Source organism: Triticum aestivum, chromosome 3D (genome assembly GCF_018294505.1).
Source record: "Triticum aestivum cultivar Chinese Spring chromosome 3D, IWGSC CS RefSeq v2.1, whole genome shotgun sequence".
In the NCBI taxonomy this organism is placed as follows: domain Eukaryota; kingdom Viridiplantae; phylum Streptophyta; class Magnoliopsida; order Poales; family Poaceae; genus Triticum; species Triticum aestivum.
The window spans coordinates 160,186,023-160,258,111 of record NC_057802.1 but is presented as its reverse complement, the minus strand read 5'-3'; the positions used below and the strand labels follow the sequence as shown (position 1 = coordinate 160,258,111).

General features: G+C 45.6%; 2 protein-coding genes and 1 long non-coding RNA gene across 5 annotated transcripts; 1 reads left to right on the top strand and 2 right to left on the bottom strand.

Moving 5' to 3' along the window:
* Window positions 1-27,960: 27,960 nt before the first annotated feature.
* On the bottom strand, window positions 27,961-29,792 carry LOC123074419 (uncharacterized). Its single transcript, XR_006435956.1, has 3 exons — window positions 29,565-29,792; window positions 28,179-28,529; window positions 27,961-28,076 (listed from the first exon to the last, which is right to left on the bottom strand). It is a non-coding gene; the product is annotated as an uncharacterized lncRNA (long non-coding RNA).
* Window positions 29,793-32,890: 3,098 nt separating this feature from the next.
* On the top strand, window positions 32,891-39,196 carry LOC123078028 (uncharacterized). 3 transcript variants are annotated; one of them, XM_044500412.1, is made up of 7 exons: window positions 32,891-33,131; window positions 34,274-34,612; window positions 36,026-36,470; window positions 36,624-36,629; window positions 36,876-37,174; window positions 38,325-38,656; window positions 38,912-39,196. In XM_044500412.1, exons 2-6 carry the CDS (start codon window positions 34,298-34,300, stop codon window positions 38,640-38,642), a joined length of 1,383 nt encoding a protein of 460 aa, XP_044356347.1. In that variant the 5' UTR covers window positions 32,891-33,131; window positions 34,274-34,297; the 3' UTR covers window positions 38,643-38,656; window positions 38,912-39,196. The 3 variants fall into 3 exon arrangements, with proteins under 3 accessions (XP_044356347.1, XP_044356349.1, XP_044356348.1); XM_044500413.1 differs by having other exon boundaries at window positions 32,922-33,063; XM_044500414.1 differs by lacking the exon at window positions 36,624-36,629.
* Window positions 39,197-41,096: 1,900 nt separating this feature from the next.
* On the bottom strand, window positions 41,097-42,820 carry LOC123078029 (uncharacterized). Its single transcript, XM_044500415.1, has 5 exons — window positions 42,228-42,820; window positions 42,016-42,137; window positions 41,749-41,937; window positions 41,586-41,637; window positions 41,097-41,492 (listed from the first exon to the last, which is right to left on the bottom strand). Exons 1-5 carry the CDS (start codon window positions 42,591-42,593, stop codon window positions 41,376-41,378), a joined length of 846 nt encoding a protein of 281 aa, XP_044356350.1. The 5' UTR covers window positions 42,594-42,820; the 3' UTR covers window positions 41,097-41,375.
* Window positions 42,821-72,089: the final 29,269 nt, after the last annotated feature.

Genomic DNA, 72,089 nt, shown 5'->3' with positions numbered 1-72,089 from the left:
GTGAGCCTGCGCACCGGACTGCTGGCATGCCTACCAAAGTTTCACACAAATACTCGCACGCCTCCCGATGACACTACGTAGCGAGCATGCCTTTGTCAATTCACACACCTGCACGCACGCCTCCCCGTCTGCCTGCGCGGTGGACTGCTCGCATGCGTCCCGTCAACTCACGCCTGCTCGCACGGCACACGGGTCGCGTGGCGGCACATATATTGTTTTTCTATTTGGATGATTAATGATGCCGCTTTATTGCTTAACCGAAGCATGGCACGTATCCATTGTTGGTCTAACGCTCACGGTTCGAATAAATAATCCATTTGGGATATTGGTTCCCAATTATTAATAATCGCCCGTCTGTAATTAGATAAAGATTACATCAAAACTGGTCTCAAATTTGACAAAAGAAGTACAATGCCACTTTGTATTGGTGTCCATATGACAACACGATAAGTTTCATGAACTTCAAATAAGTTTTGGATGAACTAGAATTTAAAAATCAAGATTCTCAATGTTTGAAATTTGTTGCACGGGGAGTAAACATGCACCCAGTGAGACACATGTGTTTTTGCAATCCATTTAGGTGCACTGTCACGTGTGCATGTAGCTCACTTTTTTTTGCACATTATACCCGTAGAAAATCAATCAATTAATGTACTAAAACATCTTAATGCTCTCTATGATTTTTTTGAAATTAAAACGTCCCTCCTTTGGTAACATATATGTTCACCGCAGGATAATTAATTTAACATGAATCGTAGTTGCGGTGGATTCGCGGTGTGTGTGTGGGTGTGTGCGTCTTGGGGTGGCGGGTGGCTCGCAGTACACTATGAGTTGTGAGCCACCGTGTGGGTTGGCCGTTTTGTTAGGCAGGCCGGTGCCACATCAGAGTCGTGAAATCGTTATTTAAAACATTACACAACCCATTCATACATACATGTTTTGGCCACATGCAGTCGATGGTTGTCCTACACGACACTCGATACTCACGTGTGACGCTTTCTATGGGCCCGCGAGGTCGTCGTCCATCACTTTAACGAACAGCCGGCAGTGAGGTTAATTTGACTAGCAAGGTAGAACCTTTTTTGTTTGTGTTATGGTGGTATATAGTACGCGTAGAAGAGGTGGGAGGGGACTAGCATATATACTATACCTACGCGTCCTTGAACAAGTACACTTCACTCAGTGTCGGGACTTTTTGGTTTCCGAGGCACGTGCCACATCAAAATTGTGAAATTGGCTATTCAAACATCACACAACACCTTTTTGGGCCACATGCATATCCTAGCTAGGACACTCACGTGTGACGCTTCCATCTGTGGGCCCACGAGGTCATCGTCGATGCATGCATGCATCACTTACCTACATCGGGAGAGGTTAATTAATTTCACCATCGATGAGGATTCTTTTGGGTTGTACATATATTATGGCAGGAGCATGTAGTATGCAGTGAAGAGGGGGGAAGGGGACCATCATATGTAGTACGCTTGATGAACCTCGCTCTGTGTGGGTGCATGGTTTACGGTTTTTGAGGCATGTGGCACATCAAAGTTGTGCATTTTGAGTATTCAACATATATATGTTTAGCCCACATGCAAAGCGGTGGTGGTTGTCACCCACTTAAGCGGTTATCAGCGATATCGATGCTTTCCATTTGTGGGCCCGCTTGGTCCATCACTACTTTTTGCCTGACAACAAGAGAGGTTAATTTGACTTAGGAGGGGATTATTATTTTTGCTCTGGGATGACATGCATGATACAGTTTGAGCACACACACATGCATGTGTACGCATGAATCCCTTCCATCGAGTCAAAGTGGCTAGTACAACGACACATCATGAACCGATCTCGCTCTATGTGGGGAGCTAGTGTACGATTTTTGACGCATGCGCCACATCAATGTTGTGTATTCAAACATGCATGCACGCATCACCTGCCTTCGAACGGTACACTCCCTCGCGTGGTTATCGGCGACAAGCCTATATATTCGTGGGCCCGCGTGGACATCCATGATCACCTTGACCAACAACAAGATAGGTTACCATGACGGATTCTTCATTTGGTTCGTGTTATCGTAGTATAGGTCATGGTGAGATTCAGACCTTAAGTTTGAGCGCATATACTATGCATGCATGAATCCCCGTCGTTGGCTTGAAGTGTGGTGTAACATACATATGCATCATCAACCTAACCCTCACTCAGTGTGGGGATTTCTAGTTCGAAATCATGGTGCCACATCAAAGTTGTTCCATTGTTACTCAAAAACACACCTCTCCTACATATGTTTGGGCCACACGCATGCAGTGGTTGTCTTCGGGGACTAGCTACTTGCGTGATTATTGGCGAGCTAGCCCATCTCCGGGGTCGCATGGACGACCATCACTTTAACCAACAATAAGAGAGAGGTTGTACGACCAAGGTGGATTATTCTTGGTCCGTTTTATGATCCATCTTGGTGAGATATTCCTCTCTCGCCCGCCGACTGAAAGTGTGTGGGGGGCGTTGCTACTTCGCACTTTGCTAGGTGAACCTCGGTTGGGGGCATGCATTCATAGCTTAGGATTCCCTTCGTGGCGGCATGAGGGGGGCTGCTAGCTACTTCACACTTTGCTAGGTGAACCTCGGTTGGGGGGAGGGGGCATGCATTCATAGCTTAGGATTCCCTTCGTGCCGACACGAGGGGGGTGGGGGCTGCTAGCTACTTCGCACTTTGCTAGGTGAACCTCGGTTGGGGGGCATGCATTCATAGCTTAGGATTCCCTTCGTGCCGACACGAGGGAGGGGGCTGCTAGCTACTTCGCACTTTGCTAGGTGAACCTCGGTTGGGGGGCATGCATTCATAGCTTAGGATTCCCTTCGCGCCGACACGAGGGAGGGGGCTGCTAGCTACTTCGCACTTTGCTAGGGTGAACCTCGGTTGGGGGGCATGCATTCATAGCTTAGGATTCCCTTCGTGCCGACACGAGGGAGGGGGGCTGCTAGCTACTTCGCACTTTGCTAGGGTGAACCTCGGTTGGGGGGGACATGCATTCATAGCTTAGGATTCCCTTCATGCCGACACGAGGGAGGGGGGCTGCTAGCTACTTCGCACTTTGCTGGTTGAATGAACCTCGGTTGGGGGGCATGCATTCATAGCTTAGGATTCCCTTCGTGCCGACACGAGGGAGGATGGGGGCTGCTAGCTACTTCGCACTTTGCTAGGTGAACCTCGGTTGGGGGGAGGGGGCATGCATTCATAGATTAGGATTTCCTTCGTGCCGGCACGAGGGGGGTGTGGGGGCAAGCAATACCGTGCGCTTTGCGAGATAGGTGCCACATCGAAGTTGCATTTGGTATTTGAAAATCAAACCACCCTTTTGATACATAAATTTGGTCCACATGCAAGTGTGTTCGTGTTCTCACCCTCTCCCGCGCCATTTTTCGCCAAATTTATGAACATTAGACAAGTTGGATGACACAACAGACACAGTTCACTCAAACTAACCGTGTGCCACGCCGGTGCCCCTGTCACGCACACATTCGCACAGTACATTGGGCTCCACGAGGCTCCCCCTCTCAAAAATATATGTCCGCCTCGAGGGTTTTTCTGTTTCATAACACATGGTTGTTATCTCCGGACCGTGTGCGATGTTTCTTGTTCCCAATCCCAATCCCGCCTGCATGCCTAGAAAATATCTTCCTGCCTCGAGGGTTTTTCTATTTCATAATACACGTTTGTTATCTCCAGACCGTGTGCGATGTTTCTTGTTCCCAATCCCGCCTGCATCCCTAGAAAATATTCGACCGCCTCGAGGGTTCTTTTGTTTCATAACACACGGTTGTTATCTGCGAACCGTGTGCGATGCACTATCATCAAAATTTTCAATAGCCCGGCATTTCACTCCCGCGTAGTAAAATTTTCAGTACTCGCGTCATTTCCTCAAACACCCCGCGCCCCCCTCCACACACACACACAGACACACAGACACACACACACACACACCAAAACCTCCTCAGGCGTGCGCGCACACACATACACACCCCCTCCCTCGCTCGAAACCCTAGCAAGGTCCCCGCCACCGCCGCCGCCGCCGCCACCGCAAGGCCTCCATTGTCAACATCTGCCGGTTTGCCCGTGCAGCTTACCCACCGATCTCCATACTCAGGTCGCCCTGAGTTTCTTAGATGATGCCGGCCAAATGCCCCCTTTCCCACAGATCCCCATCCCCCACTCCAGAGCATCGCAGCCTAAGCCCGGCTACGCTTCCCGTGGAGCTTGAGGAGCGACTGGCCTAAAAGAGGTGTATAGCGGTCTCTTTGCCTGACATCACCGAGGAAGCTGACGACCATTACTGGCGGCAGGCACTCAAGCAGCGGGCTAGAGTATGCGGGCATGTCTCGGCCGCCGGCTACGACATCGAGGTCATCGACAGCGACGGCCTTTGGCGGGCTATGTCACAGGTTAGGCAAATTTGACAATTTTGACCTCGAAACGAAATAAATTCACAGAATGAACTGGGTGCGAAACTATTTCACACCCCTAACCCTTTTGTGTAGCGCCCGCCACGCCGGCGCCACACCCTACGGTGCAGCGCCTAGCTCCGCGGCGTTGCACCTCTGTCCACCATGGCAGCCCACGGGCCCGCACCCAGCAGTGCAACGCCTCCGAGCTAGGCGCTGCATCTGTAATGTGCAGCGCCTAGCCGCTAGGCGTTGCACGTGTAATGTGCAGCGCCTAGCGGCTAGGCGCTGCACTGTGACTTATCCAGCCACTTGGCTGGGCCCCCCTCCCCCACCCCCCCACCACACACTCTCTCACTCTCTCCCCGAGCTTTGCCCCCTCTCCCACTCTCCCCCCTCTCAAATCTTCTTCCAAATCTTGCAAATTTGAAGAATTTGTCCGTGGATTTCGAAGTCAAACCCTCCCTCAAGGTAATAATCTCCGATCCCCTTGTTTTGATCGAAGTAAAGTTCTCCCATTGCTCATTTGTTGGTAGTTTGGGGAAACCCTAGTTTAGTTTGGATCTAGAGATTTGCATGGAGATGTGAGATGTTTGTTTGCCAATTTCTATGATTAGGCTTTGTTAGTATGCTAGGGTTATTCTTATGGGTGTTCTTATGTTGGTGCTAGGGTTAGGTTTAGGGCTAGGGTTATGGTTAGGGTTAGGTTTAGGGTTAGGGTTATGGTTAGGGTTAGGGTTGTTGTTTCATATATATATTAGGGTTTGTATTCGGTGTTAATCCATGGATTAGTACTCATGGAAGCAATGTTACCTTGTGTTCATTGCTTATAGGGATGGGAAGAACATGTGTGTTTGTTCATCATGGGGACAAAGACGCCTTTTTGAAAGGCAATAAAGAACCGGACCCGGATGAGCTTGACATTGTGTTTGATAGTAGTCCTAGCTATGCGGAGCTCTTGCAACAAGTTAGGAAAGATTTGAATTGGATGGACCCTAGTGATATCATTGAGTTGGAGGGAAGGCATAATGTTGGTTTTGGAATGCACATCCGTTGGAAGACAATGCGTGTAAACTCGGAGCAACGTTGGGTTGCATACAAGGAGACGGTGGCCGAATCACTAGACAAGGCTCTTGAGTTATTTGCAACGAAGAAGGTTGAGTCAAGTTTGCATTTGGACTTGAACCGGAACCCCTCCCCTTTGGTTGCTAGTAGCCCCCCACCCTTGAAGCAAGATGAAATTGTTGAACCTCTTTTGACCCAAGAAGTGAGGCCAACATTGAGCCCGTGTAGAAACAACCAAGATGAATCTTTGCAAGAGGACAACGATGAGTATGCGGACGATGACAATGAAGTTGATCTCCATGACAACAATGTGGGTGATCTCGACAAATATCATTTGCAAGAGACAATGGACCATTCCATCCCTTTTTCCCGTGCATATGCATCGGACTCGGATGACGATGGTCCCGATGAACAAGTTGATGCGGAGGGGTTCACGGTGAAGGAGGCCGAAGCTTTCGAGAAGGTATTTGGTCGGGATCATCGGACTACATTGTTCAAGGATGTTAGTCTCGCGGATGAAGCCGTGGTAGATGGTGGCCAATGTGTAGCTCTTGGGGTTAGGCCAAGCTCTCACCGTGATTTGGTAGACGACAAGAACCGGATTGCTAAAGGTTCTAAGTTCGACAGCTTGTTGGATTTGAAGATGTGGCTCGACAACTACTCGGTTACGCATTATCGTCCACACAAGGTGGTGCACTCGGACGTCAATGTGCGCTACACGGTTGCATGTGCATGTGAAGATGAAAAGGAGGTCCAACTTGGACTTACAAGAGGCCGTGGTGGTGGTAGAGGTCGTGGAAAGGAGGTCCAACAAGGAGTGGCAAGACGCCGTGGCGGTTGTCCGTGGATTGTGCGTGCAAGACCATGGAAAGGAGGTCCTACTTGGCATGTAGTGAGTTGTGTGCCAACTCACATGTGCCAAGGCAAAAGGGTGGATGGCAAGATTGTGTCCCAAGACCACAAACAACTCACGTCCGAGTTCATCGCTTACAGGCTCTCGAACTCAATATCCACACTTCCAACAATGAGCGTCCAACATGTCATTGACCTTGTGAAAGCCATCTTTCATTACCAGGTGAAATACGGCAAGGCATGGAAGGCGAAGCAAGCCGCATTTAAGATGTTGTATGGTACATGGGAGGAAGCATACAACCGAATCCCTAGGTTGTTGTTAGCCATGGCCGCGACAAACCCGGGCATGGTTCATGTGGTCGAGCCTCATGGGCACCAAACAACGGTTCATGAAGGAAGGAAAGTCAGAGTATTTGGCCGTGCTTTTTGGGCGTTCGAGCAATGTGTGAGGGCTTTCGAACATTGTAGGCCGGTCATCGCAATTGATGGCACGTTCTTGACCGGACAATACAAGGGCACCTTGTTGGTTGCGATAGCAAGTGATGCCAATAACCGGGTGTTGCCATTGGCATTTGCTTTGGTTGAGGTGGAAAACAATGACAACTGGGAGTGGTTTCTGCATCTTTTGAGGACGAAGGTGTTACCCGCTCAAAGGGAAATTTGTGTCATATCGGATCGGAATCAAGGAATTCTTAACGCCGTGGAGATTGACATTCCCGGGCATGCTCCGTTGCACCATCGATGGTGCATGAGGCACTTTTGTTCGAACTTCTATAGGGCATGTGGCCTTAAGGAGTTGGCCGATGATCTTCAAGATTGTTGTCTCGCTTTCTCCGATAAGCGCTTCGCCACTTTGTACAACAAATTGCTCGCACACAAAAAACTTGATCCCGGGGGTCAAGAGTTTCTCAATAGGCACATTCAATACCGGAACAAGTGGGCACGTGCTTTTGATGAAGATGGCCGGAGATACGGTCAAATGACAAGCAATATGGCCGAATGCTTCAATAGGGTGCTCAAAGGTGCACGTGGATTACCCGTGACGGCAATAGTTCAATACACATTTGACAAGATGAATGCGTACTTTGTAAAGTACTCGATGGAAACCGATGCACAGATAGCGGGTGAGAACCCACGGAAGTACAAGTACAAGTTCCCACCCAAAGTTGATGAATGGTTGCTATTTCAATCACGGAAGGCGGACTCAGAAGAAGCTATATTATATGACAATGAGGAGTGGAAGTACGAAGTGAAAGAGCCAGGAGGAACCACAAACGATGGCCGGCAACATGGAGGTCGGGCTTTCAAGGTGTCGTTAACACAATGTGATTGCACTTGCGGGAGGCCATTGTTGCTTCATCTCCCATGCTCACATTTGTATGCCGCCGGCCGCGTTAGGAATGTGGACATCAATCACCCACGCACCGTGAGGGAGTCCCAGTTCTCAATCATGACGGTCAAGAAAACATGGGCTCCCCGCTTTCACCCATACTTTGACCAATCACAATGGCCGGAGTATCATGGAGTTCAACTATGGCCGGATCCGGAGTTGAAGGTTGTTAAACGGGGTAGACGTAAGACAAAGCGTCTTAGAGGCGACATGGACGGATGGGGCCATGGTGGGCGCCGCGAAGCGGGCAACGACCAATTCCAAGAGCCTCGTGAGAGCTCCCGTTGTGGGGAGTGCAAAGGTCATGGCCACAACAAAAGAAAATGTACGAAACCAAGGAAAAGGTCCAAGAAAAATGATGCAAGCACAAGCCAACATGGAGCTACACAAGGGAGCCAACCAAGTGGTAGCCAACCAAGTGGTAGCCAACCTAGTGGTCGCCAACCTAGTGGTAGCCAACCAAGTGGTAGCCAACAAGTGCGAAGCCAACCAAGTGGTAGCCAACCTAGTGGTAGCCAACAAGTGGCAAGGCAACCAAGTGGTACCCAACAAGTGCCTAGCCAACCAAGTGTTAGCCAACCTAGTGGTAGCCAACAAGTGCCAAGGCAACCAAGTGGTAGCCAACAAGTGCCTAGCCAACCAAGAGGTCGGCAACTTGGACTTACAAGAGGCCGTGGTGGTGGTAGAGGTGGTGGTGGTGGTCTCGGCCGTGGTGGTGGAAGAGCTCGACGTGGTGGTAATGGCCGTGGTGATGGTCTCGGCCTTGGTGATGGTCTTGGCCTTGGTGGTGGACTTGGCCGTGGTGATGGACAAGCGCAAGTTCGTTATAGAGGAATGTTTGGATACCTAGATGGACCGTTTCCGTATGTTCCTCACTAACTATAATGTATCATATGTTCTTGTTTTTCCATATGTTCTTCTTTTTCATATTTGCTTCCATTTGTTCTTATTGTCCTTACTAACCATTATGTTCCACTCATTGTAGGTATGGCGGCTTCCCAACCCAACAAACCAACGATGAAGGAGGATGGCGAAGATGAGATGGCCGGATGGTGGGAGAAGGCGGCGAAGAAGCTTAGAGAGGAGGATGCAGCCAAGCTAAAGAAGAAGAAGGAAGAGGAGCTTGAGAAGGAGAGGAAGCGAAAACAGAGTGCGGCAAATGCGATGCGCGCTAGGGAGCAAGCGTTGATGAGGCAAGTTGAGGAGGCACAGAAGAAGCGTCAACAGGATTTTGAAGAAAGAACCATGAAGCTTTGGGCAATTGCAGCTGAAAAAGAAGAGAGGGACAAGCAGATATTCATGGAGAGGGTGGTTAAGGAGGCTCACCTCATAAGAAAAAGGGAGGAGGAAGAGGAAGAAGAGAGGAAGAAGAAGAAGGGAAAGGGGCCTTCCTCTACGCAATAGAGCTATGTCTCCTCTTCGATTTGCTTGTGAACTACTATGTCTCCTCTTCGATTTGGTTGTGAACTACTATGTGCCGTGAACTACTATGTCTCCTCCTCGATTTGGTTGTAAGAACTACTATGTGCGGTGAACTACTATGTGTCCTCCTTGATTTGGTTGTACGAACTACCATGTGTCGTGAAGTAGTATGTGTTATGAACTACTATGTGTCGTGAAGTACTTGGACGCTGCAATCTACCATGTGGCGCCTAGGTGCTGTTGCTCTCTGGATAGCTAAAAAATTCACTAAGTCCAAGTCCAAGTGCCTCAAACTGTAAAGTACCTTCTGTTCTGGCTGCATAGCTACAGACCAGTGCAGCGCCTAGCTAGGAGGCGCCACACTGTACAGTGCAGCGTCTGCGGGCTAGGCGCTGCACTGTATAGTGTGGCGCCTCCTAGCTAGGCGCTGCACAAACACTTAGCGAAATTTTTGCCTGAAACTGGAGGCATACCTTCTGTTGGTTGCTGGATACCTACAGACATGTGCAGCGCCTAGCACGGAGGCGCCACACTCTATCGTGCAGCGCCTGAGCGCTAGGCGTTGCACTATACAGTGCGGCGCCTCCAAGCTAGGCGCTGCACATGTCTGTAGCTATCCAGAAAAGCAACAGAAGTTTGGCTAGTTACAGACATATGCAGCGCCTAGCTCGGAGGCGCCACACTCTATAGTGCAGCGCCTGCGAGCTAGGCGTTGCACTGTAGAGTGCGGCGCCTCCAAGCTAGGCGCTGCATATGTCTGTACCTATCCAGAAAAGCAACAGAAGTTTGGCTAGTTACAGACATATGCAGCGCCTAGACCGGAGGCGCCACACTCTATAGTGCAGCGCCTGCGAGCTAGGCGTTGCACTGTAGAGTGCGGCGCCTCCAAGCTAGGCGCTGCATATGTCTGTACCTATCCAGAAAAGCAACAGAAGTTTGGCTAGTTACAGACATATGCAGCGCCTAGCTCGGAGGCGCCACACTCTATAGTGCAGCGCCTGCGAGCTAGGCGTTGCACTGTAGAGTGCGGCGCCTCCAAGCTAGGCGCTGCACATGTCTGTACCTATCCAGAAAAGCAACAGAAGTTTGGCTAGTTACAGACATATGCAGCGCCTAGCTCGGAGGCGCCACACTCTATAGTGCAGCGCCTGCGAGCTAGGCGTTGCACTGTAGAGTGCGGCGCCTCCGTGCTAGGCGCTGCATATGTCTGTAGCTATCCAGAAAGCAACAGAAGTTTGGCTAGTTACAGACATATGCAGCGCCTAGCACGGAGGCGCCACACACTATAGTGCAGCGCCTGCGAGCTAGGCGTTGCACTGTAGAGTGCGGCGCCTTCGTGCTAGGCGCTGCATATGTCTGTACCTATCCAGAAAAGCAACAGAAGTTTGGCTAGTTACAGACATATGCAACGCCTAGCTTGGAGGCGCCGCACACTATAGTGCAGCGCCTGCAAGCTAGGCGTTGCACTGTAGAGTGCGGCGCCTTCGTGCTAGGCGCTGCACAAACACTTAGCAATTTTTTTGCCTGAAACTAGAGGCCTACCTACTGTGCCTCCTCCCCCCCTCTACTGGGTCTTTTTCAGCCACAGTTCAACAACTAGTATAACAAACATTCAGGTACGACATCATTTCTCCAAGTATAACAATTAGTATAAGAAATAAAGGGTTCACAAAAGACCTCATTTCATAGAAATGACCATCACAATAAGTTCCAGTTTACCATAGAGCTACCACCACTCCAAGTTCAACGACATAAAAGGTACGACCACTCCAAGTTCAACGACATAACAAATCGCACTCGAAGTTCAACATTATAAAAAAACTAAGATGACTAGTGCTTTCCACGCTTGCTGGGTCCTCCCCCCCTCTTGACGCTTATCTTCTTCACCTTCCTAGGAAGAGGAACCCGCTCCGGCTCCGGCTCCGCCTCCGGTTCGACATCGCCATCCAAATAGTCATCCAAAGCCGCCATCCGCGAGGTGCCGACCGTCCTTTTGCCTCTTTGGGTGAAGTCTTCAGGTGTGTACTTGTTGATTCCCCTCCTAGGCTTCAACTCGTATGCAGACCGAGCCCGGTACGTCCCCAAGGTCATATCATCAGCAACCTATGCATCAACAAAAGATATGGAAAGACCGTGTGTGAGGATATAGTTAGCAATGCATCAACAAATGGATATATATCGTCATGCCATACCTCTTGGGTGACCCCACCCACATCCTCATCCGTGAAAGGTTCACCATGGCTCTGCCCCGAAGCGGGATCTGATGGTGTCGCCGACCTAGACCGTTCTGGTGATACATACTCGGGGTCACGACAACCGAAAAGGTTTGATAGCCGCCTTAACTTTTGGCCCTGGCGCTGCAACATGTACAAGTGAATGAGACATGGAACGTACCAACAAATGTTAAGTGCTAGTTTGAAGGAGATGTGAACCTTAATGAATTCTCGAAGTGCACCTTCCCCATCGCTTTTGCCAGCCGGGGTTGTTTCCAGAATAGTCTCGGTCTCGTCAGCTGCTTTCTTGATCTGGGCATGCTATGAACAGAAACGGTATCAAAGTGTTAGGCAAGCGAAGATGTGAAAAGTGCGAATGGAAAAGCAAAAAGGGCTAACCACAAAGTTCATCATTGGAGCTGAAGGGATCACCGAGTTGCCTTTCCTGACTAATGCGTTGTACTGGTGCTGGGCTACCTCATCAAAAACGGTGGGTTCTTCCAGAATCTCCTCAGCATACGCCGGCTGGCATACCTCCACGTGGGTACTTGCAAGAAACCATGCGAGATAGTTGTTGAACGCGATCGGGCAGTGCTCACGAAGCTGGGCTCGTTTTCCAGCCCTTGCTTACTCCACACTAAGAGCGAACTGCACGACATACTTCCTGTGATGGCTGGCCCAATCCTTGATCTTTCGCTGCTTTTTCCTATCCAACCTGCAAGTTAGAAACAAGATATTAGCATCATCGAAACCGTCGAGAAGCTGCTAAGTGCTCAAGGTTAATTATATCTTACGCGTGTAGCAACTTGTCCGTGTCCTCCCACTCCGGCGGGTGTGGCTGGAACAAACCAAACTGGCGGAACACCCGATGTGGCAGGTGAAGCTCAACCGCCCAGTTGCATATCAGTGGGCACCGCATATGCCAGAGATCCCTATCCCTAATGCACATCGGATTAAGCCTGAACTCTATAGGGTTACCAAAACTCTCTCCTTTTCCATACGGCTCCCATTCCACCTGCAAAATGGGATTGAATGCAAAATTGATATCGAGTGAAGATACAAGCATGATAATCACTTATGCAAGGTCGGTTCACCTGCTCAGGCGTGATCGCATCCAGCTCGCTCTTGTACAACTTGTACATTACAGAGGGATCATCCGTCGTCTCATTTAACACATCCCACTTGTAAGCCCAAGTGGGGAGCCGTAGTGGGTCGTCTTTATCGTCCCAATCCTCGTACTTCACGGTCTTAGGTCGTCCAACCGGCAAACGCTCCCAGCTCCATATGGAAAGTGCGAGCAGACAACCACCAATACCTCCAGTGTGCCTACAACTGGCATCGTCCAACTGCACATAAAAAAGAACATGGTCAAATTTGCCGCAAGAGCGCATTGATAATGTATCAATGAAGTGAAAAGGAAACAACTTCATACCTGTCGATACAAGTAAGCTAGTGTCGCCGAACCCCAACTCCATTTGCTATCGAAGACGGTCAACGCCTTCAGCCACATCCATGGAGCATTCTTGCCTGTGCCATCAGCAAACATTGTCCTCGATACCACGTACCACATGTAGACACGAGCATAAGTCTTCACCATGTCCTCATTAGCATCATCGGGGCAATGAGCGAAGTTCGACGATATCCACGTGAAAGTAGCGCCCGCTGCGACTCTTTCCTTCTTCTTATCTTCCCTTTCTGGCTCCCGAGGCTTCGGAGGAACCATACCGATAAGGGCTTGCATCTGCGCGCGCCACCCTTCAGAATCGGTGTTCATACATAAAGGATTGCCATCGATAGGAAGACCGGTGATCATAGCGATATCCTGCAGCGTCACGGTCATCTCCCCGGTCCGAAGATGGAAAGTGTGTGTCTCCGGCCTCCAATGATCAATAAGCGCGGTGAGTGCTGCAGCATTGTTGGGTGGCGTCGACCGGCGGACCAACTCAATGAAAGGGAGAAGTCCTGCCTCCCTAACATAAGGTGTGTACCGCTCATCATAGCTCATCCCTCCAAGGTTGATCCCGTGAGACCGAAGCTTCAGAGGTGCAAGCTCCTACAAACAAACAAATCATAACATTACATATGGGGCATTTGTGTTTGAACAAACATACGAAATTCATAACACCGGCCACTTTCAGTATTACCCGCTGCTGCACCGACATAGCGTACGACCGGTGTTGATGGTCCCAGTGATCATCGAGTAGCCAAACCATCCTAACAATTTCAACAAAGCATTCTTGTCAACACGATTATCTTTTCAATTCAAAAAAACTAAAGTAGGCCTACTACATGCAAGATCCAAAGCATATGGTGCTTCCCCCTACTTGGGCCTACTTCATACAAATAACATGTCAATCTATGTATCCAAACTATAACATGTCAATCTACTTCTCCATACAAATAACATGTCAATCTACTTCTCCATACAAAAAACATGTCAATCTATGTATCCAAACTATATAAATAACATGTCAACCTATCTATCCAAACCACATTCTAATCTAACAAGGGTTCCCCAAATCTAATATACGCAAGATTCAAACAAAAGTTGCCCAAATCTAATACATGCAAGATTCAAACAAGGGTTCCCCAAATCTTCAAAATATAATATTTTCTATGGATAGAAAGAAGGGGATCGGAGGAGAGTACCTTCTCCGATGGATTGGTGAACAAATGCACGGACCAAATCGTCGGATCGGAAGGATTTGGGAGAGGGGATTGAGAGGGGGAGTGCAGATGGCCGCCGCCCTTTTTTCTGTAACTGCCAATGGGGAGGGTGGGGGAGGAGAGGGCTGGCGCGTTTGCATATAAGTCACAGTGCAGCGCCTAGCCGCTAGGCGCTGCACATTACACGTGCAACGCCTAGCGCCTAGGCGCTGCACATTACAGGTGCAACGCCTAGCGCCTAGGCGCTGCACATTACAGGTGCAGCGCCTAGCTCGGAGGCGTTGCACTGCTGGGTGCGGGCCCGTGGGCTGCCACGGTGGACAGTGGTGCAACGCCCCGGAGCTAGGCGCTGCACCGTAGGGTGTGGCGCCGGCGTGGCGGGCGCTACACAAAAGGGTCAGGGGTGTGAAATAGTTTCGCAACCAGTTCATTCTGTGATTTGCTTTCGATTATAGGTCAAAATTGTCAAATTTGCCCACAGGTTAAGTGGCCCACCCCCAACCCCTCGGGTTCAACCGCCGTCGATCTCATCCATGGCCCCACCGCTGATCTCCTCTAGCTCGCTGTCAACAATTTGCCATTCTACATCGCCATCGAGCCCCTTTTGTCATTTTTGAAGGACACGTTCTGCGACGCTGGCTTGGGATCCACATCTTCCAAGTCAGACCTCATCGACGCGACCACGAGGAGGGCACCCTCTCCGACTCTTCCAAGGGGAAAGATCCCATCTGCTCTTCCAAGGGGAAAGCGCCCGTCTGCGACATCAGGGAGGGCACCCTACAGCCATGCTCTTCCAAGGGGAAGGAGCCCATCTGCGACAACATGGAGGGCATCCAGGGTCCGTGCTCTTCCCACGGGAATGAGCCCATCTGTGACAAGTGAGGAAACCCATGATTTGTTGTGTCGTGCCTCTTCACAGGGGAAACCCATGATTTGTTTTGTCGAGTCCCTTTTGTAGTGTAGTGAGAATATGTCAAGTTTTAATTGCTATATCTGGTTGTTTGCAGTATGCCTTGTTTATTTCAGTTGTTCATAATGTGATGCCCTATATGTGCAATTATTTACTGTGCAGTACATTTCATCAATCTAGTTTTAAACATACCGATAGGAATGCATATATTTGCTTGTTGTTAAGCCTGTTATAGCTAGCATATGCCTCTTTTAAAGTTTTTTGATTGTTCGGTTGTTTGCAGTTAGCATATGTCCAGCTTCAAATGCTATCTTTGGTTGTTCGTAGTATGCCTTGTTTATTCCAGTTATTCACAACGTGATGTTCTATATGTGCAAGTATGAACTGTGTAGTTCAATTTCATCAGTACCAGTATCAACAATACCACTATGAATGACTACATTTGGTTGGTGCATCTTGTAGTTAACACGCCTTTCCATTTTTATTTAACAATAACCAGTGTACTTAGACTGACACAATACCAGTTTGAATGACTATGTTTGCTTGTTGTTAATGAAGGAAATATGCCCTAGAGGCAATAATAAAGTTGTTATTTATATTTCCTTATATCATGATAAATGTTTATTATTCATGCTAGAATTGTATTAGCCGGAAACTTAGTACATGTGTGAATACATAGACAAACAGAGTGTCACTAGTATGCCTCTACTTGACTAGCTCGTTGAATCAAAGATGGTTAAGTTTCCTAGCTATAGACATGAGTTGTCATTTAATTAACGGGATCACATCATTAGAGAATGACGTGATTGACTTGACCCATTCCGTTAGCTTAACACTTGATCGTTTAGTATGTTGCTATTGCTTTCTTCATGACTTATACATGTTCCTATAACTATGAGATTATGCAACTCCCGAATACCGGAGGAACACCTTGTGTGCTATCAAATGTCACAACGTAACTGGGTGATTATAAAGATGCTCTACAGGTGTCTCCGAAGGTGTTTGTTGGGTTGGCATGGATCGAGATTAGGATTTGTCACTCCGAATATCGGAGAGGTATCTCTGGGCCCTCTTGGTAATGCACATCACTATAAGCCTTGCAAGCAATGTAACTAATGAGTTGGTTGCGAGATGATGCATTACGGAACGAGTAAAGAGACTTTCCGATAACGAGATTGAACTAGGTATTGGGATACCGACGATCGAATCTCGGGCAAGTAACATACCGATGACAAAGGGAACAACGTATGTTGTTATGCGGTTTGATCGATAAAGATCTTCGTAGAATATGTAGGAACCAATATGAGCATCCAGGTTCCGCTATTGGTTATTGACCGGTGTCTCAGTCATGTCTACATAGTTCTCGAACCCGTAGGGTCCGCACGCTTAACATTCGGTGACGATCGGTAATATGAGTTTATGTGTTTTGATGTACCGAAGGTAGTTCGGAGTTCTGGATATGATCACGGACATGACGAGGAGTCTTGAAATGGTCGAGACATAAAGATCAATATATTGGATGACTATGTTTGGACTTCGGAAGGGTTTCGAGAGAGTTTGGACGAATACCGGAGTACCGGGGGTTACCGGAACCCCCCGGGTAGTGTAATGGGCCTCATGGGCCTTGGTGAAGAGAGGAAGGGCGGCCAGGGCAGGCCGCGCGCCCCCTCCCCCTCTAGTACGAATTGGACTAGGAAGGGGGGCGGCGCCCCCCCCCCCCCTTTTTCCTTCCCCCTCTCTCCTCCTTCCTTCCCTCCTACTCCTACTCTTGGAAGGGGTGGAATCCTACTCCCGGTGGGAGTAGGACTCCCCTTGGGGCGCGCCTAGGAGGCCGGTCTCCTCCCCCTCCTCCACTCCTTTATATACGGGGGAGGGGGCACCCCATAGACACACAAGTTGATCATTGATCTCTTAGCTGTGTGCGGTGCCCCCTCCACCATAATCCACCTCGGTCATATCGTAGCGGTGCTTAGGCGAAGCCCTGCGTCAGTAGCTTCATCATCACGCCGTCGTGCTGACGGAACTCTCCCTCGAAGCTCTACTGGATCGTGAGTTCTTGGGACGTCACCGAGCTGAACGTGTGCAGATCGCGGAGGTGTCGTATGTTCGGAACTAGAATCGGTCGATCGTGAAGACGTACGACTACATCAACCGCGTTGTCATAATGCTTCCGCTTACGGTCTATGAGGGTACGTAGACGATACTCTCCCCTCTCGTTGCTATGCATCACCATGATCTTGCATGTGCGTAGGACAATTTTTGAAATTACTACATTCCCCAAAAGTGGCATCCGAGCCAGGTTTATGCGTAGATGTTATATGCAGGAGTGAACACAAGTGAGTTGTGGGCGATACTAATCATACTGCTTACCAGCATGTCATACTTTGATTCGGCGGTATTGTGGGATGAAGTGGCCCGGGCCGACATTATGCGTACGCTTACGCGAGACTGGTTCTACCGACGTGCTTCGCACACAGGTGGCTGGCGGGTGTCAGTTTCTCCAACTTTAGTTGAATCGAGTGTGGCTACGCCTAGTCCTTGTTGAAGGTTAAAACAACACATACTTGACGAAATATCGTTGTGGTTTTGATGCGTAGATAAGAACGGTTCTTGCTCAGCCCGTAGCAGCCACGTAAAACTTGCAACAACAAAGTAGAGGACGTCTAACTTGTTTTTGCAGGGCATGTTGTGATGTGATATGATCAAGACATGATGCTAAATTTTATTGTATGAGATGATCATGTTTTGTAACGGAGTTATCGGCAACTAGCAGGAGCCATATGGTTGTCGCTTTATTGTATGAAATGCAATCGCCATGTAATTGCTTTACTTTATCACTAAGCGGTAGCGATAGTCGTAGAAGCAATAGTTGGCGAGACGACAACGATGCTACGATGGAGATCAAGGTGTCGCGCCGGTGACGATGGTGATCATGACGGTGCTTTGGAGATGGAGATCAAAGGCACAAAATGATGATGGCCATATCATATCACTTATATTGATTGCATGTGATGTTTATCTTTTTGCATCTTATTTTGCTTAGATCGATGGTAGCATTATAAGATGATCTCTCACTAAATTTCAAGGTATAAGTGTTCTCCCTGAGTATGCACCGTTGCGAAAGTTCGTCGTGCTGAGACACCACGTGATGATTGGGTGTGATAAGCTCTACTTTCACATACAACGGGTGCAAGCCAGTTTTGCACACGCAGAATACTCGGGTTAAACTTGACGAGCCTAGCATATGCAGATATGGGCTCGGAACACCGGAGACCGAAAGGTCGAGCGTGAATCATATAGAAGATATGATCAACATAGTGATGTTCACCATTGAAAACTACTGCATCTCACGTGATGATCGGACATGGTTTAGTTGATATGGATCACGTGATTACTTAGATGATTAGAGGGATGTCTATCTAAGTGGGAGTTCTTAAGTGATATGATTAATTGAACTTTAATTTATCATGAACTTAGTCCTCGTAGTATTAGCATATCTATGTTGTAGATCAATAGCTTGTGTTTAGCTCCCCTGTTTTATTTTTGATATGTTCCTAAAGAAAACTAAGTTGAAAGATGTTAGTAGCAATGATGCGGATTGGATCCATGATCTGAGGATTATCCTCATTGCTGCATAGAAGAATTATGTCCTTGATGCACCGCTAGGTGACAGACCGATTGCAGGAGCAGATGCAGACGTTATGAACGTTTGGCAAGATCGATATGATGACTACTTGATAGTTTAGTGCACCATGATTTACGGCTTAGAATCGGGGCTTCAAAGACGTTTTTGAAACGCCACGGAGCATATGAGATGTTCCAAGAGTTGAAATTAGTATTTCAGACTCATGCCCATGTCGAAAGGTAAGAGACCTTTGACAAGTACTTTGCCTACAAGATGGAGGAGAATAGCTCAGCTAGTGAGCATGTGCTCAGAATGTCTGAGTACTACAATCACTTGAATCAAGTGGGAGTTAATCTTACAAATAAGATAGTGATTGACACAGTTCTCTAGTCACTATCACCAACTTACTAGAACTTCATGATGAACTATAATATGCAAGGGATAACGGAAACGATTCCCAAGCTCCTCGTGATGCTGAAATCAACGAAGGTAGAAATCAAGAAAAGCATCAAGTGTTGATGGTTGACAAGACCACTAGTTTCAAGAAAAGGGCAAAGGGAAGAAGGGGAACTTCAAAAAGAACGGCAAGCAAGTTGCTGCTCAAGTGAAGAAGCCCAAGTCTGGACCTAAGCCTGAGACTAAGTGCTTCTACTGCAAAGGGACTGGTCACTGGAAGCGGAACTGCCCCAAGTATTTGGCGGATAAGAAGGATGGCAAAGTGAACAAAGGTATATTTGATATACTTCTTATTGATGTGTACTTTACTAGTGTTTATAGCAACCCCTCAGTATTTGATACTAGTTTAGTTGCTAAGATTAGTAACTCGAAATGGGAGTTACAGAATGAACATAGACTAGTTAAGGGTGAAGTGACGATGTGTGTTGGAAGTGGTTCCAAGATTGATATGATCATCATCGCACACTCCCTATACTTCCGGGATTAGTGTTGAACCTAAATAAATGTTATTTGGTGTTTGCGTTGAGCATGAATATGATTTGATCATGTTTATTGCAATACCGTTATTCACTTAAGTCAAAGAATAATTGTTATTCTGTTTACGTGAATAAAACCTTCTGTGGTCATACACCCAAGGTGAATGGTTTATTGAATCTCGATCGTAGTGATACACATATTCATAATATTGAAGCCAAAAGATGCAAAGTTAATAATGATAGTGCAACTTATTTGTGGCACTGCCGTTTAAGTCATATTGGTGTAAAGTGCATGAAGAAAATCCATGCTGATGGGCTTTTTGAATCACTTGATTATGAATCAGTTGATGCTTGCGAACCATGCCTCATGGGCAAGATGACTAAGACTCCGTTCTCCGGAACAATGGAGCGAGCAACAGACTAGTTGGAAATAATACATACTAATGTATGCAGTCCGATGAGTGTTGAGGCTCGCGACGGGTATCGTTATTTTCTGACCTTCACAGATGATTTGAGCAGATATGGGTATATCTACTTGATGAAACATAAGTATGAAACATTTGAAAAGTTCAATTAATTTTATAGTGAAGTGGAAAATCATCGTAACAAGAAAATAACTTTCTACAGTCTGATCGTGGAGGAGAATATTTGAGTTACGAGTTTGGTCTTCATTTAAAACAATGTGGAATACTTTCACAAACTCACGCCACCTGGAACACCACAACGTAATGGTGTGTCCGAACGTCGTAACCGTACTTTATTGGATATGGTGCGATCTATGATGTCTCTTACCGATTTACCACTATGGTTTTGGGGCCATACATTAAAGACAGTTGCATTCACGTTAAATAGGGCACCATCTAAATCCGCTGAGACAACACCATATGAACTGTGGTTTGGCAAGAAACCAAAGTTGTCGTTTCTTAAAGTTTGGGGCTGCGATGCTTATGTGAAAAGCTTCAACCTGATAAGCTCGAACCCAAATCGGATAAATGTGTCTTCATAGGATACCCAAAGGAGACTGTTGGATACACCTTCTATCACAAATCCGAAGGCAAGATATTCATTGCTACGAATGGATCCTTTCTAGAGAAGTAGTTTCTCTCGAAAGAAGTGAGTGGGAGGAAAGTAGAACTTGATGAGGTAATTGTACCTTCTCCCGAATTGGAAAGTAGTTCATCACAGAAATCAGTTCCAGTGATTCCTACACCAATTAGTAAGTTAATGATGATGATCATGAAACTTCAGATCAAGTTACTACCGAACCTTGTAGGTCAACCAGAGTGAGATCCACACTAGAGTGGTATGGTAATCCTGTTCTGGAGGTCATGTTACTTGACCATGACGAACCTACGAACTATGAGGAAGCGATGGTGAGCCCAGATTCCGCGAAATGGCTTGAGGCCATAAAATCTGAGATGGGATCCATGTATGAGAACAAAGTGTGGACTTTGGTTGACTTGCTCAATGATCGGCAAGCCATAGAAAATAAATGGATCTTCAAGAGGAAGACGAACGCTGATAGTAGTGTTACTATCTACAAAGCTAGACTTGTCGAAAAAGGTTTTTGACAAAGTTCAAGGTGTTGACTACGATGAGATTTTCTCACTCGTAGCGATGCTTAAGTCTGTCTGTATCATGTTAGCAAGCCGCATTTTATGAAATCTGGCAAATGGATAACAAAACTGCACTCCTTAATGGATTTCTTAAAGAAGAGTTGTATATGATGCAACCAGAAGGTTTTGTTGATCCTAAAGGCGCTAACAAAGTGTGCAAAGCTCCAGCGATCCATCTATGGACTGGTGCAAGCATCTCGGAGTTGGAATATACGCTTTGATGAGTTGATCAAAGCATATAGTTTTATACAAACTTGCGGTGAAGCCTGTATTTACAAGAAAGCGAGTGGGAGCACTACAACCTTTCTGATAAGTATATGTGAGTGACATATTGTTGATCGGAAATGATGTAGAATTTTCTGGAAAGCATAAAGGAGTATTTGAAAGAAGTTTTTCAAAGAAAGACCTCGATGAAGCTGCTTACATGTTGAGCATCAAGATCTATAGAGATAGATCAAGACGCTTGATAAGTTTTTTCAATGAGTACATACCTTGACAAATTTTTGAAGTAGTTCAAAATGGAACAATCAAAGGAGTTCTTGCCTATATTGCAAGGTGTGAAATTGAGTAAGACTCAAAGCCCGACCACGGCAGAAGATAGAAAGAGAATGTAAGTCATTCCCTATGCCTCAGCCATAGGTTCTATAAAGTATGTCATGTTGTGTACCAGATCTATTGTATACCCTACACTGAGTTTGGTAAGGGAGTACAATAGTGATCTAGGAGTAGATCACTGGACAGCGGTCAAAATTATCCTTAGTGGAATAAGGATATGTTTCTCGATTATGGAGGTGACAAAAGGTTCGTCGTAAAGGGTTACGTCGATGCAAGTTTTGACACTGATCCAGATGACTCTAAGTCTCTAGCTGGATACATATTGAAAGTGGGAGCAATCAGCTAGAGTAGCTCCGTGCAGAGTATTGTAGACATAGAAATTTGCAAAATACATACGGCTCTGAATGTGGCAGACCCGTTGACTAAATTTATCTCACAAGCAAAACATGATCACACCTTATTACTCTTGGGTGTTAATCACTTAGCGATGTGAACTAGATTATTGACTCTAATAAACCCTTTGAGTGTTGGCCACATGGCGATGTGAACTATGGATATTAATCACATGGTGGTGTGAACCATTGGTGTTAAATCACATAGCAATGTGAACTAGATTATTGACTCTAGTGCAAGTGAGAGACTGAAGGAAATATGCCCTAGAGGCAATAATAAAATTGTTATTTATATTTCCTTATATCATGATAAATATTTATTATTCATGCTAGAATTGTATTAACCAGAAACTTAGTACATGTGTGAATACATAGACAAACAGAGTGTCACTAGTATGCCTCTACTTGACTAGCTCGTTGAATCAAAGATGGTTAAGTTTCCTAGCCATAGACATGAGTTGTCATTTGATTAACGGGATCACATCATTAGAGAATGATGTGATTGACTTGACCCATTCCATTAGCTTAACACTTGATCGTTTAGTATGTTGCTATTGCTTTCTTCATGACTTATACATGTTCCAATAACTATGAGATTATGCAACTCCCGAATACCGGAGGAACACCTTGTGTGCTATCAAACGTCACAACGTAACTGGGTGATTATAAAGATGTTCTACAGGTGTCTCCGAAGGTGTTTGTTGGGTTGGCATAGATCGAGATTAGGATTTGTCACTCCGGGTATCGGAGAGGTATCTCTGGGCCCTCTCAGTAATGCACATCACTATAAGCCTTGCAGGCAATGTAACTAATGAGTTGGTTGCGGGATGATGCATTACGGAACGAGTAAGAGACTTGCCGGTAACGAGATTGAACTAGGTATTGAGATACCGATGATCGAATCTCGAGCAAGTAACATACCGATGACAAAGGGAACAACGTATGTTGTTATGCGGTTCGACCGATAAAGATCTTCGTAAAATATGTAGGAACCAATATGAGCATCCAGGTTCCGCTATTGGTTATTGACTAGAGTCTCGGTCATGTCTACATAGTTCTCGAACCCGTAGGGTCCGCACGCTTAACGTTCGGTGACGATCGGTAATACGAGTTTATGTGTTTTGATGTATAGAAGGTAGTTCGGAGTACCGGATATGATCACGGACATGACGAGGAGTCTCGAAATGGTCGAGACATAAAGATCGATATATTGGATGACTATGTTTGGACTTCGGAAGGGTTCCGAGAGAGTTTGGACGAATACCGGAGTACCGGGGGGTTACCGGAACCCCTCGGGGAGTGTAATGGGCTCATGGGCCTTGGTGGAGAGAGGAAGGGGCGGCCAGGGCAGGCCGCGCCCCCTCCCCCTCTAGTCCGAATTGGACTAGGAAGGGGGCAGCGCCCCCCCTTTTTCCTTCCCCCTCTCTCCTCCTTCCTTCCCTCCTACTCCTACTCTTGGAAGGGGTGGAATCCTACTCCCGGTGGGAGTAGGACTCCCCTTGGGGCGCGCCTAGGAGGCCGGCCTCCTCCCCCTCCTCCACTCCTTTATATACGGGGGAGGGGGCACCCCATAGACACACAAGTTGATCATTGATCTCTTAGCCGTGTGCGGTGCCCCCCTCCACCATAATCCACCTAGGTCATATCGTAGCTGTGCTTAGGCGAAGCCCTGCGTTGGTAGCTTCATCATCATTGTCATCACGCTGTCGTGCTGAGGGAACTCTCCCTCGAAGCTCTACTGGATCGTGAGTTCGTGGGACGTCACCGAGCTGAACGTGTGCAGATCGCGGAGGTGTCGTACGTTCGTTACTAGGATTGGTCGATCGTGAAGACGTATGACTACATCAACCGCGTTGTCATAATGCTTCCGCTTACGGTCTACGAGGGTACGTAGACGATACTCTCCCCTCTCGTTGCTATGCATCACCATGATCTTGCATGTGCGTAGGAATTTTTTTGAAATTACTACGTTCCCCAAAAGTTAAATGTTAGGCCTGTTGTAGTTAGCACACCTTTCTAGTTGTTTTGCTTTACTAGAGTGCTTAAACCTGCACACTGAAGCTATTTTTTGGAGATTATTTTGTCTGCCATGTATAATTTTGGTTGTTGTTTAGCCTGTTGTGCTTAACATGCTTCTCGATGTACCTACACAGGACAATTTTGGGAATGACTGCTGTTTTCCATCGAGTTTAGTTTCATCCCATGGCATATATCTGCTCACTGTTCAGGATAACGGTAGCTGGTACCATATAGGCCGACGGCTGATAAGGGACTAATCGGTGAATCGGACTTTTAACTGAATATATCTGCAACCTATTTTTCGTTGGGTTAACTAGGGCCATATGTAATATATCTGAGGCTACATAGCAACATGCACTGTACTTAATGTCTAAATATGCAATCCTAGGCTACATAGCAACAAGGAAAAGTGTTACATTAATGTTCTAATGATGTCTAGATATACGTAGAAGAGCAGCAGCAGCAGCAACAACAACAAAGCCCTGTTTGGATACTCAACTTAGCTAGAGGTTAGAGTTAATTTCTAGTTCATGACTAACCCTGAACTAACTCCATCCAAAGAGTTGTTTGGATGGCAGGGTTAGATTGACAATGAATGCACTAGGAGAACTAGCTCCAATTAGCACCTCTTGGGCTGGATAGTTTTTTTGGGTGGGTTATAGATGCAACTAGCTCAAACTAGCCCTCATGTTTAGATATACTTTAGGGCTATTTGAGCCCGAACTAGCTCAAACTAACTGTAACCCATGGATACAGCAGCAGTTAATCAACCGATAATTTGTAAGAATGCACTAAACTCCTTCCGGCCCATAATATAAGATGTTAATTCATCTAATATGTGAGCTATTTGGATGTTATAAGATACTCCCTCCGTTCCTAAAATTTGTCTTTTTTAGAGATTTGAAATGGACTACCACATACGGATGTATATAAACATATTATAAAAGAGTGTTGTACTACATCATTGTGCAATTATTGTTTAGCTTCTAATATTAACTTGGTGCTTTTAGGTACATATGTCATTGGTAAAGATCCGCGCTTCGATCCTTTCTGTGTATGGGGCAATGAGATATCGATGAACCAGCATCAAGTGAGGAAGCTGATAAAGATTGTTAGTAAAATGGGTCCAAAGATGGTAATTAAACTATTTGTTTACACTTTATCCAAGACAACAATGAACTACAGGATGGTAAGTAAGAACTCTGCAACCTTCTTTTTACTGCCCATAATGAGTTGTGTTAGATGACAATGTCTGATCTTTTTCCTTTGCAGTGGTTGCCAAAGCAGTTACTCAAGATTACCTCTCAAACTACATGATTGGTGGGCATGCAAAGGTTAAAGTATTTCTACCAGAACACGATGATTATCTAGATGTTTTCATGAAGACCGTGAAGGATGGGCGGTCGGCCATCACAAGGGGTTGGACTAGAGTCGTGCGTGCCTTCTGCATGGAGGAGGGCACAATATGGGCATTCCGCTTCACCTTGTTCAGCAACCAGAATATATTTCGCCTCTTTCTTTACCGTCTTTAATAGTACAAGTATACAACCGTGGTTCATCATTCTTTATTTGGTTCTTATGTAATTCTTGAACATATGTACCTATATGAATCAAATAATGCATTGGTTGTTTGAACCTGATGGATATGAATAAAGCTGTAGCATACATTCAAATTCAAATTCAAATCCGGTACAATTTGAAAAAACAGCAATTAAATTACGGTGAAATTACGCTCTCCAGGTTGTTACGGCACACACGGTTGGTAAAACACAAACGTTTGCGATATGCACCATAATCCGAGACGGTTCACAGAAAGGAAACGTGTGCAAGCATGCACACGGTTGCCGTTTGCAAAGCGTGTGCGATGTCAGACAATATCACAAACGGTGCGGGCAAACTAAACGTTTGTGTTAGTTGCCTTATCGTACACGATTCGCAACCATGAACTGTTTCTGATGAAGTATGCATTAAACGTTGCACCACAGAATAGCGTGTGCGATAGTTGTCGTGTACGACGATGTTACGACGGTCCGACGTTTCGTAATCATGTCCGACACTCGTACGACGATTATCCAATCTTCTTAACGGTGAACCGTTTGGGATGGGCCGCGCATCGTAAACGTAGCACCACAGAATACTGACTGCGATGGCAATACGAGCAGAAATGAGTAGGAGTATTGTAGGGGCCCTATCCTCGACGGTTTCTGGGTCGTGTGGGAAGGACCCCCCTATCGCCCACACTCACTTCGCGACGGTTCCAAATGTCATCACGGAAAGGGGTTAAAAACTGTTTGTTTAGGACCGATGTGTACCAGTGATATTTGTGTTGTTTGATCCTATCTTGCAAGTTATATGCACATATTACGTGTTATGATCCGCATACCCAAGGTGACAATAATTGTGATTCTTTTCAGTGATTACCGTGGTTTGAGGAGTTCATGTATTCACTATGTGTTAATGCTTTGTTCCGGTTCTCTATTAAAAGGAGGCCTTAATACCCTTTGTTTCCTTATGGACCCCGCTGCCACGGGAGGGTAGGACAAAAGATGTCATGCAACTTCTTATCACAAGCACGTATAACTATATACGGAATACATGCCTACATTATATTGATGAATTGGAGCTAGTTCTGTGTCGCCCTAAGTTATAACTGTTACATGATGAATGCCATCCAACATAATTATCCATTGCCGATCCAATGCCTACGAGCTATTAGAATTGCTACAAAACTATCACTGCTACTGTTACCGTTACTGTTGCTATCGTTGCTACCGCTATCAAACTATCATACTACTGTGCTACTAATCACTCTGTTGCAGATATTTAGTTCTTTAGGTGTGGTTGAATTGATAACTCAACTGCTAATAATTACAAATATTCTTTGGCTCCCCCTGTGTTGAATCAATAATTTGGGTTGAATACTCTACACTCAAAAACTGTTGCGATCCGTTATACTTGTTGGTTATCAGCGTTGTCGGGCCATAGACGTGGAGGACGGAGCGATGGAGCATGACCTCCATCTGCTGCTCGTACTCCTCGTCAGTCACGACGTGCGCCTCGTCCTACATCGCCGGCTGCTGCTATGGCGGCTGGTCCTCCTCGTCGCCAGTGGAGATGACGATCTCCTCCTTCGTCGAGGAGTCGGTCGCCGATGAGGATGACGGCCCCGGAGTGCGAGGGCGGCGTCGCCACGAACCTCTGGAGCCCGTTCCGGAGTCGTCGCCTGCCGGCGCCGAGGCCCATGACTTGCCCATCGCCGAGTTGTAGAGGAAGAGGGGGAGTGAGGATGGAGTTGCGGAGTGATGCAGTGAGTGCAATGTGTGTGGCACCGGAGCACAACTTATATAGCCTTGGCCAGGCCATGCGAACGGATGGTTAGCCGTTTCAGTGTGGCACAATGGTTGGAGTTGGTTCCTCGGGAAGCTGCGCCCGCATTGAAGCGGCGACTCCTGAGAGGCCGCGTTGGTCAGCACCGCCCTCCCGTCCGGTCACATCACGCGGCACCAATGTCGGCCGTCTCTAGGCTGGAATTGATGCGACACGAGAAACAAGGCATGCTTCGGACAAAAAGCACGGAAAAGGCGGATGGGGTTGTTTGGTGGGCTATGTTAGTCAAATGCGGGCGTGGCAACGATCTGGACTCCCGCAAAGCACCTTAGTTTGTCTTCGGTTTGCTGAAAAAGTGCATCAGGACCCCTGAATGGACCGATGCAGGACCCCATTGGATGCAAAAATGGACCGCTCGGTCCGGACGGTTGCAGGGACGAAGCTAGAAAAAATGGGCACTGGTGTCAAGCTTTGTTCACTCTAGCGTAAACTATAGCAGCGCAACATACATAATGTTGGAGTGTGCCATATAGAGAGAGAAAATATACAATGATTCAATAATAATATTATTACATTAAAAAAGTCATACCGAGTATAGGCTGAGCAAAGTCATAAAGCCAAAGGTTAACTTAAAGCACTTCATGTTGTTACTTTCTGAAAAGGATGAACAAAAGAAAATATCACAACAATGTTACGAAAAAATAATACAAAAAATAAATATCATTAAGCAAAAATATAAAGTGACATGAGGCTCACATTTTATAACCTCCTTTCTCAATCTTCCATCTTATTAAATAGATCAATCACATCATGGTTTGTAATAGTAGAAAATATATCTTTCCCCGCTTAGCAAATCAATCACTCATTCAGGAACTCGACACCCATTTTGTTGCGCAAAACACTTTTGACAGTATTCATTGCTGAAAAGCATCTCTCCACTGACGTTGTGGCAACCGTCAAAATTTGCACGAACTTTAGAAGTTGATACACCAAAGGAAAAACAAGATGCTTCCTAGTGCCCACCAACACTTTAGCAAGATCATCCATGACATCCAAATTGGCAAATCTTTGGTACGCTCGGAAATTGTCAATGTAAATCCAAAGTTCCTGGACAAGATAAATCAATTGTGTTGAACTGAAATCATCAGGATAGAACTCAGCTAACTTTAATAAATTCTTCAAGTTAAAAACAGTAGATGAGTTTTTTGGGTTGAAAGAAGCCATGTGAATAAGCAATGAATACTTTACTTCATGAATCTTTCATTGAACTCCCTAAGTTGCTATTTGGTAATTATGGAGGTTTGTTTTATTGGGTCTTTTTTGTTGTGTACATTGGTTCTTAGAGCCTATAAGGTCCTCTAGTTAAATATATCCGTCTGATCTCATGTTACTTCTTAGGATTCTTAGTGTACTGTGATATTCTTTTTGGATCAGCTGGATCAGGAGGGATATCATCCAAATTTATTTTTGTTGGAATAGTAGTACTAACGCTTGATACATGACTATGATCTTGTCTAAGTCTAAGTGACCTTGAAGTCCCTGCTGCAACTAAATGTAGTGGTCGTTTCCACAAAAATCTGTCCATAACCTCCTAGTCGTACATGAATCAAGGGAGAGAACAGCAAAATTTCTAATTATTCAGTTACGAAATCTAGTCTAAAGGCTGACAGCGTGTTTGGTAACGACAGGGAGAGGGCATGGGAGTTTAGCGATGGGAATTTGCCAAGGGATTATACATGGGAAGTTGATTTGAAGTCCCATTTCTCTATTTGGCATGTGGAGGCAATTAAAGGTGGGAATTTAAGAGATAATTAACTGCCCCTATTTAGTTGGTGGGATTAGGCAGAGAAATAACCAACTTTCAACATGAAAGGCCACCCCTCACCACGTCCCAACCAACAAAACGTTTTTTCTCTCTGTCAATTCCCAATCCCAGGTTAAATTACCAGGGTCCCCCTAGGGAAGATATTTGAAGGAGTTGGACCTCTTAACTCCCCTTCCCCTTCCCTTTTTAATTCCCATGTCCCTGAGTCAATCAAAGGACTTAAAGTGCCACTTACCTTAAACTCCCATTCCCTGTCTTCAACTCCCCCCAACCAAACACGCTGTGAAGGTAATACACATGCGTATCGCGAGGCATACCTAGGAAGAGTCGATCTAGACTTGGTGGATTAGCACCAGATTATGCCGCAACAATCGGCTGACCGACGTCCACAGATTAGATCAAAATCCCTTTGCTTCGTTGGCTCGTCTCTCTATAATTCCACCAGGCGGCACCTGCAAGGAATTATCACATCGGAAGAGGTTTGGGGAATTAGGGATTGAGAGGAGGCGACGAGACGAAGAGGGAGGAACTCGTGCGCATACAAGCGTATCTGCGTATAGGAAATTAAGGAATAAGGAACGACTGCTTTTGGGTTGTGTGGGACGACCGCATATCTTTTTAGTGACTGTGGGCTTCCACGGTTGGGCTGGAATTAGCTTGTGCTTTGGGCTTCTTCGGCTGGGCTGGGGTCAATCATTTTTTTGGGCTGGGGTCAAAGACAAATCCTATTAACAATATTACTTCAGGTTACGATCGGCACTGGTGTCAATTGACACCAGCCCTTACACGGGAGCTCCGTCCCTGGACGGTTGTGGGCGTTTGAGGGTCAGATGACCTAAACACCCATGTTCTTTGCCTTATATTATTACTAGCAAATATGCCCGTGCGTTGCAACGGAAGACAAAAAATTATGGTTAACCAAATAAGTATGACTCAATGTCCTGATATATGAGCGTACTCTATTTTAACACAGTGGCTCATCATGTTGCCATTTTTTTCTCACCCTAGACGATGATGGTCGCGATGTCCACGTGATCACAATGCATTCGACGCGGTAAATCTCAAGGCTACGAGTTTGCTGGTGCATGCCACACTTGTCATTATATTGCGCAAGGGAACATTTAAAAACTTTAAAAACAAATCTCATTAACCACGAACTACTCCCAACGCCAAGACATATAAAGACTTCCAAAAAACTAATCAAATCCTAGACATAAAATACTTTTGAATCAGTGAACAGTTTTTCGAATCGACAAACATTTTTTTGACATTTTTTATTTTCTCAAAAAAAATCATGTACAATAGTTTTGTTTACATAAAAATTTAAATTATGAACCGGTTTTGAATTCATTAACATTTTTTGACTCAGCAAACATTTTTTGAATCCATTAACTTTTTAAAAAAATTGGGGAACAAATTTTAAAAAACAAATTTTTATTTTTATTTTTGTGAACATTTTCTAGAATGCGATGGACATTTTTTTTGATTCCCGAATATGTTTTGAATACATGATCATTTTTTCAAAATCATGAACATGATTTTATTTCCCGACCATGTTTTCCAAATTGTGATTTTTAAAAAAAATTGTGAACAGTTTTACAAGACCACCAACATTTTTTGAATGTGCAAAATATTTATGATTTTCTAAACGTTTTTAATTCACATATGATTTCTAAAAAAAATGAAAACTCACAACTTTTAGAATATTAAAATCCCGAATTCATTTAAATGGCCGATGTCCTTATTGGCGATAGCAAATAATTACCATCAGGCTAATGAGAAGATGATGAATACTACTGTAGAAAAATGGAGGATACCAGAACCCAGGTTTGTCAAACTAAATGTTGATGCTGCCTTTTATGTTGATGAAGGTTTAGGTGCTACAGCAACTGTGATTAGGGATGAGAAGGGAACATTCCTAGCGGCGCAGTGCAAATTTATACCCCATGCAGCTAATGTAGTTACCACCGAGGCCCTTGCGATGAGAGATGGATTGGCTTTTGCAAATTCACTTGGTTTCCCCCGGATTGAAGTAGAATCGGACTCCACGATGGTGATAGAATCATGTGATGGCCAAGCTAGATGGTGGGATGAAGCAGCAGCTATTTTTGCCGAGTGTGTGGATCTCTCTTCATTGATCGGGAAGGTCAAATTTCAGTACTGCCCACGTTCTTGTAACCAAGCGGCGCATGTGCTAGCTAACTACGGTTATTGTAATAAGATTTCTCTTAGTTGGACGGATGAGCCTCCGAGCTTTCTCGTTTCGAAACTTGTGGACAATGTAATCCCTATTTTCAATCAATAAAGCTAGCCATGATGGCCTTCCCTAAAAAAAATCCCGAATTCATTTAAAGAAGAAAGAAAACAGAATGAGAAAAGAAAAGACAAAAATGTAAAAAAACTAGGGAGTAAAGGCACGCACATGGGCCAGCCCATGAACGCATACATGGGTAGGACATGCGTGAGAAAAGAAAGATACAAATTGTGAAGGCTGCCTTTTATGTTGATGAAGGTTTAGGTGCTACAGCAGCTGTGATTAGGGATGAGAAGGGAACATTCCTAGCGGCGCAGTGCAAATTTATACCCCATGCAGCTAATGTAGTTATCACCGAGGCCCTTGCGATGAGAGATGGATTGGCTTTTGCAAATTCACTTGGTTTCCCCCGGATTGAAGCAGAACCGGACTCCACGATGGTGATAGAATCATGTGATGGCCAAGCTAGATGGTGGGATGAAGCAGCAGCTATTTTTGCCGAGTGTGTGGATCTCTCTTCATTGATCGGGAAGGTCAAATTTTAGTACTGCCCACGTTCTTGTAACCAAGCGGCGCATGTGCTAGCTAACTACGGTTATTGTAATAAGATTTCTCTTAGTTGGACGGATGAGCCTTCGAGCTTTCTCGTTTCGAAACTTGTGGACGATGTAATCCCTATTTTCAATCAATAAAGCTAGCCATGATGGCCTTCCCAAAAAAAAAATCCCGAATTCATTTAAAGAAGAAAGAAAACAGAATGAGAAAAGAAAAGACAAAACAGAATGAGCCTCCGAGCTTTCTCGTTTCAAAACTTGTGGACGATGTAATCCCTATTTTCAATCAATAAAGCTAGCCATGATGGCCTTTCCTAAAAAAAAATCCCAAATTCATTTAAAAAAGAAAGAAAACAGAATGAGAAAAGAAAAGACAAAAATGTAAAAAACTGGGGAGTAAAGGCACGCACATGGGCCAGCCCATGAACGCATACATGGGTAGGACATGCGTGAGAAAAGAAAGATAAAAATTGTGAAGGCTGGCGATCGAACCCTGATCTCACCGATATTGGAGCACTCGGCCAACCACTCTGCCGCTCATATCTCTATAACGTCTATTCGTCGTGACTATATAAAACAATAAAGGAGGCGGCGATTTTTTATCCGAAAAATTGAATCGTTTTCTCACTTACGGGGTGGCATTGGTGGGTAATCTTTACTAACTTGAAGGGTAATTTTAATGACGGACGACCAGAAGCGATAGCCACTTTATTAGTAGGTAAAGATTAAAAACTAAAAAAAATTGACCAAATAAAGAATTCTGATTTTTCTTTTAGGGGTATTTTTTTGATTTTCCTCTCACATTATCCTTCTTTTTCTCCTCAGGCCCATCTCACGCTGTGACCCGACCTAACCCAACCCAAGCTCCTCCAATCCGACCCAAATGCGCCTCTAAAATCTCTCGTACAGTCCACCACCGGTTTGCCCTAGAGCCGCCGCGCCGTAGGTTACCGTCGCCGCCCACGCCTCCCCTCCGCCTCTGACGCGTATCGCCGCCGCCATCGCCGTGTACGTTCTGCATCCTCGCGTCACTCCGGTCTCCACCCTCTCGATAATCCTGGACGTTGGTCTTTGAGGTATGGGCTTATATTCAACCGGTGATTCCTAATCCCAAGCTGAGCTACACAATACTGGGTGTGCCGGCCTAGATCCGCCCTTTGCCAGGAATGTGAACCATGATCGTGCCGCCGATTGTTGTTTGTAATTCCAGACCTCCACCCACACCCAAACTCCTCCGATCTGATCTCTGCAACAAGCATGGACATGTAGAGCCTTCTGCTCTTTTGTGCTATGTTCTGACCTATATCTCATGTTTCTCTGCAACTAGCTAGTTTGCATATGAAGAATAGCTGGATTTGATCTAGTTTCTCGTCCAGTTGACATGCTTTTCTTTACTCAAGGAAAAAAATGCAGAATAGTGTGGATTATAACTGCTGTTTTGCCAACAGAGGCACGAGCTTGCTTCTTTTTAGGTGGCTAAATGACTTCTCAGATGTAAACAAATCATCACACTTTTGTACCAAATTGGTTTCTCATGGAGGCATGTAGTAGTAGTAATTACCACTTTAACCAACAGCATAGCAGAGGAGTGCAGCGCTGCTGCTCTTTTGAGGTTGTACTTGAGGTCTTTGGTGTGCTATCCATGAGCTTGGAAAATTCGGTTTAGAAAAGGTAGAAAAGCTCCTACTTGTCACAACTGGCTGATAAGTGTAATTGAGCTATTTGTGGCACCAGTTATGTGTTTCAAAGTAGCTCATACATTATTATTATTATTATTATTATTATTATTATGTTGTTACATATTATTATTATGCTAGTTTATAGACGGTAACAAAACTGAGTGAGGATATGGTATAATGAGATTTCAAAAAATTGAGCTAGAAATGCATGTGTATGGGTAATCTCACCTTCTCATAGTAAAGAGGTGATCATGGCAACCAACCAATTCTCATCCTTCGAATCCAATCAAACAACAAAAGGTGGTTATCCAACCAAGTCAACCCCACCCAACCAAACAACAAAGGTGGCTATCCTTTACCAGGTGGCTGGGGACATCCTCAGCCAACCCAGCCTTGCCTCGAACCAAACGACACCTTACTGAATGTGTAGTAGCTTCGATGTGCAAAATTCAGTGCCTTTGCATATATTTTCAGTTGCATTCACAGATTCGCTAAATAACATATTTTCTCTTTCCCTGTTTTGGTGGTGATTACTGTAGGCTGAGTAGATATTCTCTTAGCCAATGGCGAGGGAATCAAGTCCTGAGATAGATGATGAACTTTTCAATGAAGTTTATGGGAAAGCCTACAGCGGTCCAGTTGCAGCTGCTGCAAATAGCGTGATACCTAAAGCAAATGATGAGAAGAAGCCCCTGACCTGTGAGAAGTCAGATGATGAAGATGAGCCCAGAGATCCCAATGCTGTCCCTACTGACTTCACTAGTAGAGAGGCTAGGGTTTGGGAGGCTAAAGCTAAGGCTACAGAAAGGAACTGGAAGAAGAGGAAGGAAGAAGAAATGATCTGTAAAATATGTGGAGAATCAGGTCATTTCACTCAGGTACTCCTTTCTCTGCCGAAACTAAAACTGGCATTTATTCTGATTACTTGATTGATATAAATACACAATGGACTACTGCACTTTGTTTTCTCCTTGCAGTGTGCTTGGATTTGTAGTTACACTCTTTACTGGACATAGTGAACTTAAACAACAATAATCTTTCCTGACATCACCTGTAAAGAACTGCCAGGCTTATCAATAGTCTTGCTTTATCCTTTGTGACCTGCAGCACCTAATTTTAGGAAAATATGCTTCAACCTTTTTTCAATCAAACAGCATTAAAATGTGATCATTTTTTTAGTGAAATGTAGTTCCATGACTATTTTTTTGGAATTGGTGTCTCCTCCATTTTGTCTTAATTGAAAGTATTGAACTTAATTTCGTAGTAATGGTCTTGTACTTCTGCAAAGTCTGGAAGGAAATCTTCAATTTTCTCGTTTAACCCAGCTAATTTGGTCCTGATGGATACAAAATTACAAATTCAATCCTGCATCAACAGCATTCATATTGTGTACACTGGCACCAACAGCTGTGCAAAGGTCTGCAGCCACACAGGCGTGCAAGCATGGGAATCGAGGAAGAATAGAAGGGTTACTTCAAGAGTCAGTTAGGAATAGAACCCAGAAGAATTAAGGAGTCAGTTAGTATTGACAAATAGTTAGTTATCGAGTCCTTGTACGGAAGCTAACATCCTTATATAAGAATGCCCTGTAACCCCATCACAGGTTTATGGATAGCAATGGGATAAAAAGGTTTCTGTTTTCTTAAGTCTTACCTCAGTTGATTCCCTTCATCACCCACTCTACTTCCAAGTTGTTGCAGCCCAACCTCTGTTCTGTCGATGTTTACCTCAGCTTTGTACTCCCTCCGTTCCTAAATATTTGTCTTTCTAGAGATTTCAACAAGTGACTACATAGTACATACGGAGCAAAATGAGTGAATCTACACTCTAAAATATGTCTATATACATCCGTATGTGATAGTCCATTTGAAATCTCTAAAAGACAAATATTTAGGAACGGAGGGAGTACTATCTTAACAACAATGCATAACATAAATAGCTGTTACAAAGCGGTGCATAACACAAACCGGTGGTATCATCCGTCTAATTTTATTCTGATGGATAAGTTCTAGACTTGTCATTCCTCATTCTTCCATTTGATGTTATATTTTATCGGAATCACATTAGTGCAAATGATCAACCATATCGACACTAACAGCGACACTGACGTTGTATGCACATTGCTTATACACATTTATTCTCTAAATAGCTTCTTGCAAAACTATTACTGTTTACTATGTCCGCCAAATGGAAGTTTTGAGACATACTCTATATTTTTCCATCAATGTTATCATAGAAGTGTTAAAGACTTGTCCTTTAGTTTTACATATCCATCTTATCTTTCTTAATAGGGTTGTCCATCCACACTTGGAGCAAATAGGAGAAATGCAGATTTCTTTGAAAGAGTTCCAGCAAGAGATAAACAAGTCAGGGATCTTTTCACTGAGAGGACAATAAATCAGATTGAGAAGGATGTGGGCTGTAAAATCAGAATGGATGAGAAGTTCCTGTTTGTCAGTGGGAAAGATAGGTTAGTGCTAGCCAAAGGTGTAGATGCTGTGCATAAACTCATCCAGGAAAGTAAGGGTAAACATAGTTCAAGCAGCCCAAAACGGGATCGTTCTAGATCTCCTGTGCGAAAATCAGTCGATTTTCGTCCCAGGCATTCTGATTCCCAATGGTCCCATAGCCCAAGAAATGTGTCACGCTCTCAAAGTAAAGGTCACTATAATGAAAGGCCTGTAGATGGTCGCTTGCATGATGATATTCCCAAGTATCCGAAAGGATCTCCACAAGGTAGGGCATCCAAGCACACTGATCTTACAATTTGTTTGTCTGGGCAAATATTATGAGCCAGACATTTTAGACAACTCGAGCAAAAGAAATGCATTTGGTCCCTTTTTGTTGTTTATCATCACGCTACAGTAACTTGTATGGTCCTTTTTGCAGCCAGAGGTAAGTTCTAGCTTTAAGTGCCCGAATACGATAAAGTGATGTCTATCTGGTTATGATCAGACAAATTATCTTGAATACAACAAATTCCACGGTGAAAGATTTTAGACTTCTTTGGGTTGGCTGGCCTTGAATACATGTATTGTATCTGCCATTATTCCTCCTTTCACCTTATAATAAAGTCTACTTAGGTATCTTAGTCATCTGGAACTAAAATCTATATCTTGCATGTTCTTCCTTTTGCTGAAGCTTATACCAACTATGGAGCAAAAGACCATCCAGTCCAATCAAAATCTCCATTTCGACCCTCTTATCTTGATGAACCCCTTAGATCACATGGTGGGAATAGCCAATATGCTGCCGCACATATGCCCAATAACTGCAGCACTGAGAGACATGGAACAGATGCCCATCTAGACCTTAAGTTTGACCTCCCTTCCTATCCACAAACTTTGGAAGAGCTTGAAATTGAGTTCAAAAGAGAAGCAATGGAATTAGCTAGAGCCCGTGACCAGGAGGAGGATGAAGAGAACTCTAAGCATCGCGAGGTAAATTTCTTTTTGGTATAGTATACTGCTTGAAATTTTTCTCTGTTAATAAATAAATTTGAAATTTTCTGTTATATTGTCGGATTATTAATTCTAACACTGTGCCCTAGCCTTGTTTTACCAAGTTAAATGAATTTCAGATAAATTTGTATAACCATCCCACATAAAAGTATTAGAAAGTATGTAGCACAATAAACCACTTTACCCCAACTATGTGAATATGAAAACAAAATCCTCCAGATCTTTTTCTTCTTCAAAGTGTTGTTTTACATTTCTTGGTCTAAAAGCTGGTCTTTAGTAACTTCATGTAAACGTAGATTAAATACCAACCAAATGTCTCCGAATTTTGGGTTCTGGTATCGCAATGCCTTACTGCATCCGGCCTTTAAGTTGGAAAATATCCGCGCGTAGCCGCGTACCAAATTTTACTTGGTTATTCTAGCTGTACATGCCTTCTTATGTTAACAACTTACTTTGAATTGGATGAGCAGTTGGTTTCAGTAAAAAAAAAGTAGAGTTAATATGAGCCCACTGAGTGTTTGAGGTCCCAATATACTTGTTCCCAGCATCTTGGAGGACTGCACTTAAGATGGTGCATATCCACCACTAGTTTTATTCAGGAAAAAAAACACTCTCATGACATCATTTGCCTGCCTTATTAGAATTATGTAGTAACAGTTATTTTCTTTACCAAAGGGCAAGACAACTTACAGAACTTGCGAGGACTAATAATTTACTCCCTCTGTCCCAAATTACTCGTCGCAGAAATGGATGTATCTAGAACTGAAATACATCTAGATACATCCATACCTGCGACAAGTAATTCGGGACGGAGGGAGTTTTTCTTTTGTTTGTTTTGTAAGTTGTAACACACTAATTGTTCTATCTCCATTCAATTCTCAAATGTTTAATCAAACGCTAGTGGCTGGTGCAAAGTAATATGATATTTGTATCCATTATTCACAATAAAATTTTGGTCATATGCTAGAAATGGGGTTTGTTGTAAAGGGCGACCAGCATAACCAGTAATTATGCCTATTCAAGTTTCAACCTTGCAGTACAGTTGTCTTGTAGTGTTTTACCTTTTATGTTGAACTGGCTTGCTACTTGACTGTGGTGTTTACTAATGAAATTCTTCTTTCTAATACAGTCACTTAGAGAAATGAGGGAGAACCACATGAAGAGTGTGTCGGTCACGAGGAGTATGCAAGCAAGGAAGTGGGATGAATTTCTTAAACAAAGTTTTAAAAGGCAACAGCAAGCTCAGCAGACCTCATACGCCCAAACTGGGTATAGTGATTTTGATCAGAGAACTGCACATTATGCTGCTACTGTTCCACCAATTGATTCAAAGAACACATATCCATATGCTACTGATAACTATTCTGCTCCAAGGCGTCATGCTGCTTATGGCGAGTTTCAGCATGACAGACATGACGATTTAGGGAGGACCTATGGGCGATATTAGCCTGTGGAATGGCGGTGAGTTAACACTCGTTTTAGTCTTTTTATCTTAGCTGTGCAATTCAAATGTATTTAGACATAGCCTTCACATAGTTCAAGAAACTGGCACAAAGGTAAGGCGGTGTTCCAGGTAAGTTAGGTAAGGCGGTTAAAGGGTCGCGACTACGTTACAACAATAGACACGGACTTGGTAACCTTCATCTTATTAGGAGGTGTTGACCCAATGTTCCCTCCATTTTTTTGAGTACCTAAGAGCGGTTCCTGAATTTTCAGGGCGCCTTTGTGAGGAATCTGAGTCAATGGTGTGCTACTTCTTAGCGCCTATTTTCTGTTATGTAGTTTCAGTCTTTCAGAAGGTAAGAATCTTAGTAAGCAACATTTGTTCCAGTTGCTCATTCTGTTGCAGTCTCCAGTACCATCACAAAGAAGCAGGAACTGTTAAAACGAAATTAAGACATCACATCGGCTGCTTTTCTGTTACTATGTTGAAACTGGTTGATGTTGTGGCTGTTTTGAACAGTATTTAACGTGATATTGGTTATTCATGTTTCTTCTTAATTTTCTGCCACACTGGTAAGCGTATAACGGAATTTGCTCGTATTTTGTTGCTAAATTGGATTGGAAAATTGGCATATCAGATCTGTGGACATTGCAGTTTATTGTATCCTTGTTTCTTATTCTCATCAAGGGTCATATGCAATGCTAGTACCCTTTTGGTGGAGTCATGCTGAGTATCATTTGAACTGCCAAAACGTCTTACATTTAGGAACAGAGGATGCAACTCTTTAGTTGTGAGAAAGTATAAAGTGGGTGACTGTTTGGAACAACTTCTAGCCTACCAAACTCAGTTAGCTGTGCATCATCTTTTCCACTCACTACCACTTTGTAGGATTTGCATTGGAGGGTTGAAGAACTTAATTGCATGCATATATATAAATAGTCCAAGGCATGGTATCCAGGAGAAATTAAGTAACAATAAGTCCGCAATATTTCCTTTTGAGTTTCTATCTTTGCTGCCCAAACTGTGTTAGAGTTGAATATGAGTCCGGCAAGTTTATATGGTACTCGTTTGTTCTGTTCTTGAACAAATGGTGTAGTACTTTTGAGTGATTTTGCCTGGTAACCTGTAAAGATTTGAGCGTCAACTGGCCCAGCTATACCAAGTATTGCCAGGGCTTTGTTTGCAACGTGTATGCTGTTCACTTTTTTTTAGAGAGAGTGTACGCTATTCCCTTGTGTAAAGGGAAGAATGAGATGCTCCTTGAGAAATGCATCACACTCACGCGTCATGCGGCAGTAATATGGTGACAGCTTCTGCTCCTGTTTATAGATCTAGGTTTTGTTGCTATCCTATGATATGAATCTTCAGTGAGTAAGTGATTTCGGCACAAGTTCTAAGCCTTTTGAAAAAGCAACGTTGGATGAAATCTGCCGAAGTGATCCCTAAAGATCTGTGCTTATAACCGCGCGGCAGTCGTGGTTAGCTTTTTCAAGCTGATTATAATTGAATGATTGGATTGCGCTGTCAAAGAAAAAGATTTGTGCTTCTAGCGACGTGTTTTTCTTGGCTGTCACGGTTACATTGACGTTGGTAGTACTGCTGAGGGAAGGAGAGGAAACCTATGTTTTTCTAGGGGGGGGAAACCTATGCTTCTTGTTGCACTTGTTGCATGATTTTGCCTGTAAGTAGCCTGTACAGATTTGAGCGTCAACTGGCACAGCTAAATTGACTCCAAAATGTTTCCAACGTCTATACCAACTTTACATCAAATAGCAAGGGCTTTGTCTACAAAGCGTTTGCTGTACAAATTTCGGCATGTTATGAGATTTATACACCAACGTCTTTATGACGATATAGACGTGTTCGCTGTATAGTTTGGCCAGACGTGTTCGCTGTATAGGTTGGCTAAATCTACTCAAGTTGCCAGGGTTTTGTTTGTGCACAAAACTTTTTCAACTAGATAGACAACAATAACATGATTTTTTTTTCTTTGAGCCGACAACATGATGGTTAGCATAGGGCCTGGCCACGTACCATATTAATGCCCAAATTTACTCAATAGTTGACTAACTTTTGGTATTTGCTTGGGGATAAAAAGGGAGAGAAAAATACCTACACAGCATATAGGATAGTACATTAATAAATACCCACCTGGGTCTAGGGGCATCAATATTGATTTTTTTAAAATTATAGCAAAAAAGTGAAACAATTTTGAAACCTTTTTTGTAACAGGCATGGTCTAGCGTTATACTCACGTGTAAAGCTTCGCGAAGGAATGACTCCTGTGGTCTTCTATGCGAAAAAAGAACAAAATTGGCTCTATATGGAAGTTACTATTGACGTTTTTTGAAATTGCAATTTTGTGCATATTGTCCAAAAAAAACAGAAAGTCATTTCTTTATGAAACTTCATACGTGCATAGAACGCTTGACCACGTGCACTACAAAAATGTTTCTGAATTATTTGATTCTTTTTGCTATTTTTTAAATTAAAAAATGCAAGCGAGTAGGATCATTATAGTGCATATGTATGCTATGGCGAGCAGTGGAGCTAAAATATAGTATTGGCTCAAGATCAGCTCGTCGGATCAAGCTACATAAGACAATAATACTCAGCTCAGTCGATCTTGATCCGGCCCTAAAATCTGAATCGATCCCAAATGGCTCTTGAGCCTCGAGCTGTTTCCATGCGCTGGCTCCATAGGAGGGCTCCCCCAAAACTCATAGGCGAGCCGCTTCATTCTTCCTTTCCCTCCGTGTTATCGTCCGCCAGCCGCGACTTGAGCAATCTCGCCAGATTCGCCAGGAAAGGCGTGTACACGAAGTAGCATGTCGTCGTCCAGCTCATCAGCCCCTGCCATCAACCAAGAGCTCTCGCGACAGATGATCTAGTAGGCGAGATGAATGTAGTAACTAGTAAAAGATGACAGTGGATGTTGCTACTTACGGTGCCAAACAGCTGGACGTCGGCATTGGGATAGCTCCAGCATTCGAGCAATCTGCAGCAGCAGCAGCGATCGATGTTTGCAGGCTTAGAGAGTGGGATTGAAGGATGAGCCGAGTAATGATCTGGGTGAAAATTGTACAGAGTGGAGTGGCGGCGCTGTTACCTGACGAGCGGGACCTCGGCGAGAGGGCAGGCGACGCCGACGAGGCAGGCCAGGGCGAAGCCGAGCCAGGAGCTGTCGAGGAAGAGCCACACGAACTCCGCCACGGCGAACAGCACGTACGCCTCCGCGTTGCTCGGCACCCCCGCTCTGTACATCTCCGCGCTCAGCTCGATGAACATGGTGAGGACTCTGCGGACCACAGCAGCCACGAGTCAGAAGGCGCCACGCTGAACATGGACGCGCCGGCGGCAGCGGCGGGGACGTTACATTAGCGACGTCGCCGTGTCGCGGGGGCTGCCGGTGGCCTTGGACCTGGGGGGCGCCCTCTCGTCCAGGAAGAGCTGGAGCAGCCCCACGGTGCAGTAGAACGCTCCGAGCAGGGGCGGCACCTGCGCCGGCGCGGCACGAGCAAACAACACCCGATCAGATCATCGTTGAGGGAAAGGGTCGACGCACTGGACACGCACGCCGCCGTTTACCAGGATGTGGGTGTGGAGGGGGCCCAGGTCGAGGGCGCCGTTTCCGTACACCTGGAGGCCGACGCGGGAGTGGATGCCGTCCAGGAGCGGCCCGAGGAGGAACCCCGAGCCGAAGAGGGCAGCGGAGACGGCCGGCCAGGCGCGCCCTAGGGGCCTACTACCGCCCTCGCTGTTCTGCAGGGCACGGAGAGGTTTGGACGAGGACAGCCGGATGGGTAGCTCGCGGCGGCGCCAGGGGGAGAAGGGACGCGGCGGCGCAGAGGCACCGGCGATGAGCACGGGGAGCATGTTTCTTATCCTGCGGGCTGTGGCAGAACAGGAGTGCAGGACCACAAATGGCGACTGCAAGCCCACCTTTTCCCCCATAGGAAGCCAAAAAAAAGGGCGATGGTAGGCACCGGCCGGCCGGTCCAACTTTTGGCCGTCGGCTGCCAAGCGTCTGATTCTGCGCGCATCAACGGCCGAGATGGCCGCGGCCAGGTCGTCTTCCTCCTTCGGCACGCGCGCGAAAACAGAAAAAACAAGGATCTCCGCGCGTCAGCCGCCTCATGCTCGAGCTTGGCCGCCCAGCGCTCGGCCGCGCTTGCCGGCTACCCCGCGCCGCCCATGCTCGCCCCGGCCACCTGTGCTCGGCACGCTTGCCGGCCACCCCCGCGCCGCCCGTGCTCACCTCGTCCACCTAAGCTCGGGCGCGCTCACCGCGCCAATGCGGAACATACCTTGGATAGTCGCAAAACATGTTCGCCTTCCCTGGTAGCAAATTTCGTTGTCAGTCGTATAGCAAACATAAACAAGGTTGCAACACAAAAAAAGTCGTCATCGTCGCCGCCGGTCGTAGCTCGTCGTTGTAGGTCGCAGCATTTTTGCGTCTAAATGAATGGATGTAGCAAAAATTGTTGCCGGCCGTAGCAATAATCTACTACAGTTGCGGCAAAAAAATCATTACTGTCGTCGCGGGTTGTAGCTCAGCTGTGAATGGATGTAGCAAAAAATGAAAACGGTTATAGCAAAAAGCGACATCGATTGTAGAAAAAACGCAACAGCGATTGTGCATTGCAGCAAAACGTGACGCGGGTTGTAGCAGCATGCGATGCCATTTGTAGCAAATTCCGACGCCTTTTGAAGCATGTAGCAAAAAAGCAGTGTTGCCCCATCCTCGCCGTCCTGCGGTCACCATGCTCGCCATTTCATGGTCCGTCGCAACCTCCCCTTGACACCTGTTGCGGCCTCCTTTCGGACCGTGCGCCTGCATGAACTGTGGCTCATTTGGGAGAGGAGATATGTGTTTTGGGGAAGAAGACGTGTGGAGAGGACGACTCAAGCAGATAAGGCACACACTGTGCGGGTACGTGGCACCACCAAAACATGTGGTTTTTACGTGAGCGACGCACGACCTGAGACGTACGATCTAAACGTCGAGCGACGCGAGCTTGATCGGCCGAGCGTTCCATTGGCCGGTCCCAAGGAAACGTTTCCCAAAGCTATGCATCGGCCGACCGGCACGGGCGCTGTTGGGGAACGCAGTAATTTCGAAAAAATTCCTACGCACACGCAAGATCCATTTAGGTGATGCATAGCAACGAGCGGGAGAGTGTGTCCATGTATCCTCGTAGACCGAAAGCGGAAGCGTTAAGTAACGCGGTTGATGTAGTCGAACGTCTTCGTGATCCAACCGATCAAGTACCGAACGCATGACACCTCCGCGTTTAAGTAATGCGGTTTAAGGTCACATGGTTAAGCCGGCTTACGGTTCAAGGACAAACAATAATGAAGCACGACTAGGTATTAAGCCGGAGCTTGATATTACAAGATTACTAAAAGACTATCGGCGGCTTAAGAAAGGACTAATGTTACCTGGCGGGTTACTATTTTTCAATTAAGCCGCCTATACCAATGTTGAAAGAGCAGATCTACGGATGAAGCAAAATGGCTAAGTGTTTAGAAAAAACAGTTTTCACAGATTGATGCTATAATTTCAGATCTGGCGCACTTCTGTTAATGCAAAAATATTCAGACCTAAAAGTATCAGTGCTCGAGCAGTTAATGGGTACAGATCAATTTTCTAAAATACGGAGGAGATATTCTAAATAGTAAAAGGGATTGCTGAGATTGCCGCGGTACAGGAGGAATACCAAGTTCGAATCACAAATCTTACAGCCAAGAACAAGGACGAGCTTCGATGAACTCCATTGAAACCCTAACAGATCTAGGAGGAGAGGAAGAAGGAGAACTAACCAGGGCTGTTAAGCAGCGGGAGTGCGCAGACGAGATCTGATCCGAACAGGTTGATGCAGCGGCCGTTGTCGGAGCAGAGGCGAGGGTCGACGGCGGCGGCAGAGCTCGAGCGCTACGGTGTCGCAAGGTGGAAGACAAGACGAAGAGGCACAGGGGGGGGAGTGAAAGAAACCCCCGGCCCTATTTATAAGGCCAATGGATAAATGACAAGCGCGGGAATCGAGGAGGCCAAAAACGGATACGTGACAGTGCAGACGCCTCGATTTTCAGAGATTCATTAAAAATGAGGAGATACATTAAAGATTTTGGTTTTGTGTAAAATAAATGACAGATGACGTCACAGCAGGTTACCATGATTCCAGAGGATGACGTCATGGCGAGTTACCAGTTTTCGCGAAGGTAATGAAGAAGGAATTTTTTCTAAGTGTTGAAGATTGATGTGAATAAGTTCAAATCAACCTGGGGCCTAATATTGGGGATATAGCTACTGAGTTAACCTGCCCAGGAGGGGCCGGGTTATACTCCTGGCGACTCACAACACAAAGCCCATGAAGGAATCGAAGATGGCGGTTCATGAGGATGACTTATGAAGAGCCCAAGGCCCAAAGGCGGCTTAAGGCCCGTAGGTGTAAACCGCCAAATGTGTGTGACTTGTATTATAAGGCAATTGTAATTAAGTCACCGGACCGGACACGTTTATGAGTCGACCGGGACTCTGTAAGCCACCGGGCGTCAACCTGAGTATATAAAGGGACGACCCGGCGGCGAGTTAGGGGACAGATAACAAATCGAGAACTAGGTCAAGCGTAATCGCTCCCTGGTAATCGAAACCTAAGCAATTCCACCTCCAACTGGATTAGGCCTTTACCTTCACCGCAAGGGGTCGAACCAGTATAAACCCCCGTGTCCTTTGTCCCCGTTTAACCCCTCTAAGCTAACCTAGTGCGATGGCTCCACGACTAAGTCCTCACACTAGGACATCTAACGTGACAATTCCATGACAAGTCCCTTTGCAGTACAAGCACTCAGTCTCAGGCTTAGGTCCAGACTTGGGCTTCTTCACTTGAGCAGCAACTTGCTTGCCGTTCTTCTTGAAGTTCCCCTTCTTCCCTTTACCTTTTTTCTTGAAACTGGTGGTCTTGTTGACCATCAACACATGATGCTCCTTTTTGATTTCTACCTCCGCAGCCTTTAGCATCGCGAAGAGCTCGGGAATTGTCTTATCCATCCCTTGCATATTATAGTTCATCACGAAGCTCTTGTAGCTTGGTGGTAGTGATTGAAGAACTCTGTCAATGACACTATCAACTGGAAGATTAACTCCCAGCTGAGTCAAGTGATTATGATACCCAGACATTTTGAGTATATGTTCACTGACAGAACTATTCTCCTCCATTTTACAACTGTAGAACTTATTGGAGACTTCATATCTCTCAATTCGGGCATTTGCTTGAAATATTAACTTCAACTCCTGGAACATCTCATATGCTCCATGACGTTCAAAACGTCGTTGAAGTCCCGGTTCTAAGCCGTAAAGCATGGCACACCGAACTATTGAGTAGTCATCAGCCTTGCTCTGCCAGGCGTTCACAATGTCCGGCGTTGCTCCTGCAGCGGGTCTTGCACCTATCGGTGCTTCCAGGACGTAATTCTTCTGTGCAGCAATGAGGATAATCCTCAAGTTACGGACTCAGTCCGTGTAGTTGCTACCATCATCTTTCAACTTAGCTTTCTCTAGGAACGCATTAAAATTCAAAGGAACAGTAGCACGGGCCATTGATCTACAACAACATAGACATGCAAAATACTATCAGGTACTAAGTTCATGATAAATTAAAGTTCAATTAATCATATTACTTAAGAACTCCCACTTAGATAGACATCCCTCTAATCATCATAGTGATCATGTGATCCAAATCAACTAAACCATGTCCAATCATCACGTGAGATGGAGTAGTATTCAATGGTGAACATCACGATGTTGATCATATCTACTATATGATTCACGCTCGACCTTTCGGTCTCAGTGTTCTGAGGCCATATCTGCATATGCTAGGCTCGTCAAGTTTAACCCGAGTATTCTGCGTGTGCAAAACTGGCTTGCACCCATTGTATGTGAACGTAGAGCTTATCACACCCAATCATCACGTGGTGTCTCGGCACGACGAGCTGTCACAACGGTGCATACTCAGGGAGAACACTTATACCTTGAAATTTAGTGAGAGATCAATTATAATGCTACCGTCGAACTAAGCAAAATAAGATGCATAAAGGATAAACATCACATGCAATCAATATAAGTGATATGATATGACCATCATCATCTTGTGCCTTTGATCTCCATCTCCAAAGCACCGCCATGATCACCATCGTCGCCGGCTTGACACCTTGATCTCCATTGAAGCATCGTTGTCGCCTCGCCAACTATTGCTATCACGACTATCGCTACCGCTTAGTGATAAAGTAAAGCAATTACATGGCGATTGCATTTCATACAATAAAGCGACAACCATAAGGCTCCTGCCAGTTGCCGATAACTTTTACAAAACATGATCATCTCATACAACAATTTATATATCATCACGTCTTGACCATATCACATCACAACATACCCTGCAAAAACAAGTTAGACGTCCTCTACTTGTTGTTGCAAATTTTACGTGGCTGCGACGGGTTTAGCAAGAACCGTTCTTACCTACGCATCAAAAACCACAATGATTTTTCGTCAAGTGTGTTGTTTTAACCTTCATCAAGGACCGGGCGTAGTCACACTCGAATCAACTAAAGTTGGAGAAACAGACACCCACTAGCCACCTGTGTGTGAAGCACGTCGGTAGAACCAGTCTCGCGTAAGCGTAAACGTAATGCCGGTCTGAGCCGCTTCATCCTACAATACTGCCGAATCAAAGTATGATATGCTAGTAAGCAGTATGACTATTATCGCCCACAACACTTTGTGTTCTACTCATGCATATAACATCTACGCATAAACCTGGCTCAGATGCCACTGTTGGGGAACGCAGTAATTTCAAAAAAAAATCCTACGGACATGCAAGATCCATCTAGGTGATGCATAGCAATGAGGGGGAGAGTGTGTCCACGTACCCTCGTAGACCGAAAGCGGAAGCGTTAAGTAACGTGGTTGATGTAGTCGAACGTCTTCGCGATCCAACTGATCAAGTACCGAACGCACGACACCTCCGCGATCTGCACACGTTCAGCTCGGTGACGTCCCTCGTACTCTTGATCCAGTTGAGGCCGAGGGAGAGTTTCCTCAGCACGCCGGCGTGATGACGGTGATGATGAAGTTACCGACGCAGGGCTTCGCCTAAGCACTACAATGATATGACCGAGGTGGAAATCTGTGGAGGGGGGCACCGCACACGGCTAAGATAACTGTCAACTTGTGTGTCTATGGGGTGCCCCCTCCCCCGTATATAAAGGAGTGGAGGAGGGGAGGGCCGGCCCTCTCTATGGCGCGCCCCAAGGGGGAATCCTACTCCTAGTAGGAGTAGGTTCCCCCCCCTTCCCTAGTTGGAGTAGGAGAAGAAGGAAGAGGGAGAGGGAGAGAAGGAAAGGGGGCCCGGCCCCACCCCAATTCGGATTGGGCTTGGGGGGGCACGCCCTCCACCTGGTCGCCTCCTCCTCTCTTCAACTAAGGCCCAATAAGGCCCATTGACTCCCCGGGGGGTTCCGGTAACCTCCCGGTACTCCGGAAAATGCCCGAACTCATCCGGAACCATTCTGGTGTCCAAACATAGCCTTCCAATATATCGATCTTTATGTCTCGACCATTTCGAGACTCCTCGTCACGTCCGTGATCTCATCCGGGACTCAGAACAACCTTCGGTCATCAGATCACATAACTCATAATACAAATCGTCATCAACGTTAAGCGTGCGGACCCTACGGGTTCGAGAACTATGTAGACATGACCGAGACTCATCTCCGGTCAATAACCAATAGCGGAACCTGGATGCTCATATTGGCTCCTACATATTCTACGAAGATCTTTATCGGTCAAACCGCATAACAACATACGTTGTTCCCTTTGTCACCGGTATGTTACTTGCCCGAGATTCGATCATCGGTATCTCAATAACTAGTTCAATCTCGTTACCGGCAAGTCTCTTTACTTGTTCCGTAATGCATCATCCCGCAACTAACTCATTAGTCGCATTGCTTGCAAGGCTTATAGTGATGTGCATTACCGAGAGGGCCCAGAGATACCTCTCCGACAATCGGAGTGACAAATCCTAATCTCGATCTATGCCAACTCAACAAACACCATTGGAGACACGTGTAGAGCATCTTTATAATCACCTAGTAATGTTGTGACATTTGATAGCACACTAAGTCCGGTATTCGGGAGTTGCATAATCTCATAGTCATAGGAACATGTATAAGTCATGAAGAAAGCAATAGCAACAAACTAAACGACCATCGTGCTAAGCTAACGATGGGTCATGTCAATCACATCATTCTCTAATGATGTGATACCGTTAATCAAATGACAACTCACGTCTATGGTTAGGAAACTTAACCATCTTTGATTAACGAGCTAGTCAAGTAGAGGCATACTAGTGACACTCTGTTTGTCTATGTATTCACACATGTACTAAGTTCCCGGTTAATACAATTCTAGCATGAATAATAATCATTTATCATGATATAAGTAAATATAAATAACAACTTTATTATTGCCTCTAGGGCATATTTCCTTCAGTCTCCCATTTGCACTAGAGTCAATAATCTAGATTACACAGTAATGATTCTAACACCCATGGAGTCTTGGTTCTGATCATGTTTTGCTCGTGAGAGAGGCTTAGTCAACGGGTCTGCAACATTCAGATCCGTATGTCTCTTGCAAATCTCTATGTCTCCCTCCTTGACTTGATCACGGATGGAATTGAAGCGTCTCTTGATGTGCTTGGTTCTTGTGAAATCTGGATTCCTTTGCCAAGGCAATTGCACCAGTATTGTCACAATAGATTTTCATTGGACCCGATGCACTAGGTATGACACCTAGATCGGATATGAACTCCTTCATCCAGACTCCTTCATTTGCTGCTTCCGAAGCAGCTATGTACTCCACTTCACACGTAGATCCCGCCACGACGCTTTGCTTAGAACTGCACCAACTGACAGCTCCACCGTTTAATATAAATACGTATCCGGTTTGTGATTTAGAGTCATCCGGATCAGTGTCAAAGCTTGCATCTACGTAACCATTTACGACGAGCTCTTTGTCACCTACATAAATGAGAAACATATCCTTAGTCCTTTTCAGGTATTTCAGGATGTTCTTGACCGCTGTCCAGTGATCCACTCCCGGATTACTTTGGTACCTCCCTGCTAACACTACTAGGGAAACCTTATACACAGAACTTTAGCAGTAGCGCTTGTTAAAAAAGCGCGCTACTGCTACACAGCAGTAGCGCGCGCGGAATAACCGCGCTGCAGATACATATATAGCAGTAGCGCGTCCCGTTGTAAAAGCGCTACTACTAAAATTCCCACCACTAAGCCGATAGGCTACACATAGTAGTAGCGCTCTTTTAGAAACAGCGCTGCCGCTAATATTGTTGTAGCAGCGCGTTTATGTGTAAGGCGCTACTGCTAACGAAAATAAAATAAAATGAAAAACAATTAGAAAAGTAAATGAAAATGAAAGAAATAGAAAAAGGAGAAAGAAAAAAATGTAAAGAAAAATAAATGAAAAAAGGGAAAAAGGAGAAAGGCATAGCAGTAGCGCGTTCCTGAAAATGCGCTGTAGCTAACTTAGCTATAGCGCGTTTTCAGAAACGCGCTACCGTTATGTTTCACTTAACCAGCGGTTTCCCTCCCTCCCCGGCCACCACTTCTCCCCCAAATCCCTCGCCCCACTTCGCCGCCGTATCCCCAATTCGCCGTCGCCCCACTTCGTCGCCGTCTCCTGCCGGCGTGGACGCCCGCAACCTCACCATCTCCCCCCGAGGCCGCCCTCATCCTCACCGCCACCGCCCGAGGCCGCCCTCAGCCTCACCGCTGTCGCCCGAGGCCGCCCTCGACCTCACTGCGGCGGCCCTCGACCTCGCCGCCGCCCGAGCCCGCCCAGGACCGCCACTGCCCGTGCCCGAGCCCGCCCTGCTTCCGTCACCGAGCACCTCCCCGCCACCGTCTCTCCCCTCTCTGTAAGCCCCCACCCCTCCCCCCACCACTCCTCTCTCTCTGCATTTTAGAGCAAAAATTAGTAGAGCAAAAGTTAGTTTATAGCAAAAAATTTAGTTTAGAGCAAAAGATGTTAAGTAGTAGATGTTAGAGCAAAAATTAGTTTAGAGCAAAAAATTTGGTTTACAGCAAAAGTTAGTTAGGGCAGTAGGGTTTAATTAGGGTTTTTGTTTTCATAGATGTTTTTTTAAAAGAAAAAAAATGAAGAAAATGTTGTAGCAGTGCTGCTTGTAGTATATACTGATACTAGTAGATGTTAATTAGGTTAGGGCAGTAGTGGTACTAGTAGATGTTAATTAGATGTTTTTTAGTTAGGACAGTAGGGTTTTGCTAGGTTAATTAGGTTAGTAGTGCTGCTAGTAGTAGTGGTACAGTAGGTTAATTAGGTGAAGTTAAATAAATAACCTAAATGAATGAAATTAATAGTTAACTGATTTTTTTCCTTTCATCATTATAGAGCACTAAAGTTAACTGAATTTTGTTCTATTACTAGTTAAATGATTTTTCTTCTACACTTAGTTTTTGAATTAGCTTGTGAAATTTGGACATGTATATTTGGACATGTGGTTGCTCGTGTATATTTGGACATGTGTTGCGGTGTCGAAGATGGATATTTGAACACTGTTTCCAGGGAATGAAGCCGAGTGGCCTATGTTTTGCCGGAATGTTGATTCATTTCCGTTACCGCAAATTTCAGGTTCTTGATTTGTCCACTTTTTAGCAAAAGTCATGCCAAAATTTTCCGCGAATTTTGGCATGACTTGTGCTACAAACTAGGACATATCGAGTGGCCGGGATTTGCCGCACCGGGAAGGAGTCAACGTTCCTGCAAAGCATAGGCCTTTTTTATGCCATTGTTCATTTTATTAGGTCTAGAATTAATTGACTAGATTTAATCATAGGAAACATGGCTAGCAACGATGAAGGACAGGGTTCTGGTGACTGCGACAACGTCTACCTGGCGGCAGAAGAATTTTTGAGGGAAGCCGACGGTCAAGAGTTGATGTTGCTGGGTCCACCTGTCACATCAGAGATTGAGACCGACATCGAGACCGACGCTGAGACTGAGACCGGCGCTGAGACTGAGACCGGCATCGAGACCGACGCTGAGACTGAGACCGGCGTCGAGACTAGCGGAGCCGGTATAGAACCGACAGCAAAGAGGCAACGGCTTCCTAACAAGCTCAGGACTACTAGACTGGTGGTCACGGAGGTGGACGACGTCAATTTTGAGCCAAACACGCCCGAGGAAGCGCGCGCGTGCTACGACAATCAAATAGGCTGCATCATACGGACAACCGCCACCATCAACGATGAGAAACTAAAGAAGATAGATAATATGAGGCCCTCCCTTCTAAAGAAGCTACACCAGATATTCTTGTTCCCGGGCCGGAATGAAAAGGATTATAAAGATCCAGATAAGGACCCGGCAATGAAGAAGATAAACAAATACGCCATGACCAAGTTTAGCGATCCGTTGGCCGCCTGAAAATCAAGGGTGAAATATCGGATTGTCAACAAAAAGGAACCCTACTCCGAGATTGTAAAGGATAATCCGACAATCACGGCAGAGCACTTTCAAATATTCAAGGCGGCTTGCGAGGCCGAAGCTGCCAAAAAAAGTCGAAGTACATGAAGGGGCTTCAACAGAGGAACATTGGGTGCCACCACCTCGGAAGCCGTGGTTACGGCGGGAAGAGGTCCATATGGGCCAAGGAGGATGCGGAAGCCGCGAGTCTGGGCATCCCAGTCCCCTTGGCGGAGTTCACTGTCCCGCAGGAGCGTGACGTCCTCAGGGCCCGGCACCATTGGGACCCAGTGAAGAAGGTTTTCGAGACGAACGCGGTCACGACGGAGTTCATGAGACTGCTGGTAATTTTAGTTTTTGATCAATTCGACTGCACGTTAGTCATATTTGTAAACGATCCTTGTGCCTTTTGCAGAGAGAGCAACACAAGATTGCGGCCGAAAGCGACTCGCCGTCTGAGGCATTGGCGAGGCCCAAGTGGGACACTCCATTCAACCGGGCATTGAACATATTGAAAGGACTCTCGGTGGATACTCGACCGTCGTATGGATGCGTGCACAGTGTCAAAGACGACACCACGTGGAAGAAGTACTACCGTGAGACCATGAAGGAGAGAAAGGAAAGACGGAGGTTAACTAAAGAAAACATCGACAAGAAGGTTGAGATTGCGGTTGAGAAGAAATCATCTGAGACAGTCGCAACAGCGGTAGCTGCTGCAAAACAGGTGCTTGTAGATATGTCTACTACCTTGGTTCCGGCCGTTTTCAATTGGAGCAGGCAAAATCCAGAAAAAAATGCAGCGGACTTTCCCCTTGGTGACTTCTTCGGGAGCAGCTCGACTAGCGTTGCACCAGCACCTGTAGCTGCACCTGTTCCGGCACCGGACGTGCTCGGCGGTACTTCGTCTTTGGCTGAGCTCGACGCCCTCACGGTATCTGTCACACCGGCTCCCTTCAATAAATGTATAATCTCCCATTTTCGTTGCCTTTCGGATGTCTCACGTCGCAGACTTTTCTTTGCAGGCCGACGAAACCCCGTGCACCATATTGTACACCATCGGCGACCAGAAGGTGGACGTGGGGAAGGCGACGATAATGGAGCCGAAGGAACCATTTCTCCACAGCCGGCCAACCCCCCGGACGTCTTCAAGGTTTCCGTGGCCAGTGTCAAACTGGGCCACGGGAATTTGGCTCCTCTGGTACTGGTGGGGGATGACGACGAGACCCCGCGACGGCTTGATGATTGTTGCAATGGGTGGGTCCTGTTGTGGCCAAAGAGTCTGCTTCGTCTGGAGGCGGACAGGAGCACACCCACGAGCACGCAGTTAGGTATGAACATCAACACCTCACCTACCCAATTAGCGTCGGCTGTCGTGCTGGGTGATAGCGGAGGGGGTGAGGAAGAGGCTCCATTAGTCGCTGGTGACGTCGCCATAGATGAGGATGAGGATGACGATGACACTCAATAGTATGTCAATACTAGCGCCTACTTAGATGAGGATGAGCGTCATGAGTCGGTGCCTGAATTGCCGCCTCCGGAGTCTGAACGTATTATGGACAACCTTCCGATAGTAAAGAAGTCTAGGAAGAGACCGAGGAAAGGCAAAAAAGCTGCTTCTATGATACAGCCGCCTCAGCAGCCTCGGGTTCAAGACCGTATAGATATCCCCGGTGCGGCAAAATGGCATATCCTCGGTCAACCAATCCTACCTAAAGCAGCGCTAGGGGCCAGATTCGGCGATTTAAGGAGACTTCATGACAATGTGCTGCGGATAGAGAAAGGCCTCATCGCCTCAAAAAATCCAGGATACCCACTCTACGTGGTTAACGTGCCGCGGCAATTGTCGTACGTCGACACATTCCCTGCGGAGAAGTTCTTCATTCGATTCGATTACATCTTCGACATGTTTCACTTAAAGAAGCTGGATTTTACATTTGTCTGCCTTTATGCCTTGCACATGAACTACCTCATCGGGGTTGAGCAGATACCTCATATCTGTGTCGCTGACCCGTACTTCATGCACGAGGGCTTCTTGGGAGTCTGCGCAAAGCACCGTGAATACGCGAGGGAATACATCGTCAATTTCATGCTCGCCAATAAGGACAAGGAGGCGATTCTCGTGCCTTATCATCCCCTATAAGTCATCCGCGTGGATATCCTTCCTTTGATTTCAATCATTCATTTGCACGGTGGAGGCTAATTAATTTGAGGTGTACTTATTTTGCGCAGTGGCAGGCGCGCCGTCCTCATCATCCTCTACCCCCGATACTCCCACGCTCTTTACTTGGACTCGTCGAAGAACATTAACAAAAAGGATTACACCCACATCAAGTCTGTTCTCGACAGTGCTATGTTTTACTACGGCGCACGGGGTGGAGAGGTCAAGGACAAGAAGAAAAGGGATGATAGGCCCGCCTTCGGCCATAAGACCGACTTCCGCTGCATCCAGCAACCGAGTGATTCTCTTAATGATGGATTCTATGTCCTACACCACATGCTGGAGTACAGACGGGATCACCAGAACCTTCGCATGTCACCTAGATCCGGCGATGCCCATATTCTGCAATGGGCAAAGAACTTAGGAGATATCGAGGATCATCGACTTCGAGCTGAGTTCTATCACATCCAGCGCGATCTTGCCCAAATCATCATGAAGGAGGTCGTCGAAAAAACCGGGATGTTCTACGAAGAAGGACAAATGTCGCAGGAAGACGTCCGAACACGCGTAGCCTCTCAGCTTCTCGACCTGAAGCCTTTCACTAAGCTCGGGGACTATCTCCTTGACTTGGATGGATGGCACGACATGTTGGAGTGATTGTCGATATATGACAATGTGTCCGTTTAGTCCATACTATCTGTATGACGAAACTTTGAGTTATGAATGATGAAACTTTATTTGTGATGTAATTAAACCGTCCTCCTCGACTAGCGAAGATCACTCTAGTTAGGCATTTTGGGTACGGTGAACTTTGTTATTTATGCTTATGATATGTTGCTTCTATTTTTTCCAAGTCTGTCTCTTTCTGTTGCTCAACTATATATGTTTCATATCATCGACTCATGTGACGATGCAGGTGTATAGATCATCGATGGCAAAGAAGTGTTGCGCCAGGAGTATACGACGAGTGGCCGGAATGTCAGGCCTAGGTGTACCGGTTTCCGAGCAACAACCAGTAGTTAGTTTAGGTTCACGCTAATGCGAGAGAGGGATACGAACTCATGTACTGCATAGTTCCTCTCTCACTCAAAGTGATAGCTCTTCTCGCATATATCATTGTTTAGATGGATGACAATTTGCAAGTAATCGAGACTTGTATCGCTATTTTCGAGATGATGACGAGAGACCACTTTGTGTTGGATGATGATTACGATGATGACATGATTTGATGAGACTATTTGTATGTATATGCTATGATTACATTTGTATGTGTATGATATGCTAAAGATTATTGTATAAAACCTATTCAAATACAAAACAAATATGCAGAAAAAAAAACAGAAACTAATAAAACTAGCAGTAGCAAGGGGAACAAAGTTAGCAGTAGCGCTCCCTTACCAGTAGCACTTCCTGCTAAAAAGCGCTGCAGATATTAGCAGCAGCGCTCTGCACTAAAGCGCGCTACTGCTAGCCATGTATAGCAGTAGCATGGGACGACAGGCGCTACTGCTACACGTTAGCTGTAGCGCCTTATCAGTAGCGCGTCGTCCCGCGCTACTGATAGGAAAAATACCCGCGCTACTGCTAGGGTTTTCCCTAGTAGTGTAAACTAATAGCAAGGCACACATCAGGTTTGGTACACAACATTGCATACATGAACCTATGGCTGAAGCATAGGGAATGACTTTCATTTTCTCTCTATCTTCTGCAGTGGTCGGGCATTGAGTCTGACTCAACTTCACACCTTGTAACACAGGCAAGAACCCTTTCTTTGCTTGATCCATTTTGAACTTCTTCAAAACTTTATCAAGGTATGTGCTTTGTGAAAGTCCAATTAAGCGTCTTGAACTATATCTATAGATCTTGATGCCCAATATATAAGCAGCTTCACCGAGGTCTTTCATTGAAAAACTCTTGTTCAAGTATCCTTTTATGCTATCCAGAAATTCTATATCATTTCCAATCAACAATATGTCATCCACATATAATATTAGAAATGCTACAGAGCTCCCACTCACTTTCTTGTAAATACAGGCTTCTCCAAAAGTCTGTATAAAACCATATGCTTTGATCACACTATCAAAACGTTTATTCCAACTCCAAGATTCTTGCACCAGTCCATAAATGGATCGCTGGAGCTTGCACACTTTGTTAGCATCCTTTGGATCGATAAAACCTCCTGGTTGCATCATATACAACTCTTCTTCCAGAAATCCATTCAGGAATGCAGTTTTTACATCCATCTGCCAAATTTCATAATCATAAAATGCGGCAATTGCTAACATGATTCAGACGGACTTAAGCATCGCTACAGGTAAGAAGGTCTCATCGTAGTCAACTCCTTGAACTTGTCGAAAACCTTTCGCAACAAGTCGAGCTTTGTAGACTGTAACATTACCGTCAGCGTTAGTCTTCTTCTTGAAGATCCATTTATTCTCTATTGCTTGCCGATCATCGGGCAAGTCAACCAAAGTCCACACTTTGTTCTCATACATGGATCCCATCTCAGATTTCATGGCCTCAAGCCATTTTGCGGAATCTGGGTTCATCATCGCTTCCTCATAGTTCGTAGGTTCGTCACGGTCAAGTAACATGACCTCCAGAACAGGATTACCATACCACTCTGGTGTGGATCTTACTCTGGACCTACGAGGTTCGGTAGTAACTTGATCTGAAGTTACATGATCATCATCATTAGCTTCCTCACTAATTCGTGTAGGAGTCACAGAAACCGATTTCTGTGATGAACCACTTTCCAATAAGGGAGCAGGTATAGTTACCTCATCAAGTTCTACTTTCCTCCCACTCACTTCTTTCGAGAGAAACTCCTTCTCTAGAAAGGATCCATTCTTAGCAACGAATATCTTGCCTTCGGATCTGTGATAGAAGGTGTACCCAACAGTCTCTTTTGGGTATCCTATGAAGACACATTTCTCTGATTTGGGTTCGAGCTTATCAGTTTGAAGCTTTTTCACATAAGCATCGCAGCCCCAAACTTTAAGAAACGACAACTTGGGTTTCTTGCCAAACCACAGTTCATAAGGTGTCGTCTCAACGGATTTAGATGGTGCCCTATTTAACGTGAATGCAGCCGTCTCTAAAGCATACCCCAAAATGATAGCGGTAAATCAGTAAGAGACATCATAGATCGCGCCATATCTAATAAAGTGCGGTTACGACATTCGGACACACCATTACGCTGTGGTGTTCCGGGTGGCATGACTTGCGAAACTATTCCGCATTGTTTCAAATGAAGACCAAACTCGTAACTCAAATATTCTCCTCCACGATCAGATCGCAGAAACTTTATTTTCTTGTTACAATGATTTTCCACTTCACTCTGAAATTCTTTGAACTTTTCAAATGTTTCAGACTTATGTTTCATCAAGTAGATATACCCATATCTGCTTAAATCATCTGTGAAGGTCAGAAAATAATGATATCCGCCGCGAGCCTCAATATTCATCGGACCGCATACATCAGTATGTATTATTTCCAACAAATCTGTTGCTCGCTCCATTGTTCCGGAGAACGGAGTTTTATTCATCTTGCCCATGAGGCATGGTTCGCAAGTACCAAGTGATTCATAATCAAGTGATTCCAAAAGTCCATCAGTATGGAGTTTCTTGATGCGCTTTACACCAATATGACCCAAACGGCAGTGCCACAAATAAGTTGCACTATCATTATCTACTCCGCATCTTTTGGCTTCAATATTATGAATATGTGTATCACTACTATCAAGATTCAATAAAAATAGACCACTCTTCAAGGGTGCATTACCATAAAAGATATTACTCATATAAATAGAACAACCATTATTCTCAGATTTAAATGAATAACCGTCTCGCATCAAACAAGATCCAGATATAATGTTCATGCTGGCACCAAATAACAATTATTCAGGTCTAAAACTAATCCCGAAGGTAGATGTAGAGGTAGCGTGCCGACGGCGATCATATCGACTTTGGAATCATTTCCCACGCGCATCGTCACCTCGTCCTTAGCCAATCTTCGCTTAATCCGTAGTCCCTGTTTCGAGTTGCAAATATTAGCAACAGAACCAGTATCAAATTCCTAGGTACTACTGCGAGTATTTGTAAGGTACACATCAATAACATGTATATCACATATAACTTTGCTCACTTTGCCATCCTTCTTATCCGCCAAATACTTGGGGCAGTTCCGCTTCCAGTGACCAGTCCTGTTGGGGATATAGCTACTGAGTTAACCCGCCCAGGAGGGGCCGGGTTATACTCCTGGCGACTCACAAGACAAAGCACATGAAGGAATCGAAGATGGCGGTTCATGAGGATGACTTATGAAGAGCCCAAGGCCCAAAGGCGGCTTAAGGCCTGTAGGTGTAAACCGCCATATGTGTGTGACTTGTATTATAAGGCAATTGTAATTAAGTCACCGGGCCGGACATGTTTATGAGCCGGCCAGGACTCTGTAAGCCACCGGGCGTCAAACTGAGTATATAAAGGGACGACCCGGCGGCGAGTTAGGGGACAGATAACAAATCGAGAACTAGGTCAAGCGTAATCGCTCCCTGGTAATCGAAACCTAAGCAATTCCACCTCCAACTGGATTAGGCCTTTACCTTCACCGCAAGGGGCCGAACCGGTATAAACCCCTGTGTCCTTTGTCCCGTTTAACCCCTCTAAGCTAACCTAGTGCGATGGCTCCACGACTAAGTCCTCACACTAGGACATCTGACGTGACAATTCCACGACAATTGGCGCCCACCGTGGGGCCTGCGCATGGTGGTTTCGAGTTCTTACAGGGCAGCTTCGACGGGTCAAGGGATACGCCGTGGGCCGGATGACCAAGAGTCGTCGCGGAAAGCTCTACATCGACGATGCAGGCTGGGGCCCCGAGGCCGGCTCAGTTGAGTACGGGTAGCGGGTCCCCTTCGGCGGAATCCATGTCTTCATCGGCAAGATCGGTGAGCCAGGCCCTGAGCCAGACATCTGCACTGACATCGTCGAGACGGCTCAGCGTGCATGACCCGCCCGAGTTCAACCCACCGTGGAGCGTGCCTTTGTTGGATTTATCCACGGGGCTGAGTTGGAAGGATCCATGTCTGGCGGTGAGACGGCCGTTTATTCTGATGGTGAGTCGTCCACGGGCGAGACTACTTCGTTGTACCAATTACAAGACGGCAGGCTTGGGGGCTGTTCCGATGGCGACAGTATTCCGGACCCCTATGAGCCGCCGAACCGGGTTGCGATCTTTATGGCCGGTACACAGTCAGTGCAGAATTCTTCAACAGCAGCAGCAATGATTTTCGGGTCAGCAACGGCAACGGCAGCCGGGGCAGGAGGCCCTGTGCGCCCGCGGCTCAGGTTTTGTCTGACTTATTAGACGCTTTGACAACACTGCTGATGGCAGTGGTTAACCCGGCGAACCAAGATCAGCACAATGCAGAAGTTGCAAAATTGCGAGATCAGACAGCTCAAGCTAAGGAGGACATGGCAGATGAGGATGCAAGGATGACGGCGGAACGAGCGGGTGTGGATGCTCAGGCACAACGGATTCAGGCTGAGTCTTTCCGGCTTTCATTGGATCAGAACGCTTCGAATGACATCATGAGGAGAAGGCACCGAAGTCATCTGCCTCGGTTTACGAGGCAAGGAACCTCTTCAATACTCCTGGTGCGGGGACCAGTGACCCGCCAGGGGTAAACCGGGTAGTAGCTGCACCTGGGACTGGAGCGCCGATTCAGCCACACACGATGGACTTGCCTTGTCAGAACAATATCCCGCCGCAACACGTGCCGACGCCACCGGGTCATTACTCTAACCCTTTGGACAACATGATCGCAGCGGTGTCACGATTGGTGGCTCTTACAGTAAGGTGAGTCTCCAACCGCGGTTGAAACGCAGAGGGCTAGAGAGCTTCTTCAAACAGCATTGGTGCAGCAGGAGGCTTATTCTTACAGTCGTGAGAGAATCCATTCAACCCCTCGCCCAAGCCGGAGTTATAGCAGGCACATGGACTTCCCGGCGGTGTCAAGCAGTGAGTAGCGTCGTAACCCACCCCGTGGACATAACCCGCCCCATAACACTCAGGCCCTGATGGATCAGGAGAGAACACGTCGCGAGCCTGAGCCGGCAGCCTAGAACACAGCTTGTCAGCCATCTCCGGTTTATCCGACAGCTTCGGTGGAGTTAGGCGTGACCTCCCGAAGTACTGGTGTGCCGTGTTTAGTGCCAGCTCTACATAACGTACGTCTGCCCAAGGATTTCAAAGGTCCTCGTAAAGTGCCTAACTACACAGCTGACTTACCCCCTGAGACGTGGGTCGAAAGTTATGAGATGGCGATGGAGTTACTGGACGTCGATGAGGCTGCATGTGCTAAGTATTTCACCATGATGTTGGAGGGAACAACTCGCACCTGGTTAAAAGGACTGCCAGCCAAATCCATTGGATCATGGGCTAAGTTACGAGCCCAGTTCATACAGCAGTTTAAAGACACGTGCAAGCAACCTATGTCGATCGTGGATTTGGCTGCTTGTGTTCAAGAAGAGGGTGAGTCAACAACCCACTGGGTGCGCCAGGTCTCAGCAATTCTGCACTCATCGAATCATATCAAGGCTGATTCGGCAGTCCTAATGTTGGAAAGCAATTGTCGTTTCATACCTTTGAAGCAGAAATTAGGGCGACTCAAATGCCACTGCAATGACATGGGGACGCTCATGGCAGCTCTAGTTAAATACGCTGAATCTAATGGTACCAAGGACCCCCAGTCTGATGATGACAAGCCGGGAAAGGGAAAGAAGAGTGGCACTGCTAGAAACCAGCATCATAACCCGGCGAATCAGGGGAGTAACGGTAAACGTAAGGCTGCTAATAATCCAGATTTTGTGGTCAATACCAACACGCAGAACAATGGTCAGCGTCGTAAAGGAAAGCCACCTCCTCGGGCAGGACGGTCAGGTATAAATCTGGAGCAGATGTTGAATCAGCCTTGTCCAAAGCATAGCTCACGGGACATGCCATCCACGCACCTTTGGAAGGACTGCTACATTATGAGAGAGTTCAAAAATTCCGACTTGTTCCAGTACAATCATGGGCCAGGTGGCGGCTCAGGTCCCGGCTCTTATGGTCTGGGTCAGGGTGGTGGCAGCTCTAACTCTAGTTTGTAGGGTCACCAGGGCAACCAAGGTAACCAGGGAGGTTTTCATCAACAGTCTGGTCAGGGGAGTCAGCAGCAACAATCTAGGTATCAGAGTAACCCGAAGCAGTTGAACAGTGGGCAGTACCATGTCTTCACCACAAGTTTATGCAAGCGGGATCAGAAGCTTCATAAAAGGGCCATGAATGCCGTTGAATCGGCAGTTCCCTGTTACTTGCGCTGGTCAGAGCAACCCACTGTGTGGAGCCGTGAGGATCACCCACCCCGGGTTGATAATCCGGGCCACCTGGCTTTGGTGGTAGCACCTCAGGTTGGAGGTTATAAATTCACCAAAGTACTCATGGATGGAGGTAGTAGCATCAATATCCTTTATTATGACACCTTCCGTCGCATGGGGTTAACCGATAAAAATCTTAAACCGTCAAACACTGTTTTTCACGGTGTGGTGCCTGGTAAGTCGGCATACCCAGTTGGGGAAATAGCATCGGAGGTTGCATTTGGGGATGATCATGATTCCAGATCTGAGACGTTGACCTTTGAAGTAGTGAAGATCAAGAGCCCTTATCACGCTCTATTTGGATGGCCGACTTATGCTAAGTTCATGGCAAGGCCTTGCTATGTTCATCTACAGCTCAAAATGCCAGGTCATAAGGGGACCATTACGGTACATGGAAGCCGGAACATAGCTTTGGAGTGTGAGGAAGGTGATGCAGCCTATGCCGAGTCGGTCTGCGCAACAGAGGAGTTGAAGTTTTACAAAGACAATGTTGACCCAGCTGACATGACATCTTTGAAAAATCCAACTACAGAGCATGACCCAGCGTTGAAGTTTAAATCGACGGATGATACCAAGCTAGTTGACTTCATTCCTGGCGATTGATCTAAGCAGTTCAGCATCAGTGCTAATCTGGATCCAAAATAGGAAACCGCGCTCATCGTTCATCCGTGAGAACCGGGACATCTTTGCATGGAAACCTTCTGCCATGCCAGGTGCACCAAGGGAACTCGCTGAGCACACTCTTAATACTGATCCCAAGTTTAAGCCGGTCAACCAGTTTCTTCGTCGTTTCAATGAAGAGAGGCGTAAGGCCATTGGTGAAGAGGTAGCCCGGCTCTTGGCGGCTGGGTTTATTGTTGAAGTTTTTCATCTTGAGTGGTTGGCTAACCCGGTGCTGGTACTTAAGAAGAACGGCACTTGCCGTATGTGTGTGGACTACACAGATTTAAACAAGGCTTGTCCGGCTGATCCTTTTGCTCTCCCTCGTATTGATCAGATTATTGATGCTACGACGGGTTGTGAGCGTTTGAGTTTTTTGGATGCTTATTCTGGTTATCATTAGATCAAGATGGCAGTTAAGGAACAGGAGAAGACAACTTTTATAACTCCCTTTGGAGCCTTCTGCTATGTGTCTATGCCTTTTGGGCTCAAGAGTGCCTAGGCGACTTACCAGCGATGTGTGCAGAATTGTCTTCATAATCAGATTGGGCGCAATGTTCATGCTTATATGGATGATATTGTAGTGAAATCCAGAAAGAAGGAGACCTTGATAGACGATTTGAAGGAAACCTTTGATAATCTCCGGGTTTATAAGATGATGCTTAACCCGGCCAAGTGCGTTTTTGGTGTGCCGACATGCAAGCTCTTGGGTTTTCTAGTTTCTAACAGAGGCATTGAAGCTAATCCGGAGAAGATCAAAGCCATTACTTCTTTGGCTAAGCCGGCGTGTATCAATGATGTTCAACGTCTGGCGGGTCATATTGCGGCTCTCAACCGGTTCATAAGCCGGTTGGGAGAGAAGGCTATCCCTCTGTATTAGATGATGAAAAAGACAGATAATTTTGTCTGGAGTGATGCCGCTAATCCAGCATTTGAGGACTTGAAGAAACAGCTGGCTGAGCCGCCCGTTCTTGCCGCTCCTATTGATAAGGAGCCGTTGTTGTTATATGTGGCTGCTAATGCCCGTGCTGTCAGCGTAACTATTGTGGTGGAACGGAAGGAGGCAGGCAAGGAATATCCGGTCCAGAGGCCGGTTTACTACATCAGTGAGGTTCTCATTGAGTCCAAGCAGAGGTATCCGCACTGGCAGAAACTTGTATATGGGGTGTTCATGGCCAACCAGAAGCTTAAGAAGTATTTTTTGGGTCATCCAATCACTGTGGTTAGTTCTGCTCCCTTAGGGGATATTATTCAAAACAGAGAAGCCACAGGTCGGATAGCCAAGTGGGCCATCGAGCTTGGACCTCATGGTTTGAAGTATGTGCCTCGCACAACCATCAAGTCTCAAGCACTGGTGGATTTCATCAATGACTGGACAGAGGTACAGATGCCTGAAGAAAAGCCAGATAACACATATTGGACTATTCACTTTGATGGGTCCAGGGAATTGGAAGGCTCGGGGGCTGGAGTTGTGCTAGCTTCCCCCCGAGGTGATAAATTTTGTTATGTTCTCCGGTTGATGTTCCCTTGTACTAACAATGCAGCTGAGTATGAGGCCTTGCTCCACGGTCTTCGGATGGCTAAGGAGATGAACTTGAGCCGGGTGAGGTGCTTTGGCGACTCAGACTTGGTATCTCAATAAGTTTTTGGTACTTGGGATTCTAAGGATCCACTCATGGCAGCTTATCGTTGAGAGGTTGATGCTATTGCGGGTCACTTCAAGGGTTATCAGGTTGAGCATATTGATCAAAGGAAGAACGAGGCGGCTAATGCTTTAAGCCGGCTTGGCTCTCAGCGTAAGCCGGTGCCACCTAATACTTTCTTAGATATTCTGTATAACCCCTCAGTCAAGTTGCCTACAGAGGAAGATCTTGCTATTCCTGACCTAGAAGCACAATTGGTGGCGGCTCTTCATGTAATTCCTGATTGGACAGTTCCATATTTGGTATATATGACCCGGGGCGAGTTACCTGAGGATGAAACTTGGCCAGGCAGATAACCCGGCGGTCCAAGTCAATGACCATTGTTAATGGAGAGCTACATCATTGCAGTGTCACAGGGGCGTTTCAACGTTGTGTTTCACCCGAAGAAGGCCATGAGATTCTGCGAGAAATTCATGAAGGAGATTGTGGTCATCATGCCGTCTCAAAATCTCTTGTGGCTTAAGCTTTTCGTCATGGATTTTATTGGCTGACGGCTCATGCTGATGCTGAAGACCTGGTCAGTAAGTGTGATGGATGTCAGAAATTTTCACGACGAGCCCATGTTTCGGCTCAAGAATTGAGTATGATTCCAATTAGTTGGCCGTTTGCAGTCTAGGGGCTTGATATGGTTGGACCTTTCAAAAGGTCCAAGGATAAAAAAACACACCTCCTGGTGGTAGTTGACAAATTTACAAAGTGGGTTGAGGCAGAGCCGGTCAGCAAATGTGACGCGGCAACGGCAGTTCAATTCATTAAAAAGGTGGTTTTCCGTTTTGGCTTTCCCCACAGTATCATAACTGATAATGGCACTAATCTATCCAAGGGTGCTATGAAAGAATTTTGTCAACGTGAGCATATCCGGCTTGACGTGTCATTAGTGGCTCACCCCCAATCTAATGGTCAAGCCGAGAGAGCCAATCAAGAGATCCTGAGAGGCATCAAGCCCCGGCTTATGGTTCCCCTATAGAGGATGCCGGGTTGTTGGGTGGAGGAGTTACCTTCCGTGTTATGGAGCATTAATACCACCCCCAACAGATCTACGGGTTACACGCCTTTCTTCATGGTTTACGGAGCAGAGGCAGTTCTCCCTAGTGACATCCGGCATGACTCACCCCGTGTGGCGGCTTATGTTGAAGCTGACAATGAAAAATCACGTGCGCTTGACCTGCTGGATGAGGAGCGTGACATCGCGGCGGCTCGTTCAGCGATTTACCAGCAAGATCTACGTCATTATCACAGCCGCCGGGTTAAAACCAGAACTTTTCAAGAAGGTGATTTGGTGCTCCGGCTCATCCAGGATCAAACTGACATGCACAAGTTATCCCCACCTTGGGAAGGACCTTTTGTGGTCAGTAAGAATCTGAACAATGGATCATACTACCTTATCGACAATCGGGAGAGGAGGAGACCCATCAGCCGTGGAATATTGCTCATCTTCGGCCTTACTATACTTGAGCCACCGGCTCTTCCAATGTACATATTTTTGACAATGTATATATTATATTTTTAATAAAGCCAGCATCCCTGAGAAAGCAGGGCCTCTGCCGTTTCATTTCCAAGAATAATGAGTCTTTGTTACTTACAACATGATCACTTGGGGGCTTCCTGTACAAACATAGGTGTATTCACCAAAGAGAACATAGCATCACTACTCTTTTGATCCGGTGCAACGCCACAATAATGGTCACTTGGGGGCTTCCTGATCGTATTCGAATCATAGCATTACTACCCTCTTGACCGAATATGTCACTTGGGGGCTTCCTGTTCAAACATAGGTGTATTCACTAAAGAGAACATACCGTTACTACCCACTTGATCTTGGTAATTCGGCTATCAAGCCAATATGATAATGTCATAAGAGCACAGCTCTAGTTATCTTGGTAATTCGGCTACCAAGACAATATGAAAATTCATAAGAGCACAACTCTGGTTATCCTGGTAACTCGGCTACCAAGCCAATATGATAGATTCATAAGAGCACAGCTCTGGTTACCTTGATAATTCAGCTACCAAGCCAATATGATAATTTCATAAGAGCACAGCTCTGATTACTTTGATAATTCGGCTACCAAGCCAATATGATAATTTCATAAGAGCACAGCTCTGATTACCTTGGGATTTCGGCTCTCAAGCCAGTATTATAATTTCATATGGGCATAGCTCTGGCCTAATTGGCGGATTAATGACCGGGTTACATAGACCAAAGAGAGTCTGGCTGCGTAGCACAGCTGAAACATAGGTTTGTGATGACCCGGCAACATATGATGGCATTCAGTACTTGGAATTATTCTCTTCTAAGTTTTGGGTCATCACCCGTACTGCATTGGCATAATAAGCCGACAGTTTTTTACCATATATCACAAGTATGACATATTTTTTGAATTTATTCAATCGTGATTTAATCGGCCGTTGTTATGAACTATTTTAGTCACCAACGGTTTTATATTGGGCATTATGACCCGTCTTGTGATAAACCGCCAGGACACTTGTGATCTATTTGTATGTAGGAATAGATTTAAATTGCCAATATTACAAGCACAAGTGGCAAATCTTAAATTGGCGAATCAATAGTATCATGTAAAGCAAAATATGCACGATGGCATAGCACCTCAAGAGTTTAAGCTAGCCTATTACAAGGCATCTGATGGCCCAGCGAGACTAAGTGTTCATTAAGGTTATCAGTACAGCACACCGGCTTATGATTGTTGGCGGGTTGAAGCCTCAGGATGTTCTTGCACCTCTTCTTCATCCTCAACTCCTTGCTTATCCATTAGCTGGAAGTCAGGCATAGCCCGGTTGATACCGGTCAACGCTCTAAACACAGCTTCATCGTCAATAAGATTTGATGGATCAATGTCAGGGGCAAAGGTGTGCTTACGAATCAGAGGATAAGATCTGTTGGCTCATTAATCAGTGCGCCAATCTTCTTGTTGTCAGCATCATAAGCCGCCTGGTATGTGGATAAGCTGGTTTCGTCAGCTAGCTTACTTGCTAACGGATGCATAGCTATTGCTATTTCTGCGAAGTCATCAGCACTGAAGTCTGATCCGTCTTCTTTCACACTGGGGCAGCCGTTGGCCAAATCTTCCGGTCAAGATTGGCCTGCCATGCTTTGGCCCGGCTTAAAGCAGTTAAAGCACCAACTCTGGCAGCTCCCCGCTTTAAGTCCTCAATTCTTTTGGGCAGCACTGATAATTGCTTCAAAGTGTCTTGGATAAGTGCTGAAGGAGTTTTCCTATGCATTGTAGCAGCGATGGTTCGTTGGGCACCAGTATATAGCTGCTCTACAAGAGTGTAGACAACTTTAAGCTGGATGTGCATATCTGAGCCCAACTTAGCGCTCCGAGAACCTGTATCAATAAAGCTATGGGTAAGCCGGGAGACGTTTCCAATATGATTCTTACAGTGCAAGGAGGATATGCTCTTACCAAAGATGGCTGATGACATAATGTTAATCTGCTGCTTTAAGCCAGATAATTCCTCAGTTACCGATTTAAGCGTGGCTTCAACATCCTCAACTCTCTTCAGCAGGGCTGACCTCTCCGTATTCCAACCTCCTTCTTTAGCTTTAAAGCTTTCCTTCAGTTTTTCCATCACTGCTAAAGCATTGGTCACTTCATCCTTGGCTTTGGAGGTCTCTGCTTATTGAGACTGGATATTTTCTCGAAGGTCAGCGATTTGGGATTCTTTACTATTCTGCTCAGACTGCAAAAGATAAACAATTTATGAGATGGCAATGAATTTATACAAAGTCCCAACCACAATACAAGTATTATCTTTGGCACTTGGGGGCTAATGTCTATTGCTTCTTCACATACTACAAAGTCCCAAGCACAATACAAGTATTGTCCTTGGCACTTGGGGGCTAATGCATACTGCTCTTGTCAAACGATGAACATATTGGTTGACCCGGACAAGGGGTAGTAATCCGGTTTATGAAGACTATGACTAGTATTATGCGATTCCTACAAAATAAGTCCCGACTTAATGTAATTGTTAAGCTGACCCTTGGGGGCTACGGATGCAATGTTTACTTCTATTACTCAAAGGTCCCGGCTTAACATATCTATTAAGCCGGCCCTGGAGGCTAGGGATGCAGAGTTAAAATACTATTATCATAAGTCCCGGTTCATATTCAAAATATAAACCGGCCCTTGGGGGCTACTGGTTTGTATCTATGCAGTTATTGAAGTTTACAGCACATTCCATTCTGTCATATCCAGTAAACTTGGTGGCTAATGGAAATATATTTATATGAAGAGGAAGTGACAGCGTTTACCTCATAGTGATCCTTCATCAAGTTCACTAAGCCGGCTTCAAAATCACGGCTGGTGTATAAACGGTTCAAATAGCCAGAATGGATATCTTGGGCGCTGAACTGAGTATAGTGTTCTAAGTCTACCTTCCACTTACCTTTATCCTCAACAGAAATTTCTTCTTTGGTGCTGTGTCTGGATAAGGCAGTAAGACGACCCGGTGTTGTGAAGCCATGACCAGTAATGGTAACATCATCATCCTTTTCTGCCGGCTTAACAGGACTGTCTGTTCTGATAGGGCTTGGCGGATTGGTATCAGTCGGATTAGCATTCATCGGGTCAAGGTCAACATTGTGGCCTTCTGGTGGCAAATCATCAGCAATATTATCAGCAATTGGGTGAGAAGACTCTGGTTGTTGTTTTTCCGGCTCAGACGGATTGGGATCATTGACCGGCTTATTCAGTTTTGCCTTTTTATTGGGTTTAGCTTGGCCCCTGAAAAACAAGGAAATAAAAAGAAGTCAAGGTGATGATCAAGCACAAAAATTGGAATAGTTGAAAATAGTCTTACCCAGGTACAGTCTTGAAAGCTGGAATTTGTGTTCCTGTTGACTCGCCAGAGGAGGAATGAGAAGTTCCCTAATAGTTTGAATCAGACGAGTTAAGAGGTTGTCGAAAGTAACCCGCCTTGGGGTAAAATATGTCAGAAATATGTAAGACCTCTGGACGGCGTTTGCGAAGTGGAGTGTTTGGTAAACTGGAAGAAGTGATCACATTGCCGCTGTGCCGGGTCATGCGGCGAGCTTCATGTTGTTGTTTCTTCAAAAGAAAGTTTGGATCTAAGTGAGCTAAAGGGTGAGAAAATCTTACGTTCTCGCTTGCTTGTCGAGTTTTCTGTGTTGGCAGAGGTTCTGAGCTGGAGGAAAGAATAATTACCTCTGCGTCACCTGCACGGCTAGCCTCTGCGTCGTCCTGATAACAATTATTGTCAATGAGATGTATGAAAAAGGAGCCAAGTGAATCAAGTTCTACCTCTGACTCATGATTATCATCGTCATCGTCAATGTTTAACTCGGTAGACTCGGCGGTTTTCTTTTTGGAAGGTTTCTTGTTGGCCTTGGTTTTGACATGAGGTGCTTTGGCCGGCTTATCCTGCGGTTTCTTCTTCCAAAATGGATCATCAGCCTGTTAAGATTGGAAAAATCATAAGAGAATATTAAGAATGTGGATTAAGTAGGAATTGGGCAATTCTTACAGCTGGTGGCTTGTTGACAGTGCAGAAAGGGCTAAGTCCAGTTTTGCTGCACTCTTTGACGGGTTCATTCAACAACTTCTTGGTGGCTTCAGTAACTTCTGCCTCAGATAACTGAATATCACAATGGCGCTGAGGATCTTTGACATCACCAGTATATTCGCACATTAAGCCGGTGTGGCGGCTTAATGGCAAGATATTCCAAGACAGCCAACGACGGAAAAAATCGACGCTAGTTAAGCCGTTGGCCATAAAGGCTCTGAGCTTTGAGAAGGCAGGTGCATACTTGGCCCGTTCCTTTGCATCAAGACATTGGGGAAGTGGATGGTTATTGTTAAGCCGGTGCTCACGGTAACCCGGCAGAGGATTTTCACCAGCCGGGGATGTGTCTTGAACATAGAACCAAGTCTGGTTCCAATCTTTGGGGTGGCTATGTAGCTTGGCATGAGGAAACTGACATCTTTCCTCTTTTGAATAATGAGTCCACCAAGTTCTTGGCATGGCCCATCAACAAATTCAGTTTGGCGGTTTAAATAATAGAATTCCCTGAATAGATCAACCATGGGTTCTTCTTGAACATAGGCTTCGCACAATACTTGAAAATTGCAAATGTTAGACACGGAGTTGAGTCTGATGTCTTGAGGGTGCAGTTGGAGGAAATGAAGCACATCACGAAAAAATTTCGAGCCGGGAGGGCTGAACCCTCGACCTAAGTGATCAGTGAAAACAATCACTTCCCATTTTTGGGTTGAGGAAGGACTTCATCACCAGGAGCTCTCCAGTGGATATCCTCCTTTTTGGCCAAGGCGCCAGTGGTGACACAATTGTTCAGTTCTTCCTCCGTAATCTAGGATTTGACCCAATTGCAAGAAGTATATTGATAACCCACAAGTATAGGGGACCGCAACAGTTTTCGAGGGTAGAGTATTCAACCCAAATTTATTGATTCGACATAAGGGGAGCCAAAGAATATTCTCAAGTATTAGCAGTTGAGTTGTCAATTCAACCACACCTGGATAACTTAGTATCTGCAACAAAGTATTTAGTAGCAAAGTAGTATGGAAGTAACGGTAACGGTGGCAAAAGTAACTGTAGCAGTTTTGTAGTAATTGTAACAGTGGCAACGGTAAAGTAACTAAGCAAAGATCAATATGTGAAAAGCTCGTAGGCATTGGATCGGTGATGGATAATTATGTCGGATGCGATTATTCATGCAACAGTTATAACATAGGGTGACACAGAACTAGCTCCAGTTCATCAATGTAATGTAGGCATGTATTCCGAATATAGTCATACGTGCTTATGGAAAAGAACTTTCATGACATCTTTTGTCCTACCCTCTCGTGGCAGCGGGGTCCTAACGGAAACTAAGGGATATTAAGGCCTCCTTTTAATAGAGTACCGGACCAAAGCATTAACACATAGTGAATACATGAACTCCTCAAACTACAGTCATCATCGGGAGTGGTCCCGATTATTGTCACTTCGGGGTTGCTGGATCATAACACATAGTAGGTGACTATTGACTTGCAAGATAGGATCAAGAACTCACATATATTCATGAAAACATAATAGGTTCAGATCTGAAATCATGGAACTCGGGCCCTAGTGACAAGCATTAAGCATAGCAAAGTCATAGCAACATCAATCAGAACATAGTGGATACTAGGGATCAAACCCTAACAAAACTAACTCGATTACATGATAAATCTCATCCAACCCATCACCGTCCAGCAAGCCTACGATGGAATTACTCACGCACGGCGGTGAGCATCATGAAATTGGTGATGGAGGAAGGTTGATGATGACGATGGCGACGGATTCCCCTCTCCGGAGCCCCGTACGGACTCCAGATAAGCCCTCCCGAGAGAGTTTAGGGCTTGGCGGCGGCTCCTTATCGTAAAACATGATGAATCCTTCTCTCTGATTTTTTCTCCCCGAACGTGAATATATAGAGTTGGAGTTGAGGTCGCTATAGCACCAGGGGGCCCACGAGGCAGGGGGCGCGCCCAGGGGGTAGGCGGGCCCCCACCCTCATGGACAGGGTGTGGGCCCCCTGGCCTTGATTCTTTCGCCAGTATTTTTTATAAATTCCAAAAATATTCTCCGTGAAGTTTCAGGTCATTCCGAGAACTTTTATTTCTGCACAAAAATAACACCATGGCAATTCTGCTGAAAACAACGTCAGTCCGGGTTAGTTCCATTCAAATCATGCAAGTTAGAGTCCAAAACAAGGGCAAAAGTGTTTGGAAAAGTAGATACGATGGAGACGTATCATATATGTCTTAGCCATTTCTGAAACAAGATTATGCTGGTTTAAGGTCACATGGTTAAACCGGCTTACGATTCAAGGACAAACAATAATGAAGCATGACTAGGTATTAAGGCGGAGCTTGATATTACAAGATTACTGAAAGACTATCGGTGGCTTAAGAAGGGACT

What these genes read in the sequence shown, in the direction of transcription:
- LOC123078028 (XM_044500412.1), top strand. Translation starts at nt 34,298, where the DNA reads ATGGCGAGGGAATCAAGTCCTGAGATAGATGATGAACTTTTCAATGAA. An exon ending in AATCAGGTCATTTCACTCAG is followed by an intron (nt 34,613 to 36,025) that starts GTACTCCTTTCT and finishes CTTTCTTAATAG; the next exon opens with GGTTGTCCATCCACACTTGG. An exon ending in AGAACTCTAAGCATCGCGAG is followed by an intron (nt 37,175 to 38,324) that starts GTAAATTTCTTT and finishes TTTCTAATACAG; the next exon opens with TCACTTAGAGAAATGAGGGA.
- LOC123078029 (XM_044500415.1), bottom strand. Translation starts at nt 42,593, where the DNA reads ATGGGGGAAAAGGTGGGCTTGCAGTCGCCATTTGTGGTCCTGCACTCC. An exon ending in GACACGGCGACGTCGCTAAT is followed by an intron (nt 41,938 to 42,015) that starts GTAACGTCCCCG and finishes TGTGGTCCGCAG; the next exon opens with AGTCCTCACCATGTTCATCG. An exon ending in GCCGAGGTCCCGCTCGTCAG is followed by an intron (nt 41,638 to 41,748) that starts GTAACAGCGCCG and finishes CTGCTGCTGCAG; the next exon opens with ATTGCTCGAATGCTGGAGCT.